The 71635-nt window shown below is 46.9% G+C and overlaps 1 protein-coding gene and 1 long non-coding RNA gene across 3 annotated transcripts; one reads left to right on the top strand and one right to left on the bottom strand.

The window, feature by feature from the left end:
• Positions 1–21103: 21103 nt before the first annotated feature.
• Positions 21104–49755, bottom strand: SLC2A1 (solute carrier family 2 member 1). Its single transcript, XM_037827504.1, has 10 exons — positions 49509–49755; positions 37648–37743; positions 26309–26469; positions 25900–26140; positions 25025–25187; positions 24745–24932; positions 24422–24526; positions 23926–24027; positions 22592–22795; positions 21104–22207 (listed from the first exon to the last, which is right to left on the bottom strand). The coding sequence occupies exons 1-10, from the start codon at positions 49524–49526 to the stop codon at positions 22007–22009; spliced, it is 1479 nt and encodes a 492-aa protein (XP_037683432.1). The 5' UTR covers positions 49527–49755; the 3' UTR covers positions 21104–22006.
• On the top strand, positions 49468–52063 carry LOC119527456. Of its 2 annotated transcripts, none has more exons than XR_005215407.1 (3): positions 49468–49785; positions 50809–50876; positions 51166–52063. It is a non-coding gene; the product is annotated as an uncharacterized LOC119527456 (long non-coding RNA). The 2 variants fall into 2 exon arrangements; XR_005215406.1 differs by lacking the exon at positions 49468–49785 and adding an exon at positions 49970–50155.
• Positions 52064–71635: the final 19572 nt, after the last annotated feature.

Genomic DNA, 71635 nt, shown 5'->3' with positions numbered 1-71635 from the left:
CTCTTCTGTCTGGAGAGATTAATCCTGTTTCACGGGATGAATCTACAACAGAATGTCCTGAGGTAAATAGCTTGAGGGGATATTTCTAATTCTTTTCATGGCCCACCACCACCACCAGTCTTTGCTTCAAGATCTACAACTGAAGTCCCAACAGGCCCCAAAGGGTGAGGTACAAAGTGTGATCCATGAGGAAGTACACTATACTCCAAAGAAACTACTTGAGTTTTCCAATTTATATAGACAGAAATCAGGGGGAATATGTGTGGGAATGGCTATTAAGGGTGTGGGGTAATGGTGGAAGGAATATAAAGATGGATCAGGCTGAATTTATTGATATGGGCCCATTAAGCAGAGATTCAGCATTCAATGTTGTAGCTTGAGGGGTTAGAAAGGGGGTTAACAGTTTGTTTGGGTGGTTGGCTGAAACATGGTTCAGAAGGTGGCCGGCATTACCTGAGGTCAAAATGCCAGAACTTCCCTGGTATAATGTAGATGGAGGGGATTCAAACACTTAGAGGGATTGGAATGTTAGGGTGGATTTATCATGGAAGACCTGCTCACACACCCCTGGCATATCCAGAGGACACACTTTACAACAACTGTGAGGAATAAATTTGTGAGACTAGTTCTGTCAGCCTTGAAGAGCTCTGTAGTTGTCCTTCTCTGTAGGTCAGATATTACTGTGGGAACTGCTGTCACTGAGCTGGAATCCTTAAACACAACGGGGATAATTGGGTCCCGAGTCAGCAGAAGCCACATGGCAGCAGTTAATTGCCAAAGACAAGGTGGGCATAGCTACCATAATGGAAAATAGGCTCAAAGCAGCAGTCAAAATAATCTGACTCATAGAGATGTATGGCATTGGGTAGTAGATCATAGAGTACCTAGAAGTAACATAGATGGGTAGTCTACTAAATTCTTGTTTGATCTGTATAAACAGAAGAATCCTAGGTCAAGTGAACAAAAGTCTAACTTGAATTACAAAGGGAGTCACAGCCCCTTAATCAATTCCCAGACTTGAGACACTTTACAGACCAGAGCCCATTGAATGAGGGGAAGGCCGGGTAAACTTGAGGAAGGACCCTGTTACACTGACAAAAATTTATACTGTTAATCTTCCCCCCAGCCTTCCCCAGAGGGACCTATCACTTTTACCATGGTAACTGTGCATTGGGGAAAAGGAAGTGATCTGATATTTGGGGGATTATTAGACACTGGCTCAGAAGTGACACTAATTCCAGGAGACCCAAAATGCCACTCTGGTCTACCAGAGTAGGGGCTTATGGAGGTCAGATGATTGATGGAGCTTTAGCTCAGGTCCTTCTCACAATGGGCCATTGGGTCCCTGGACCCATTCTGTGGTTATTTCCCCTGTTCCAGAATGCATAATTGGAATAGACATACTCAGCAACTGGCAGAATCCTCACATTAGTTCCCTGACTCATGGAGTGAAGGCTATTATGGTTGAAAAGGCCACATGGAAGCTGCTAGAACTTCCCCTGCCTACAAAATAGTAAACCAGAAGCAATACCAGATTCCTGGATTGATTGCAGAGATTAATGCCACTCTTAAGGACTTGAAAGATGCATTTATCATATGTTCCAACTCTCCTATTTGCCCTGTGTGGAAAACAGATGGGCCTTGAAGAATGACAGTAGATCATCATAAGCTTAATCAGGTGGTAACTGTAATTGCAGCTGCTGTTCCACATGTGGTATCATTGCTTGAGCAAATCAACACATCCCCTGGTACCTAGTGTGCAGCTATTGATCTGGCAAATGCTTTTTTCTCCATAGCTGTTAGTAAGGACCACCAGAAACAGTTTGCATTCAGCTGGCAAGGCCAGCAGTATATCTTCACTGTATTACCTCAGGGGTATATAAACTCTCCAGCCCTATGTCCACAGGGATCTTGATTGTTTCTCCCTTCCACAAGACATCACACTGGTTTTGATGATATGTTGATTGGACCTAGTGAGCAAGAAGTAGCAACTACTCTAGATTTGTTGGTAAGGCATTTATGTATCAGAGGATGGAAGATAAATCCAACAAAAATACAGGGGCCTTCTACTTCATTAAAATTTCTAATGCCCAGTGGTGTGGGGCATGTCAAATATCCCTTCTAAGGTGAAGGATAAACTTGCATCTGGCCCCTCCTACAACCAAAAAAGAGGCACGATGCTTAGTTGGCCTCTTTGGATTTTGGAGACAACATCATTTGGGTGTGCTACTCCAGCCCATTTACTGAGAGACCATAAAAGCTTCTAGTTTCGAGTGGGGACTGGAACAAGATGAGGCTCTGTGACAGGTCCAGGCTGCTGTGGAAGCTGCTCTGCCACTTGGACAATATGATCCCCCTGATCCAGTGGTGCTGGAAGTGTCAGTGCCAAATAGAGATGCATTTTGGGGCCTTTGGCAGGCTCCTAAAGGAGAATCACAATGCAGGTCCTTGGGATTTTTGAGTAAAGCCTTACCATCCTCTGCAGATAACTACTCTCCTTTTGAGAAACAGCTGTTGGCCTGCTATTGGGCCTTAGGAGAGACAAAACGCTTAAACATGGGCCACCAGTTACCATGAGAGCTGAGTTACCTACCATGAGCTGGGTGTTGTCCAAACCACCAAGCCATAAAGTTGGGCATGCACAGCAGCACTCCATCATAAAATGAAAATGGTATATACGAGATAGGGCTTGAGCAGGTCCTGTAGGCACAAGTAAGTTACATGAGGAAGTGGCCCAAATGCCCATGGCCCCCACTCCTTCCACCTTACCTTCTCTTTCCCAGCCCACAGCTATGGCCTCTTGGGAAGTTCCTTACAATCAGTTGGAAAAACTTGGGCTGGTTTACAGATGGTTCTGCATGACATGCAGGTACTACCTGAAAGTGGAGAGCTGCAGCACTGCAACCCCTTTCTGGAAATCCTCCCAGTGGGCAGAACTTTGAGCAGTGCACCTGGTTGCTCATTTTGCTTGGAAGGAGAACTAGCCAGAGGTGTGTTTGTATATGGATTCATGGGCTGTTGCTAATGGCTTGGCTGGATGATCAGGGTCTTGGAAGGAACAAGATTGAAAAACTGGTGACAAAGAAGTCTGGGGAAGAGGTATGTGGATAGACCTTTCTGAGTGTGCAAAAAACCTGAAGATATTTGTGTCCCATGTGAATGCTCACCAGAGGGTGACTTCAGCAGAGGAAGATTTTAATAATCAAGTGGATGAGATGACCCATTCTATGGATACCAGTCAGCCTCTTTCCCCAGCCACTCCTGTCATTGCCCAATGGGCTCATGACTCATGAACAAAGCGGTCCTGGTGGTAGGGATGGATGTTATGCATGGGCTCAGCAACATGACTTCCACTTACTAAGGCTGACCTGGCCACAGCCACTGCTGAGTGCCCAATCTGCCAGCAGCAGAGACCACACTCAGTCCCTGATATGGCATCATTCCCTGAGGTTATCAGTCTGCTACCTGGTGGCAGGTTAATTACACTGAACCACTTCTATCATGGAAGGGGCAGAAATTTGTTCTCACTGGAATAGACACATACCCTGGATATGGGTTTGCCGTCCTTGGCCACAATGCTTTTGCCAAAACACCATTCATGGACTTACAGAATGCATTATCCACCATCACGATTCCACACAGCATTGCTTCTGACCAAGGAACCCACTTCACAGCAAATGAAGTGAGGGAATGGGCATACGCTCATGGAATTCTCTGATCTTACCATGTTCCCCATCATCCAGGGGCAGCTGGATTGATAAAATGGTGGAATGGCCTGTTGAAGACTCAATTATGGTGCCAAATAGGTGGCAATACCTTGCAGGGCTGGGGCTGTGTATGCTCTGAATCAGTGTCCACTCTATGGGGTTGTTTCTCCCATAGCCTGGATTCACAGGTCCAGGAATCAAGGGGTAGAAACAGGAGTGGCACTGTTGGAAATAAAGCAGTACCTGTAAAGGAATAAATGCTCACTTGGTTCTGGAGGAGAAAAGAATTTATTTACGATCTTGCAAGAAAGGGCGCACAGCCAGAAACATGGTGGGCTGGTGTGTGGGATAAAGAATATGGTGATATTAATATCTTACTCCTAACACACAGGTCCCTCCCGTTTCCCCATTGGCTGGGTACTCCAGAGGTTACAGCCTATCTGAGAGAGCTAACTAGCCCATCTTTGAGATTTTGAATTGTACAGACTATCCGAGAGAGCTCATTCAGTTTAAATTTCCTGCTGGGAGTTCGCGCCTCTGATTATACCCCATATCCCTTTATATTCCAGTAACCTTGGTTATTTTTCCCATATAAGGAGCTGGCGCTGATTTTAGGCTTACATCATGGCTTTCTTTTTTTCCCTCTCTTTTACCATGGAGCCTGTTTAAGCCAGTTCTGCCACCATTTTCCCTATTCTATGTTGCCTTTATGTGAAAGCTAAACTTAACCCTTTCTTACAGCACGATTCACTATCACTCCTAGTGATCCACTAGGAAAATTTTTGCTTCCTGTCCCTGCAACCTTAAGCTTTGCTGATCTACAAGTCTTAGTTCCAAAAGGAGGAGTGCTTCCACCAGGAGACACAATAATAATTCCATTGTACTGGAAGTTAAGACTGGCACCTGGCCACTTGGGGCTTCTCCTGCCTCTGAATCAACAGGCAAGGAAGGGGATTACTATACTGGCTGGGGATACTCACCCTGCCTATCAAGGGGAAATAGCACTGCGACAACACAATGGAGGTAAAGAAGAGTTTTCCTGTAATACATGAGATCCCCTAGGGGTCTCTTAGTACTACTGTGCCCTGTGATTGAAGTCAATGGAAAACTGCAACAACCCAATCCAGGCAGGACTACCAGTGGCCAAGAAACTTCAGGAATGAAGGTTTGGGTCATCCCACCAGGCAAAGAACCACAGCCAGCTGAAGTGCTTGCTGAGGGTAAAGGGAACGTGGAATGGGTAGTGGAAGAAGGTAGTGATAAATATGAACTATGAACACGTGACCAGTTACAGAAATGAGGACTATGATGGCATGAATATTTCCTTCTTGTTTTGAGTATGTTTGTATTTGTCTGTAAAGCAAATATCTTTGTATTTGTCTATCTTTGTATTTGTCTGTATCTTTATATTTATCTGTAAGCGAATATCTTATCACCTTGTCATATGACATAAACTGTATTGTTCATTTCACAGTATTTAAGTTAAAGGAAATAAAGTTTAAGAGTCAGTGTTACCCAAGGACTTGCACCCTATTCTGGAGAGACATAGTGCGTTTCCGGTTGTACTTACGACAGCTGAGTATTGTTAGGCAAAATATACGTCTGTTATTGTGCTCTATTTAGAGATAAAGTATGGTTTAAGGTGATGTGTACAACTGCCAAGTAGAGAAGGGTGCACTGGGGTGGTTAGGTTCCTGTGTCAACTTGGCAAGTTGATGGTGTCCAGGTGTCTGGTCAAGCAAGCACTGGCCTGTTAGTTCAAGGACATTTGTGGCTGGTTAATAAACCAGAAGGCTGGTTTATTAAATCATCAGTAAATTGACTGCACCTGTGACTGATCACATCAGTGAAGGGTATGTCTTCTGCAATGAGAGAATTCAATCAGCTGGATTTAATTTAATCAGTTAAAGACTTTTAAGGGAGAAAGAGAGAGGACCTTCACTTCTTCAGCTAGCCAGCATCTCCTGAGGAGTTCACTGAACACCTTCATCAGAGATACCAGTTTGCTGTCTGCCCTATGGAATTTGGACTTGTGCATCCCTACAGCTGCATAAGACGCTTATAAAATCTTGTATTTACAGATATCTCCTGTTGGTTCTGTTCCCCTAGAGAACCCTAATACACATATGTTGCTGATACTAGTTTAAACTGGAAAAATCCCTTAGAAAAGTAGTGTATTACTTAAAAAGTTGATCATGCATGTACTCCAACATAGCAATTCTACCTCTACGTTTATAGCCTAGAGAAACTCTTGCCTATGTGCACCGAGAAATGTAGAATGTTTTTAGCATTATTGTCCATAATAGAAAACAAATAAAAATAACCACAATAACTGTAGATAGCTCAAGTGTCCAATATTATGGTTTTGAAATTTATCTATTTTGTTGCATGAACTGTATCCTAGATTTTTACTGTTCTGTAGTATTTTATTATATGAATACTATGGTATTCTTTTTAGGGGAATGACACAACTTATTTGTTTTTATTACTAAAGGCATTGTATTAGTCAGGGTTCTCCAGAGAAACAGAACTGCCAGGAGATTTATTATAGGAATTTGCTCACATGACTGTGGAGACTGGTGAGTCCAAATTCTGTAAGGCAGGCTACAAGTTGGGAACATCAATGAAAACTTTGATGGCAGAAGCTGGCTGGCTGAAGTAGAGATAGAAATTCTTCTTTCTGATTGCAGAAATCATCAGTTCTCCTTCTAAGGCCTTCAACTGATTGGTTGAAACTTCTCTCATTGCTGAAGTCAATCTCCTTTGTTGATTGTAGATGTAATCAGCCACAATGCAATCAACTGAGTAATGATTTAAATCCACAAAATACCCTCACAGTAACAATCAGGCCAAAGGTTGCTTGACCAAACAATTGGACACTGTAACCTAGCCAAGTTGATACATGAATTTAGCCATCACAGTCAACCCTTTGTCAACTTGGCACCCATTAGCTTCTCCTTAAATCATACTTAATCTCTAAACAAAAACAGTAACAGTCATATTTTTGCCTAACACAATTCAATGGTCCTGTGTACAACTGGATGCACGAACTGTTTCCCCAGAATACAATGGAAGTCTTTGGGTAATAGTCACTCTTAAACTTGATAACCTGTAACTTAAATACTATGACACAAAGTTAATACAACTTACGTTATATGATAAGGGGATAAGATAGGGAAGAAAACCCAGAAGTGGTATTGCTTTATGTATATATAAACATATTCATAATAAAACAAAGAAGAAATACTCAAGACCATTATAGTCCTTATTTCTGCAATTGGTAACATGGATGTAGCTTGTACCTATATCTGCCTTCTTTCACTACCCAATCCATTTTCCCATTCCACTCAGCAAGTACCTCAGCTGGTTTTGGTTCTTTGCCTGGTAGGGTGTCCCAAACCTTCATTCCTGAAAGTCCTGGGCCATTAGTAGTCCTGCCTGGATTGGGATGTTGCAATTTTCCATTGATTTTAATCACAGGGCATGGTAGTACATGACATTAGCATCTCCTAATGTAATGCAATGGGAAGTACACATCACCTATGTAGTATTTTTGCCAAAAATGATTAACTTAATCTAATTGTGGGAAAAAGTGAGACAAATCCAGATTGTGGGATATTCTACAAGACAACCTCTGTGGACTCTTAAAAAATATCAGTGTTATGAGACACTATATGTGTGTGTGCTTACATGCATATGAGTGTGTGTGTCTGTGAGTGTATTTACTATTTTGGTTAGATTGAATTATGTACCCCTTTAAAGATACCTGTGGGTGTGAACACATTCATAAATAGGATCTTTTGAAGATGTTATTTTTCATTAGGGTGTGACTAACTGAATCAGGGTGGACCTTAATCCATATTACTGGAGGCCTTAAAAACTGGAAACCAGAAGTCAGAGAGGCCACAGGAGAAGCCAGAAGTCAACAGAAACCAGGAGAGCACGCACAAGGAGAGTGAGACTGCCATGTGATGGAGAGATACAAGACAAAGAATCCCAGGACTGCAGCAAGTTAACACCAGAACACAACAGACTCAGGGGAGAAAAGATGATTTTCCTTAAGCTGTGATTTTGGATTTCTAGCATTCCAAACTGTGAGCCAATAAATTTCTGTTCTTAAGCCAAATCATTCTGTGATATTTGCCATAGCAGCCTGGCAAACTAAGACACTATTATAGATTATAGATTAAAGATTAAAGGATACTAAAGAGGTTTGACAACCAAATACAAATGTGGTATCCTTGACTTGATTCTCAATCAAATCAGCCATCAAGGAAACTCTGGGGACAAGTGATGAAATTTTAATATGTGTTTACATAAGATACCTTATATTAAGGTTAGACTCCTTTAATGTTATATTTGTATTGTGGATATGTAGGGAATGTTCTTGTCCTTGGAGATGCATGCTGAAGAATACAGGCATAAAATGTCATAATGTCTGTGACTTTCAAATGGTTCAGGAAGAAAACAGTATATTAGATAGATAATTAGAGATAAATAAAAATGTGGCAAAATGTCAACAATTGGTGACTCTAGCTGATTGACAAACTATTAATTCATTATATTATAATTTCATCTTTTTTGGAGATTTTTTTTCCAAAATAAAATTTGGAGATGGGGGAACAGAAAAAAAGCAAATATGTATTATTGCAATTGGGAAGAGCAAGGGTAAGGGGTAGACAATATGCAGTGTAGCCACTACTGGAACTTCAATCCTGCTTGGTTAATCTCTCACTGTGTTTTTCAAAATATGGAATCATTCCAGAATTTTTGCTTGTTTCTCTCCTTTTCCTTCTTAAGGTCTGGGTGATCTGTATATTTTCTCCTGAATTTTCTTACTCAACTAATTTTATTCCTTCTAATTAACCTTGACACCTTTCCCTCCTCCTATAAAATAAATTCCCTTTCTCAGTTTCCCCCCTTTGATCAATGCTGTCCTTTCAACAAATGAAATTCACATTAATAGATTAAAGGAGGAAAACCATATGATCATCTTCTTTGATGCAAGAAAAGCATGCAATAAAATTCAGTGCCTTTTAAAAAATAAGAGAACTTCTTTACTATGAAAAAGAGTATCTACAGCAAAGCCCTCATCAAACCCCATATTTTTATGTGTGAGGTCTGCTTCTAAAGCTTGAAGCTTTTCCTTTAACATTGGTAAGGAAGCAGGGCAGTAATATGGGGTACTTCTATTATCACTAATGCTCATCATGAAATTGCTCACCTGATCAATATAATAAGACCTGAAAAAGAAAGAGGAAGTATAAGGATTTGAAAAGGAAGATATTTATTCACATGTTATATGATCATTTATGTAGAAAATGATGATAAGAATAGGTAATACTTATTGAACAGTTAATATATGTAGGCTGTATTCAGTAAGCATTGCATCTATAATGCCATTTAATCCTAATTTTTTAAAAAAAGCAACTATGAGACAGGTACAATTATTATCCCCATTTTACAGATAGTAAGGCACAGAGAAGTTAAGAAATTCACCCAAGATCAAACCTAAGCAGTTTATTCTAGAGCCTACTGTTTTTAACCAATATTGTAACTTTACTATCACCAAAACAATTTAGAGGCAGACAAATAAAGATATGAGAGGTATTCAAGATCTGTTGAAATAAAATTAAGATGTCTTTAGAGCCAGAGGAGAAGGCCTAACAGTGGTTCTCAATCTTGGCTGCATATTAGAATCACTTGGGGTGCTTTGCAAAATCCTGATGACCAGTCCACACTCCAGACCAATTACATCTGAATCTTGGAAGATGGGTCACAAGGCCTCAGCAGGTTTTTAAAAACCATTGCATTAACATATTTTAAGCGTGCTCAAGAATCCACTCAAATTGTGATGAGAGTTACCTTTCTTGTAACTTGAGTGAAGTTGCAAACTTGGATCAGATGAACTGCAGAAGGGTGTAACTTGAACCCAGTAGAAGTCTTCTGTTGTCATGGTGACTATAAAAAGGGCTCACTGTGTCCACAGCTCAGGTAGAATCACCCTGGTGTCCTTTCAACAAATGAAAGTTTAGGTCCTGTTCCCCAGTGTCAAATCTCTGACCAATAGCGACCTTGTTGTATTAATGAATTGTCAGCTCAGTAGCCTCAACTTGCTTAAGATGGCAACTCCAGCCTTCTTGAGAAGGTAACTGTATCACAGCCAGGAACTGTTGACCCGGTCACCTCAACTCAGCCTCCCAAGATCATAACTCTATCATGGTTGTGAATTGTTGACACAGGAATCTGAACTCCCTGGAGATGCTAGAACTTCTTCCTCAATAAGGAAATGTCTTTTCAAACCTGAAAGGCTTAGAATTAAATGTACAGAAGATAAATAAAGCAAACCTATTGCATTAATTTTGCATTTGGAATAAGTTATTTAGTGTGTATGCATTTGACATTTAGAGTGTAATTTTAAGATAATATGGCAGGCATATTGAAGAATCTGATAGATTAGCCTAATTTGATAGATTAGACCTGTGAGGTATAAGAAAATTTGATTAAGTTCATAAACAGTATTGGAATATTTGAGAACTATATCTATTAAATTTATGTCAGTATATATACAACAAATTTTTGTTAAGTACTTGGAAAGGATTTGCTCATTAGGGATGGAAATTTGATTCCACATGAAGGGTGCAGAATGAAAAGAGAATATATGACATTTACAAATTCAGTTTAAAAATGCTTAACAGAATTACATTTTATAAGTTTATAAATGGGATTAATGGTTTAAAAGAATTTAGATGGTTCTACCTAAGTTAGTTGAACAATAATAAATGATTTACCCCCAAACCTAATTATTATTTTATATAAATATACTTGCTTTATAAATGAAATAGTAAATTTTATAAATTGAACTTTTAAAGCTTAAAGAAAACCAAGGTTTTGAATTTGTAGATTAATAAACTTAATATAATTTATAACCCAAGATGCTGCAAATAGTTTTTTGTTCTCACCAAATCTGTCCTCAGACATGAAAAAAAAATCACATTGACACTATATTTATCTGCATTTACCAGATAATGAAGTTCAGAAAGGTTAATAAACCAGGAACCAAATCCACGCATGTCTGGCTCCAAAGCCTGTGCTCTTAACCACTGTGCCTGTGGCGTCCACGGCTCACCGACCCCCTGAAAAGTCAGGTACTCTCAAGTGTTTCAAGACTGGGAACTAAAAAAGTTTTTTAAGTGATTCTATCTATGTGTGCTTACATGCATTAAAAGTTGATTTTATAACTAACCAGTCAATTTCATTAGGAAGGAAACTTTATTGGCTCATGTTACTGAAAAGTCTGGCTTCAGTCATGGTGTCTACAGACACACACCCTGTCCATTTCTCTGTGTTGACTCCCTTCAGGGACAGATTTTCAGATTTTCTTTCCCCCTGTGATACAGGATGGTTGCAGCTATCCCTCCAGGTTCAAGTTCTGCTTTAAAATGGGGCTGCCTCAAAAGATATGAAAAGACAGTTCTCTGAAGAGGAAATACAAATGGCCAAGAAACACATGACAAAATGTTCAGCTTCACTAGCTATTAGAGAGATGCAGATTAAGAACACAATGAGATACCATCTTACACCAATTAGAATGGCTGCCATTAAACAAACAGGAAACTACAAATGTTGGAGGGTATGTGGAGAAAATGGAACTCTTATTCATTGTTGGTGGGACTGTGTAATGGTTCAGCCACTCTGGAAGTCAGTCTGGCAGTTCCTTAGAAAACTAGATATAGAGTTACCCTTCGATCCAGCGATTGTACTTCTTGGTATATACCCAGAAGATCTGAAAGCAGTGACACGAAAGATATCTGCACGCCAATGTTCATAGCAGTGTTATTCACAATTGCCAAGAGATGGAAACAACCCAAATGTCCTTCAACAGATGAGTGGATAAATAAAATGTGGTATATACACACGATGGAATACTACGCGGCAGTAAGAAGGAACGATGTCGTGAAACATATGACAACATGGATGAACCTTGGAGACATAATGCTGAATGAAATAAGCCAGGCACAAAAAGAGAAATATTATATGCTACCACTAATGTGAACTTTGAAAAATGTAAAACAAATGGTTTATAATGTAGAATGTAGGGGAACTAGTGATAGAGAACAATTAAGGAAGGGGGAACAATAATCCAATAAGAACAGATAAGCTATCATGGGTAAATTTAACATTCTGGGAATGCCCAGGAATGACTATGGTCCGTTAATTTCTGATGGGTATAGCAGGAACATGTTGGAAGTAAAGTAGTTATCTTAGGTTAGTTGTCTTTTTCTTACTCCCTTGTTATGGTCTGTTTGAAATGTTCTTTTATTGCATTTTTTTTTTAATTTTTTAAATTTTTTTATTTTTTATGCAGTTGATTTAAAAAAAAGAGTTAAAAAAAAACAAGGAAAAAAATATGCAGAGCCCCCTTGAGGAGCTGGTGGAGAATGCAGGGGTATTGGCCTGCCCCACCTCGATGGTTGCTAATGTGCTCACAGACATAGGGGACTGGTGGTTTGATGGGCTGAGCCCTCTACCACAGGATTGCCCTTGGGAAGACTGTTACTGCAAAGGAGAGGCTAGGCCTCCCTATAATTGTGCCTAAGAATCTCCTCCCAAATGCCTCTTTGTTGCTCAGATGTGGTCCTCTCTGTAGCTAAGCCAACTTGAAAGCTGAAATCACTGTCCTCCCCTCTACGTGGGATCAGACACCCAGGGGGGTGAATCTCCCTGGCAACGTGGAATATGACTCCCGGGGAGGAATGCAGACCCGGCATCGTGGGATGGAGAACATCTTCTTGACCAAAAGGGGGAAGTGAAAGGAAATGAAATAAGCTTCAGTGGCAGAGAGATTCCAAAAGAAGCCGAGAGGTCACTCTGGTGGGCACTCTTATGCACAATATAGACAACCCTTTTTAGGTTCTAATGAATTGGGGTGGCTGGCGGTAGATACCTGAAACTATCAAACTCCAATCCAGAACCTATGAATCTTGAAGACGACTGTATAAAAATGTAGCTTATGAGGGGTGACAATGGGATTGGGAAAGCCATATGGACCACAGTCCCCTTTGTCTAGTTTATGGATGGATGAGTAGAAAAATGAGGGAAGGAAACAAACAAACAAAGGCACCCAGTGTTCTTTTTTACTTTAATTGCTCTTTTTCACTTTAATTATTATTCTTGTTATTTTTGTGTGTGTGGTAATGAAGGTGTCAGGGATTGATTTAGGTGATGAATGTACAAATATGTAATGGTACTGTGAACAATCGAATGTACGATTTGTTTTGTATGACTGCATGGTATGTGACTATATCTCAATAAATTGAATATTGAAAAAAAAAATGGGGCTGCTTCTTTCCCAGCTGTTCCTACAAAAGAATCACTGCACCTCATTGACTCTGAGTAGGTCATGGGTCCATTCTGAAACCAATCACTGTGGCAGGGGGAATGTGATGCTTTCATTGGCCATGTCTGGGACATATGTTGACCCTAGAAATTTGGGGTGGGGTCAGTTCCACCACAAAAAGATGGACTGAGAATAGGGAAGGAGTGGTCCTTGAAAAATGTGATTGGACGATGCAACAAAAACAGGTGTTGACTACAGTGGGCAAACTTACCTCTCTTTCAAGTTCTTGGGAGTACCTCACTATATCATTCACATTTACTGCTGACATATACTCTTCCTCTTGGCCAGTAATCACGATGCAACATTATAATTTAATTTTCCTCTCACAACCATTCTTTGAGAGTAGGGATATCTGTCTGACCTTTCTTCAGTGACCTGCAAGAGTTCTTCTACATAAAAGCTGTGCAGACACTTGTCTAAATCAATAAGACCTGGATTATAGGAGCCTGGATTTGTTACCTCAGAAGAAGTAACGGGAAATGAAGATGGAAAAATATTTTTAGGGTATTGTGAGTGGTAACTATGTAGTGTTTGGACGTAAAGGCAAACTCACCACTTCCTGATACGTTATTTGTGGGATGAGCCTGGTGGGGACTGTTCCAGTGGTCTTCAAGAAGCAACCAGTCCAGAGAAAGAGGCTGGATGGAACGTAATGGTTACTGTTTTGGCCTAGATTGAAGTTAAGATGGACCACCACAGACCCCGTGGATCACGTCCTGGAGAGGGATGGGTTGTCCTGTGTAATGTTGGTTGGGTTTATGATTTTTAGGTTTAATTTATTGATCACCCCTGTCACATTCCTGACAACCAAGGCCTGGGGCATGGGGACAAGCAGGTCTAAAAGCTCCCAGATGAGGCCTTTGTCCTGGCTAAGGTTAAACTCATTACTGTTAATAGCATGGGGAACCTATTCACAAATGACACCCCAGATAGCCACTAAACAACAGACATAGGGGGCAGACTGGAGACAAAGCAGAAACCCGTGCTGCCAGGCACTCAGTGACATGGAGCACTGTCCCAGAGATGGCAGTATGTGTCCCCAGACATGGTAGGGGTTCTGCTCAGTTCCAGAGGGACTGTGTGTGTGGTGACTGGTCTTAAGACTCTGTGAAGTAGAGTTACTCACATTTTTCACTTTGGCTGAGGAAGGAGATCTTTAACCAACTGCATTCATTCTGAGAACCCGACTGTGGTCATTTGGTCATACAGAAACCAAGACTTGCTTAGGAAGTATTGGGAAGCAGAAGCAGAGCTGGAGCAGTCATTCAGATGCTATAAGAAAACAGCTCATTCCCTTTCTCCTACCTCCCTGGACAGAGGGACTAGTGAGGAAAGATAGTCCATCATGACGCTCCTTGTCAGTGTGTGAGTCAGAGATAAATGTGGGGGGCTTCTTATGAGGGTGAGGAAGAAATAACCTACCCTCCTCACCAAACAGAAACCTTGATGCTGCCATATCTGCTATATGCTGCTATATCTTCGAAGGGCTGCCTGTGCCCAGTCATTCAAGGCCTGCTGGACACTTTTCTGACACAGGTACCCCAGACCAGTGGAAGAGACCCAGTATACAGACATGGCATCTTGAAAGCACATCCAACCAACTGAGCAGAGCTAGGAAACAAACCTAAGGGGAGCCAGAGGGACCCTCTGGGCCCTCCAGAAAAGTCTTCAAACTGGGTACCCATGCCCCCGTGGGTAACACAGAGACTTTCCATGGGGTATGTAAGCATTTTTAGCTTTAAGGGAATCATTTTCCAGATCCTTAGCTTCCACATATATTCTTTGCAAAAATTAATTTGCTTAAGAATGTTCCTATCCCATCTAGGTGTTACAACAGTTCTCCTTTTCCACCTCCCCTTTTACAACCACCCTTGCAGAAAAAAAAGGATGCCTTTTACCAATTTGGAATTTCGTTATGGCACGTTGTCCCCAAGTGTCAAAACCTCTGAGGTATCAAACAAAGGGATGAGAAGAAATACTGGTATCTATGAGACCTTCTTTAACCAAGTCATTATAAATCCACAGAAGGCTTCATGGCTCTCCCTTATTCATATTTCTGTTAAGGACAGAACATGGCATGGAGACAGAGTATTTAGATCTATGTTGGGATGTTCTAAATTCAGGTATATTTTAAAATGGGGTGGAGGGCTTTACTGGAGGGCCCAGAGGGTCCTTCTGGCTCCCCTTGGGGTTTTGTTTCCTAGCTCTGCCCTTTTGGCTGGATATGTTGTCAAGCTTTGTGCCTACCATCCACTAACTACTGTCAAAGAATGGACTGCTCCTGCGGGAAAACCCCCGAGAGTAAAGCAGAGTGAAATACCAAGGCAGCGTGGTGCTGTTGCATCTTGTATCCACCTATCTATCTTAGAAGTGGAATACTGTAGATTTGGAAAAGCTGCTACCAAGCATGCCCTCTGTACTTTCACCATTCTCAGTAATGAAATGGAGCTCAGTGATTAACTCTCATTCACTCTTGGCCTGCATCTAAGCTGCACATTTTACATGATTTCAAGGAGGAGGTGGTGAAAAGTTCCAAGTTTGCTTCCAACAGATCAACATGACATGTTAAAGTAAAAGTAACATATATCATAGGTAAATTTGTGTTTTATATTTTCTTGAACATTTATTCACACTTGTAAGAGAAATGTTATTAACTTTTGTCAAAAATATTTTGCAAACTGTAAATCAACTATTTTTTACATGGGGTGTGTCAGTTTGAATGTATTATGTCCCCCAAAATGCCATTATCTTTGATGCAATCTTGTGTGGGCAGACGTATTAGTGTTGATTAGATTGTAATTCTTTAAGTGTTTCCATGGAGATGCGACCCACCCAACTAAGGGCAATGACTCTGATTGGATAGTTTCCATGGAGGTGTGGCCCTGCCCATTCAACACAGGCCTTGATTAGTTTACTAGAGCACTATATAAGCTCAGACAGGAGCGAGCTTGCTACAGCCAAGAGGGATACTTTGAAGAATGCACGGGAGCTGAGAGGAGCTGCAGCTTACAGAGACATTTTGGAGACAGCCTTTGAAAGCAGTCTTTTGCTCCTGAGAAGCTGAGAGAGGAAAAACGCCCCAAGAGCAACTAAGAGTGACATTTTTGAGGAACTGTAGCCTAGAAAGGAATGTCCTGGGAGAAAGCCATTTTGAAACCAGAACTTTAGAGCAGATGACAGCCACGTGATTTCACAGCTAACAGAGGTTTTCCAGATACCGTTGGCCATCCTCCATTGAAGGTACCCAACTGTCGATGACTTACCTTGGACGCTTAATGGCCTTAAGACTAACTTTGTAACCATTTAACCCCCTTTACAAAAGCCAATCCATTTCTGGTGTTTTGAGAAAAGGCAGCATTAGCAAACCGGAACATGAGTCTCCTGCTTATCAATCACTTTTTTTGCTTATTTATTTCTTCCTACCATATTCTTCTTGTATTTATGATTAAGTTAATTATTTTATGCCTTCCACTGTAAATAATACAGTTAACACAATAATAATATCCTTTCATAAGCCTGCACTTATTCTAGTAATAGGAACCATTAATTCATGGATACAGTAATTATTTAAAAGATTTTAAAAACCCCACCTATTTAATTATGAATCAAATTTCTGATAAAATTTTACTTTTTATGTTTGATCATTATTTATTAAAACTTATATTTATGTTATTTCAATTATGTAGTAATAGTAATTAAAATAATATCACAATAAAAGATTTTAAAAGAATAATATCTCAATAAAAGAATTTTATATATACATTATATATTCAATGTATATACTTATATTTCGTGGCAGAAAAGTACAATAGAGTGTTCAATAAAAGATTTTCAAGCACAATAATACTGCATCAGAGAAGTACTATAATGTGTGATAAGTGGAATGGAAATATGAGTTCGAGGATAAAAAGGAAAAAAAGTGTAAAATTTCTGCTGTTAATGAGCTTGTCCAAGTGTGTTTTTAAATGGATAAATGGTGGGTAACATCACCGTGGTATATTATTGACTATATTTAGAATACTAATGTTTTATTTTAAATGACATTTACCACATTATCAGAAATATTTAATTTTAGGATGAAAAAATTTTGATATCAATATAAAACTTGCAAAGAGATATTTTTTCAAAACTTTTTTAGGGAGTATGTGAAAAAAGGTTTGGAGGATGACTATTTTAGAAAGAGAGATGAGGAATCTGTTCTGAGACAGTGGAGGAAGATGAACCAACTGATATCTTGGGGTTGGAGTCAACACCACTCTTCTCTTGAGCATTAATTCAAAATCAATCCCTTTGTTAGGCCTCCCAACCATGGAGGTCGAGACCACTCTTTCAGAAGAGGGTAACAGTAATAGTGGGACAGACATTCCCTCTTGAATGAGACATAAATAGTAAGTCCAAAAAGGAGAAAATAAGAAATCTCTCACCACTTAACACTTGTTAGGTCTCCTCACTTACTGCTTGATGCAAAAATGCATGGGATAACTTTTGCAAATGATTGCAAATATTTTATTAAGGGGAGAACTGTGACTCCTCCACTCCCTGATAAAAACTGGGTAACAGAACATCCCCAAGGGCTTAAGTGTACAGGTCCTTTCCAGCTATCCTGTCAAAGCATCAATCAAGCTCTTAGATAAGCAAGGGCGAAATGGTTGGAGTTCAAGCTACTAAGAATGGAAATGCTCTACCTAAGAAAGCAGGAGAAACTTTCTTGTTCCCCAAAGGAAGGATGCAGAGAAGAGAGGAGGAGAGGCAGAAACATGGCAAGAGCCTGGAGCCTGAGCTGGGGTGCCGGGGACAGGGTTACCAGATGAATTTGTTGCAATAGTTCCAGTGAAGGGTTCCCTCCAAAGCAATCTACTCTCTCTCAATCCCTGAGAGGTTGAGATTAAAATGTGACCTACCCTAAAAGTTCACACAATAGCCACCAGCTGGCAGTAGAGCCTCAAGGAAGGATGAGCTAGGTTCCCAATCTCCCCAGTCAATTCCTCGGGCTGTGATGGAGTATGATCACCTGGTGGAAAACAGGACTAGGTGAGAGGGCACACTGTGTGGAGGGAGCCCCGTATGCATAGTCTCAGAGAGGGGAAAGAGTATGTGGAGGTCAGAGGGCAGAGTGGATCAACAGCTGTAGGATATGGGTGGGGTGAGGTGAGAGATGGTGGTGAGAGATAAGCTACAGACTGAACATTAAAGGCCTTGAAAGCTGGACATTATCTTGAAGGAAATGGGGACCCTGGGAAAGTTTCTGAGTAGGAGAGAGACATGATCATATCTGCATTTTAGAAAAATCACCAAGTCTGCAGTGTGGAGAATGAGGGGAAAGACAGGAAGCAGAGAACAGTGAGGAGGCTGTTGCAGTGACCCTGGGAGAGATGGTGAGTGGCCTGTACTAGAGCCAGCAATTGCAGTGGACTTAAGGGGTCAGGTTTGTAGGAGATTTAAAAAATAAAAATCACTAGAACGAGAAAGAGGGCAATAAAAAAGTAGTTTCGACATAAGAGAATGGGGTTTTTTTTTCTTCCCTAATATTAAATATACATTATGAGATGCTGGATTTTCTGCCAAAAACCGCATTGGAAGAACTCAGATTGCAGAATTTCTTTGAAATTCTATTTCATTCAGTCAATAATCCTGTCCAGTCTAGGGACAAAGGAATGATGTAGCCCCTGCTCCTCTAGCAGTCGCTTCCCCAGTTCTGGTGGGAAGACAGCCAATTCTAGTACAGCGTGGAGAGGGCCATGATGGAGACAACACAGGGAGTGTGGTGTCGGGGGGAACCTGACCCAGAAGGCTTCTGGGGAGAGACTTTGAGCCTAGGGTTTCAGATCAAGGGTCTCACCAGTTTGCCAGTGAATTCTAACTTTTCTAACTGAGCATTTGTGGGAAGAGAACGGGGCCTAGGGAACAGCCACGTTACCTAGTATTCCGTGGACTAGGTTACCTGGCAACCGTGAACGTCACTTTCGCGCGATAAGTAGCCCAGGTGAGCGACATTGCCAGGATGTCCGGCGCTGTCCCTCCGCCCTCGAGAAAGAAGCACTTCCGGAACAGCCAACGTTCACCACCCGACCGGGAGCCAGCTCCCGGAACCTCCTGGTAGGCATCCAGCTGTGATTGGTGGAGGTTTGGGGCCCCGCCCCGCCCCTCACCGGGACTAACAATGCAGGTTCTCATTGGTGGAGATATCACATCTCTCTGTCTCTTCTATGGGTCCAATAGCGACTGAACTTGACCATGCGCCACGATCGTCCCGGCTGGGAGCATCACCGGTTATGGCTTGGGGAGGATGGACGTTCGCTCCCGACTATAGGCGACGGATTCTGGGTCCCAAATCTTCTACACCCGCGGCGAATCGAGGTCCTTAGAGAAACAGGTGTCAGGGACTGGAAGCTGTGTCTTCCCGTGCATTCTGGACCACAGTTGGGGGCGGGTCTAGGTTCCAAATGCCTGCGCGTCGTCGCGCAGGTTGGTCCTTGGCTCATGCTGCGGGACCTACGTGTGAGCCCAGTAACGGAAGGCGAACGGGGAGTAGCTTCTCGGGCCTTTTTAGGCCCAGGTCTGGTTTTTGGGGGCCGAGATGAAACGTGGACCAAGGGCGCTGGGGGTGAGGGGTGGGGTGGAAGTGGGGGAGCAGGGTTTTGGGGCCCTCTGGCTCGTTGGGAGCGGGGTGAGCTCTGCGCACCACCAGCTCCCGGCGGGAAAGAAGGCTGGGGCTCTGAGGTCTGACCGTTTGACTGGCGCGCTCCTTCTGCCCGCCTCCCACCCTCGCCACCGCTCGTTTCCTTTCTGATCCAGTGGTGACAGTCGCTAGAGCAGCGCCATGAGTTTAAGAGCTTCTGGCAGTCAGCGCCCTTGACCCCTTACTTTGCATTGTTCCTCTTGGTCCCCCTCGTGCTTTCAGCAGAACTTTTGCTCACCAAAGATCCACTTAGCTTCTCGCTTGGCCCCAGCCTTTCATGGGTTAGCCCCTAGGCTTAGGCAAAGTACATCCCTTTTCTGAACCTCAGTGGCCTCATTTGTGAAATGGGGATGGATAAAACGCTTCATATTTTTTTTTTTGTTTTTTTTTTTTTATAAATACCTGATGATAATACATGTAAGGAACATCCATTTACTAAGCACCCGTTCTTTCTTACCTCTTCCCTACAACTCTTCATGCCTAGATTTTATACCTCTGCCTGTTTGCAGTTAATGAAGGCCTCAAGACAGGCAAATTCCTTCTCGATTTTGCCAGCCAAGCCTCCAGGGGCAACTATCCCCGGTCCTTTATCAACTGTTTTCTGAGGGTCTGCTGTGTGCCAGGCAGTTACTGAAGAGTGCTAAGACCCACATAAACCGAATCAGCTTCTTTCAGACTAGTGGAAGAAATGATTATTTGCGAAAAGGGGTGGTATGGTGCCACAAGAAAGGAATTCGGAGGGAAATAGGAGGGAATCAGAAGTCCTGATGGAGGAGGCAGTAGCACATAAAATGGAACCAGAGGTGGATGACAAGAGAAGGCAGGTTGACAGCTCACTGGGCCCAAAGAATGAACATGGTTCATTTTGTTTTTGGTGGGGGGAGGGATGAGATGAGGTAGGAACTGGGTAGTATAACTGTTAAAAGCAGTTTTAGCTTATTTGCTCTGAGACTTGAGGCCCATAACCTCTCTGAGCCAGTCAAATGCGAATATAGTCTTTACTTTGTATGTGAGATAATACATATTAAGACATGAGCCACAAGCTTGGCACATGGCCATCATTTTTTGAATACCAGCCATCATATCATATGAATGAAATGGAAATGTCTTAAATGCCAAGATAAAGGGTTTACATTTTCTCTGGGTAAGTGACCATGCAGTTTTTTGAGCAATAGAGGGCACTGATTGATCAGGTCGTTGGAAGGTGGATCTGAATCAAAACGTCTGAAGCCACTGCAGTGGTTGCAACCCTGATTACCTCTCTCCCACTCCCATCCATATCCCCATACCCTCAACCCATAAGCATTTCAAAACAAGTTTCTAAAAACCAGCCATTTATATCTATTTAGGTAAGTTACAGAGGGAGTAAGGTGGTGTATTTACAAGTTGGTTTGTCTAGGTATACTATAACTTAGTGTCTGTATTTAATATTGACAACCAAAAAATATATATATAAATATCTTGTATCTATACACAGCAGGGCAGGAGTGTCCATGTATTCTGGAGCAGTGAGCCCTCAGCCTCCTCTCATGGTGATCGTCTGGCCCTCAGTGCAAAGGAGACTAGAACCCGGCAGCCCAGTCTGGCCCTTCCCCTCTCCTCCCTGCACTCCAGTGCTCCTGACTGGTCTCAGGCAAGGAAAGATTAATTTGAGTGGTTGAGTAGGAAGAGATGGGAATGGGCAAATCCTAACAGAGCCTGACCCCTGGGGTGGCGGAGATCCAGGCCAGCACAAGAGAGTGGCCGCAGCCATTTCCTGGGGTAGAAGCCTTGTAGTTTGTAGTTCTATTAGTGTGTCCTTGCTCACAGGTCTGGCCAGCCCTACTGATTAGCTTGGCAAAGAAGGCAAGTGTCTGGGAAGGGCCTGCTCTCCACCCTCAGGCACTGAGGCGATTCAGGGTGAAGTCTGGGTATATTCAGGGTGAAGTCTGGGTATAGGTAAAGGAGACTCTGGCTGATAAAAAAATAATAAAATCAGTAATTAAAAAAACCTATAAAACCTGTTGTCTGAATAGATGTGAGCAACAGTCTTGTTTTTGTTAAAATTCTGGAGCTGTTGAAGTCCTGAATATTTTTCTGGACATCATTGCTAGCTGAAGAAGAGAGCCCCAGGCCCAGCTTTGCTGACATCTGTCAGCTTGGAAGTCTTGTCCAGTTGTCTGTGCTCCTAGAGATCCTTGCTGCTGCTGGGAACATGCTGGGCTGGTGTTACGGGGCTCTTTACACTTGGGAATCAGCCCCCAGCGGGTGAAAGAGCTCCTCGGGTGTCTTGTCGCTTTGGCTGGCTCCCCCCTGCCGGAAGCCAGAAGCAATCTCATCGAAGGTCCGGCCTTTAGTCTCAGGAACTTTGAAGTATGTGAAGATGAAGAACAGAACCAGGAGTATGGTGAAGATGATGAAGACGTAGGGGCCACACAGTTGCTGGAAGACATACACACAGACTTTTAGTTGGCTCAGTCACTACCTCTGGGCCTCTGATCTGAAAAGGGGAACACCCACTTACAACTTAGGGATGCTATGACAATTAAATGATAAATGAGACTGTGCTTGCCCCTGGCACATACAGGTTCCAGGGACATTTTCACAACCTAGGAGCAGAGCACGCCACTCCAGAGCACAGTAGCAAACGATTCAAAGCTAATAAGGAAAGGACCCTGGAGTCAAAGTTTGGGCTCTTAGCTGGGTGACCTTGGGCTTTGAGTCTCAACTTCCTCCTCAGCATGATTCCTAATGAGAAGGGCTGGGTGAATGCTTTGCACAGCCCTATGGGGTCTTGGCAAGTGGGGAGACAACAGGGATTCTCACCTCCACATACTGGAAGCACATGCCCACAATGAAATTTGAGGCCCAGTTGGAGAAGCCAGCAACGGCAATGGCAGCTGGGCGAGGTCCCTGGCTGAAGAGCTCAGCCACAATGAACCATGGTATAGGGCCTGGCCCCACTTCAAAGAAGGCCACAAAGCCAAAGATGGCCACGATGCTCAGGTAGGACATCCAGGGTAGCTGCTCCTGTTGAGGATGAGGGGGAGAAAAGGGTATTAGCCTGGGTTCTAATGGATGGCAGAAGAAACAGAAGTTGCAGAGGCAGCCCAGGGCAGGGCTAAGAGCTCAGGGTGGGAAGTTTGCCATGTGACTTGGGAACCTAAGCTTCTTCATCTATACAGCAGAATGATTTATGTCCTCCAGGGTGCTTGTGAGCTCAAGAGTCCACCCTGATGGAATGGTAATGTGCCAAGTACGTGGGAGGAGCTGAGAAGAGGCCTTGGTGGTCCCAGGAGGGCTCTGGCAGTCAGTCAAAGCAGGAGAATGTGGAAGAACATTCCTAGGGTGGGGGCAAACCCAGGCTCGAAGGCTCCTGAGCCGCCTGGCTCAGGGCCTGCCTGGGGTAGGCATTAGGCACGTGGCTCTATTTATAATCACTCTCCTCAAAGAGGCCACAGACAGAAAAGTTAGGGGCTTTGGTTCACATCCCAGATCTGCCACTCACTTGCTGCATGCCAGACTTCTTGGTAATCCCTGGACTTTGTAAGCCTTGGTTCAGATAAAAATGAGCATAGGTGCTCTCCTTACCCAGAGGGTGGACAAATTAGTGTGAAGAGCCTGGCACAGGCATCACAGGGATTGGTCACAGGCTTAGGGTCAGCAGGTTTCAGGTTTGATTCCTAGCTTCATCCCTCATTTGCCATGTTACTAACCTCGCCTGTGAAATGGGAATAATAACTGAAGTACACCAACAATTTGTGAGAACTAAGAAAAGATATGTTTCTGCACCTCTATGGTGAGGATGGTAATACTTCCTAGGGTTGTTCTGAAGATTCATAATCGAGGCTACAGACAAAGGCTTTGAGAGTTTAGTATTAGATGAAGCAACTCCCTGGGGAGAGGTGGACTTGGGGTCTGGGGCCACGGTTGCTGTGGTGAAAAACCACAAAGCAGGGAGAAGCAAATTCCAGACAGGATGTGAGTGGGATGGAAGGAGACAACCTGAAGGGCCAAAACAACAGGCACATCCTTGGCAGGGGGGTTGGGGGGTGGGTAGGGCAGGGAGAGAACAGGTTCTCCCTGGCCTCTGGGTGCTGCTGGCCAGGCTGGGGCTGGGACCAGGACAGCACTTGGGTCCATGTGAGCGGGTGACTCACCAGCAGTGCCAGTGCGATGGTCATGAGAACGGCGCAGCCCGCCATGCCAGCCAGGCCTATGAGGTGCAGGGTCCGCCGGCCAGCTCGCTCCACCACAAACAGCTGTGGGCAGAGAGGGTGTCAGTGCCAGTCCCCTGTGTGGTGCCCCTCTGAACCTTCCCACTCTCCTGCAGGCTTGCTGCTACAGCTGGGAAAGCCACATGGCACTGCAGAGACCAGACAGGGAGAGAGGGGGAGAGAGCCAGCCCTAGACAGACAGCTGGGCATCCTGGCTGCGAGCTTGGGCAAGCCATTTCACATCTCTGAACATTGGGGTCTTTAGTTATGCGACACAAGTAACGGACTCCCCAAGTTGGTTGTTTTGAGGATGAAAGGAGATAGCGCTCACAGAGCACACAGCATGAAGCCTGGCTCATGGGAAAGTAAGCCTGACTGCTATGTGTCCCGAGGCCCTGAGCTGGGTCCTGGATGCTGACTGAGGAAAGCAGGAACTCACCGACACGACAGTGAAAGCTGTGTTGACAATACCGGAGCCGATGGTGGCATACACAGGCTGCTGCACCCCCGCCTTCTCAAAGATGCTCGTGGAGTAATAGAAGACCTACCGGACAGAGAAGCCATTGGGGCCATCCCCCTGCCTCTGCCCCAGTGAATAGGACATAGGGAGGGAGTGGAAGGATGAAGGGGTCAAATACATCTCAGGCAGGCAGCTGCTGTACCAGTGACCCCACTGCCTTAGGGGTTTCAGTTTTAAAGCACACACTTGACCAAAGGTTCTCGCTGGGCCCATGGGAAAGGGTGGGGGTGTGGGTCACTCACAGCGTTGATGCCCGACAGCTGCTGGGACAGCTGCAGCACCACAGCGATGAGGATGGGCTGACGGTAGGCGGGCGAGCGGAACAGCTCCAGAATGGTGACCTTCTTCTCCCGCATCATCTGCCTGCTCTCCTCCTTCATCTCCTGCAGGTCACGGGTCACATCTGCTGTGCCACGCAGCTTCTTCAGCACTGGGGGGACCGGAGGGAAGGTGGAGGTGGCTCAGAGTGCGGAGAGGGCTGGGGCTCAGGGGGTGGGGATGTGGCCAGGGTCCTGCCCGTACCACTCTTGGCCCGGTTCTCCTCGTTGCGGTTGATAAGCAGGAAACGGGGGCTCTCGGGGCACAAGGGCAGCAGGATGCACTGCAGCAGGGCTGGAAGGAAGATGATGCTCAACAGCAGGGGCCACAGATCCTGGTTGCCCATGATGGAGTCCAGGCCGAACACCTGGGGGAAGCAGGGATGGAGGAAGCAGCTGTGAGTGCCCAGCTGCCTTTGCCTGCTCTGTCAGGCCCTATGCCACGGCAGTGCAGCTGCTGCTTTAGGGAACAAGCTGCAGTTCTGCAGGCAGGTGGACCCAGGCTTGGGTCAACTCTGCCACCAACATGAGGCTTACCCTCCCTGACCCTCAGTTTCCTTATTTGTAAATGGTAAAGTAGGACAAGTGAGGAGATGGCTACAAATGTGTCCATAGCCATCTACGGACAGACTGCTGTGGCGGACTGCTCCTCTGCTACAGAAGGATTTGAGGGATGGGGAGAAGGAAAACCTTCTGGGAAGAGGGTACAGTGTGTCTAAAGGCAGGCCGGCCCAGAGACACGAAAGCCTGTCATGCTGTGGGAACAGAAGGGTTCAGTGGGTTGGATCCCAGGGTGAGAAGAGAGGACACAGGCAGAGTGAGCCGGGATGAGGAGGGTCAAAGAATCTGGACTTGCTCCTCCACCAGGAAGGTCCTCGGAAGATTTGTTGAGTTGGGGGGCATGCTCTCTGGGACTGTGCTTAGGATGTGCACCCTGAGGATGATTTTCTCCGCAGGGCTGCAGAAGGCAGGGCAGGACATCTCATCAGGAATTCTTTGCCACGTGGGAAGCAGACCTGAGAGCCACTGAGGCTGTGGGGAGGGGGCAGTGCTGGGCAAGCAGACCCGGCCCCAGCTCACCTGGGCGATGAGGATGCCGATGACAATGCCCAGCTGGTGCAGGGTGCCCAGGGCCCCGCGGAGGGCTGTGGGGGATACCTCCCCCACGTACATGGGCACAAAGCCCGTGGTCAGGCCACAGTACACGCCAATGATGAAACGGCCCAGGATCAGCATCTCAAAGGACTGGCCCAGCTTTGAGAAGCCCATGAGCACAGCAGACAGGAAGGCCAGCACATTTATCATCAGCATCGAATTCCGCCTGGGGGGTGGGGTCACAGGTCAGGCAGGTCCGTGGGGAAGGGCCTGGCTCCCTTCAGACATGGATAACACCCTGGAACGCCCTTGCCTCCCGCACCCCCACCCAGCTCCCAACTGGGGATCCCAGGGCAGGATCCCTGGGGTCCAGGCCAGGGCCCCTTCTGCTCACCGGCCAAAGCGGTTAACAAAGAGGCCCACAGAGAAGGAGCCAATCATGCCCCCGACGGAGAAGATGGCCACCGAGAGGGACCAGAGAGTGGTGAGTGTGTTGTGTGAGATGCTCTCCGCATAGCGCTGGATCCATGTCTGGTTGTAGAATTCCTCGATCACCTGCAGGGAGAGAAGCAGCCTTGTACCTTTTCTTTACAATGGACTGTTTTACCCTGGGATGCTGGAGAGGATCCCAGGCCTGATTCTGCCATTAAGTCATTGCATAGTCTTGAGCCAAGCCCCAGCCTGCCTTTTGTAGGCCTCAGTTTCCCCAGGAAAGAAGCAAGAGGTTGGGCTCCACCCTGGAGAGCCATGCCAGCTCTAGCACTTCCCTTCAGGTGTGGCTTCCAGGGCCCTGTGATTTCACATGTATAACATGACTTGCTGGGGATGATGGCAAATAACCAATGGTGAAAATTCAGGCACAAGAGCAGACAGAGGTACAGAGAGAAGTGGATTTTCCCCACTTGCCCTTTCCTCTTCTCCCTGTGGTGCCCCAGGCCCCAGCTCCTGCCACCTGGGCCCTCTCCCCACCCTCCTGCTCTGCTGGGGAGGAAATACAGCTGGACAAACGGGTTCTGCCATTCAGGAGGTCCTGGGAGGAGGGGAGGGGCAAACTCACTGACTTTACACTCAGGACCCTAGCTGAGTACAAAGGAACTTGCAAACATCATCCTCTAAACATGTATGCAAGACACTGTCACTTTCTGTCCACCTGGCTCAGCAACCTCATGGCTGGTCTGGAGTTTTACCTTGAAGCATCTATGGCCTCCTCCCCTTTCTCCAGGTGCTCAACTAGGGGGAGGGCTATGGACAAGGAAGCAGTTCCAGGAACTGGAGACATCGGCCCAGTACAGCCCTGCCCCCGCCCAAGGGAGAGGCTGGCCAGATCCCAGGTATGTGGCAGGTGGGCAGCACCGGTTTTGCTTGAGCTCACTTGTCATACTCTCAGCACTGCATACACACACCCAGTGCCAAGGGACTGGCCAGACCTACCCAGACACCCGTATAGCCAGGTGGAGGCTGTGTACACAGAAACACAGCTTCCCTGTGTACACATACTATCACATGCACACTTGTGCTCATACCATCTTAAATGTTCCTGGCTTTAGCCAGACACAAACCTGCATGCCCCACCTCCCCTCATCACTTACAGCTCAACTCAACTCAGCTCTACCAAAGCCGACCCATCCTGACATCTGCTCCCCGTATGCATGCTGCAGATCCATGCACACACAGCAGCAAGCAGCCTCTTCTACCTCCACTGCCCACTATTCTTAGCCCTCCCGACCTGTCCTGAGCCCTGGAGGGAAAGAGGCTATGGGTAGCCACATTTACCAAAGAAACTGAGGCCCACAGCCCCAGGAACGCCTGCGAGTATGCTGGGCCTAGCCCCACAGCGCTTTTCCACTGGCTGCAGTGGGCCCTTAGCCTCCTAACAATCCTTATCCCTGCCCTGCTGCCATGGTCTGTCCCAAGTCTGGAGACACCTGACAGATGCCTGGCTTCAGAGGGCTAAAACGGTTAACAAGGGGGAAGCAGTCCTAAGGATCCAGCAGTTTGTTCCCAGGGAAGCCACGTAGTGCAATGGTTAGGAACTTGGGCTCTGAACCTGGACGCAAGCAAATTCAGATCCCAGCTCTACCACTTATTTCCCGTGTGATCCTGTATAAGTTCTTTCATCTGAATTTCAGTTGTCTCATCTCTAACTCAGTGACATTAGCAACACCTACTTCACCATGTTGCATGGAATTAAAGAAACATTTAAAGTGCTCGTACAGCACCAGGCACATGGTCAGCACTCCATAAAGAAATGGAAACCAACACTGACCCAAGGGACCCCTGAAATCACCCCATGAGACACCAGCACAGACCCAAGGGCTGTGCAGACTACTGACAAAGTCTAGCCAAACCCCATCCTGTAATCAGAAGTCCAGGCTCCTGGGAGATTATCGTCCAGCCTCACCACCTACCACAGTCTTCTATCCTCACCATGAGTCACACCTTCTCTCTCCACACCACTTTCCACCCCTCCCTGCCTTTATAGATGCTGTTATCCCATCTGGAGGGCCCACCTTGCCTTACCAAACTGAAACCTTTTGAGATCCAGCTCAAAGGTCCCCTGCTCTCCTAGAAGCCCTAGCTTCTGCTGGGGGGCAGAGAAAAGGCAGACTTTAGCAAACAAAACACAAACTGCTTGTGTTCTTCAAGAGTCAACACAAAAGCCAGAGGAGGATTGGTTGGGAACAGTAATGCCCCATTTATCTGGCTGTGCAGAGAACAGGCTGTTCTGGGTAAGAAACTGTCTGAGGGCCCAAACTTTTCTGACCTGGGTGGAAATCTTTCACCCTCCTGTCATTCTTACTTTGCTGTCCCAAGCAACGAGACCGAAAAGCAGGGCTCCATGGCACCCAGGTCCTTGGGACTCACAAGGAGAGGTGTTTGTCCCTGGACTGACTGGCCCCAGGTGGCTTCCAATTGTGTAGTCTCAAATTTTGTAGTTCCCTCTTTGGTCCAGGTGCTTATCTCATACAGCTTTCCATACACCCTTTAAGAATTTGCCAAGAAATCAGCTAATGGGACCTGTTTGCATTGTGTCCAAAGAAGGAGTAAGTGCTAAGTAAGAGTGAGACCCTAAAGGGTATGACCCAAGGTTTTTGTTTTGGCAGCTCAGGTCTTTAGACCTCTCAGGACTTGGCTTGAAATGCTGAGGCAAAAGATAACTATTTGAGGACCATGTAGAAGTGAGGCATTACCACAGCCCCATGGCTTGTCCAAGGCTAGCTTCTCTCTGGCTCGCTAGCCTCTCTGCTACTCAGACCGTCTTATGAGGTTGAGGAAGGGTGAGCAGCCAGGCTCTTTCACTTTAACTTTGACCCCACACTCATCCTCTCTTTCCCCAGCAGCTCTGCCTGGTTAAGTTGAGACTGGGCAGCAGATTCCTGCTGCTTGATCTGGAGCTTGGGATTTCTGGGAAGAAGCCATGGCTGGTTTTCTATTCCTGCTTCTGATTTGGGAGCTCTGTGTCTTCTCCTCCCTGGGGGTCCATACTGACCCTTGGCCCAGGAAAGGAGGAGGTGGGGGGGACATCAGAAGAGTCCTCCAGGGGGACACGTTCTTGGGGTCACTTCTTTCACCCGGTCTCTGCCTTCAAGCATCAGTACTAGAAGGGGCTGCTGTATCCCTAAAGGTAGAGTCTGTTGCTCTACCAATAGGAGCCCACAGTCCCAGTCCCCACAAGGTTAACGGAGGCCACCTCAGCTTTGAACCCTTCCACTTCACATGTTCATCGCAAGCCTGGCAGTTACTCTCGATTCTGCCCTTGCCCCACGTCTGGTCAGTCCCCTAATTTGTCTTACCTTCACCTATGAAGCACCTGTTCTAGGTCTCACCTGGATTCTGCACCTGACTCCTCCCAACCACCAAAGTCAGACTGTGCTTCCCCAAGGTAATTACTCCTGTCTGTGGCAGAGCCCTGCACACAAAATGCACGAGGGTCTGGCTGGCTATTCATCTGCTTTTCTGTTTCCTTCCCAGCCCATTCACATCCTTTTATGCCCTGCTGAGTGGTCTGTGTGAGTGCACGCATGCTAGGGATAGAGGGAAGGATCCTGGTCGGTTTGAGGGGGGATTGTCATGGCATCAGCCTGTCTAGACTTAAGAGGCTATTAGAGATCTGTCAAATCCCCTCACTGAGCCTAGAGGGCAAAGAGGCCCAGAGGGGACGCTCGGCAACACTACGGGGCCAGCTCGGGGAGCTGAGAGTCCTTGGACTAGCTGGTTTCCAGTAAAAAGCTGTTTACAGCAGTTTTCAGACTGGTGGGGGTGGTGGAGGAGCTGAGGGGAAGGGGGAGGTTTGCTTCTGCCTAATGACTCCTCGGGTATCCCCTAGCCCCTGACCCCATTCTCTCTGGCATTCGGCGAGGCACTGTGGGTAAAGGACCACACGTCTGCCACGTCTGCCTTGTCTGCAGAGGAAGTTCTCACTTCCTCTCTGCATCCAGGCAGTGTCTGCGGCAAGGCCAGGGCGTGAGGTGGAGTATGCTGCTGGAACATGGCAAGAGGTGAAAAAACCGTTATTGACCCCATTTTCTCTCAAGAGAAAAGCTGCCGCCCTCAGAGGAGTATTAGGGACTTTTTCCATTTTAAAATCGCCAGAGGACACGGCATTACCGTAAGGAAGTACAAGGACCTGAAGGAATTAGGGGCCTCCCTCAAAGAGTGATGCTCTGTCTTGAGACCCCTGCCTGGCTGCCTCTGGTAGAGAGACCCAGTGGGTCTGCAGAGCCCCAGGGCACATGGTTCACCTCAGCAGAAAGGCCTTCTAGACGTCAGAACATGAGATTGCCCACCCTGGAGGTCGTCAGTTCCCTGTCAGTGGGGAGTGTGCAAGCCACGGTGATCTAGAATAGGGGTTGGCAAATGTCAAAAGAATGGAAAATATTTTAGGGTCTGTGGACTGCATATGGCTTCTGTTACATATTTTTCTTCTTTTAACAACCCTTTAAAAATGTAAAAAACATTCTTAGCTCATGAACCACACAAAAGTAGGCCACTAGCCAGATCTGGCCCTCCTCTGACCCTTGACCTAGAATCCTGGACTATTGCCAAGAGGCTTGTCTGGGAGCAGCATATATATTTTGGAACCTGTGGCTGGTCTCACTATCCTTCCCTATGGGATCTTATAAATTAGTCTACCCCAGGGATACCGGGTCTTCCAGATCATCCCTGGCAGGGGTCCCTTGGCCACCGGGTCAGGGAGCTAGAGTTCCCTCATGACCCTCCCTCCTCTTCCCTACAGGTTACTGTTGGGAGCAGGGTTAAACAGCCAGCCATGCTTTGAGGAAAGGGCTAGTTCAGTCCCCCAGCTTGTCCTTAAGCCGTGTATTTCCCCTCCCCCCAACTCACAGTCCAGCACTTATGTCTCCATGGCAACTGCCAGCCAGTTTGGAACCAGAGGCTCCAGGTGGGGCTGGACAGGTAGCCCTGCCTGTGGGTCCCCCTGGGCCTCGTTCTGGTGCCTTGGGGAGTCACCTAGGCAGCCAGATGAAGCCAGAAGTCGTTCCAAACCCACAACAGCAAAGGATCAGACCAAGCAGCCTGCTTCAATGGAAGAGACTTGATCATGGCTTCTCTCCAAACCACGTCCCTGCCTTCACTCAGGCTTCCTCACTGGTCCCCTGGCTTCCAGGGTCTTCCCTGCAGCGAGAGGGATCTTCATCTCACTGTGGCAGACCATGTTCAAAGCTGATCTTGGCTCCCCACTGCCAACACGAGAATGAAGTGTTTCCTCCCCACCCACACTATGACTCACACCCTTTCTCAGCCGGGCACAGGGACTCCTCCAGCCACCTGGCTATCCCCCACCTCTGAGCTCCAGTTGGGCTGCTGCTTTGCCTTCTCCCTTGTGAGCTGTTAATCACCTTCAAAGATGCACAAATAATCCTCTGGAAAGCCTGCCTAATAATCTCCCTACCTCCTCTATTGCAGTGGTTCTCAACTGAGGGCGATTTTGTACCCAGAGGACATCTGACAGTGTCTGGAGACATTTTTGATTTTACACTCAGTGCTACAGGTAGCTAGTGGGTAGAGGCCAGGGATGCTGCTTAACATCCTACAATGCAGAGAACAACCCCACAAGAATATCCAGCCCAGAATGACAGTAGTGCCAAGGTTGAGAAACACTTCTCTTCTCCCACAGTGGCAGCCCAGTTTCCATCACTGCCTTTGTATAGCTAACTAAGATGTACCATGCCATCTCTCACTAGACTAAACTTCAACATGGGGACTGTCTGATTCATCTTGTCCCTGGTGGCCAGTGCAGAGCTGAGGGTAGAGAGAGTTGTCACTAATTGATAAACAAGCCATGAATGTAACTGAGGAGGGCTTAAGAGATGATGAGGTTGTGACGGGTGTGATGGTATAAGAGATTGTGCAACTGTGTGTGGGAAACTATTGAGATGTCCATACATGATTGAGCTTGACTCAGCATGGAAGTTACTGCCTGAGGGCCCAGTTGTGTGGCAGTTGTAGGTGTAAAAAAGGCTGTGTAGGTGTCCATCTCTGACTGTGGTATAACTGCCATCCCTTCCACAGTGGGCAAGGGCACAGACCGGAGCCAGACCCCCTGGAGTTGAATCGCAGCTCTGCCATTTATTAGCTGTGTGTCCTTGGTTTAGTTGCTTAACATCTCTGTGCCCCAGGTTCTCATAAAATGGGGATAATAGTGCCTACCTAATGGGGTTATTACAAGGAGCAAATGAACTACAATTTCTAAAGTGCTTAGGAAAATGCCTCGCATTAGTGGCAAAAGGTGAAAGGGAGAGAGGGGAACCCAGAACTCTTTGGATCTAGGCATCGGAGAGGCTGTTTGGAGCCTGGAGCCCAGCTCAGGCCAAGGTGACAGAGGGCCTGGGATGGGAAGGCAGTTCTTGCCTGCAGCCCTGATTAAGTTCTTCCCTCACCAAGCTGGGTCACTTTGGGCAGACCTCATCTCTCCAGACCATGTTCCTCTTTTGTCAAACAAGGCAGGTTAGGCCAATGAGCCAACAAGCCCCTTGCAGCACAATCTGTCTGGGTTCTAGAGATGCCTCATTCTCACTCATGATACTGTCTTTTGGCTAGGAACTTGTGGTTTCTCCATGGCCTTGAGTCATCTCTCTTGGCAACTCAGCCGTTTAGGGAGTGGGGGTAGGGGAAGGTGAGTGATCACCCCAGGAGAGAGGTTGAAATGCCTTTGTTCATTTATTTGTCCCCTCTGTGCCTGCACTCACCTCCCCCCCACCTCCCCCAGGGAGAAAGGAGACCTGGCAGGAATGGCTTGCAGCTCACACACTGCAGGGTCGGAGAAAAGCATGAGGTTTGGAGTTAACTCTAGCTCAGCCTCTTACTCTCCAGAGTGCTCACCTGGCCTCAGTTTCCTCATCTATAAAAGCGGAGAGATGATCCTGACCCTGCCTGCCTTTTAGTGCAGCTGAGGAATAATTTATGGGGAGGTGCTTTGCAAACACTTAAATTAACATGATGAGTAATTAACCACTTCCAGGAGGAAGCCCTTTGGGGCCTCTTTTATTGAAGAGACCAAGCTTCTGGTAATTAACAGCATTATTTGCATTCTAACCATTAGTGAGGCAAACTCGAGAGTAGGCAAATCAAGGCCAACCCAATGGAGTTTCCTAAGAGAAGTTTTTCTAAACAGACAAGAGCGATCAGCATGTTCGGTGCAGGCAGTTAGCAACTCCACCTCAGTGGAACACTTCATGCCACCGCATCTTTGCACAAGCTGTTCTCATGGCCTGGGATACCTGCCCCTCCCTCCCCATGGGGCAGACTTGCCCTTCAACATCTAGCTCAGCTGCCAGCGCCTCCAGGAAGCCCTTCCTGTCTGGCCCCACCCCAGCAGAATTAGTTATTCCCTCCTCCTTGCTCCTATAGCACCTTGAAACCCTCCATTAATTATACAACGGCTTTTGTCAAGGTGTTTCCACAGACCCCTCTAGTTCATGAGCCCTTGAGGGCAGGGACAGGACCCCACTTGTCACTGCCTCCCGAGTCTGCAAAGGACCAGGCATGGGCCATGTATTATGCAAGCTCCATGAGGACCAGTATGTGCCTGTTTTGTTCAGAGCTGTGTCCCTTCCCACTGCCTAAAACAGCACCTGGCACAGAGTGGATGCTCAGAAAAGTCCCTGAATAACAATGCTGGCACATCGCTGTGCTGTGCCTTCCGTGTCTGCTTCTCCTCCAGAGGAATGTGTGCCAGTCAGCGCCGACATGTGCTGCTCTAGGCTGCACTTCCATTGCTTACCATTGTGTCCTCCTAGACCCTCTTCCCATTTTTCATGTATAAGTCCTAATCTACTTCTGGCTGGCAAGACTACAGCCAGGCTTGTAAGAAGTGTTTGGAAAGTGCAAAAGTAAACTGGTGGAGTGCCCAGGTGCTTGCCCCGGAAACGCCGCTCGATTCCACTGAGTGTGCTCGTGTGCCATCAGCTCTGGCCCTCAGAGGCAGGTTCCTGAGAAGTGACCTTTGGACAGGTGGCCACAAATGCTCCCATAATTGCAGTTTCCAGACTCAGCTGGGTCCTCTGAGCTGCTCACTAGTCCTCCTGTGAGACGGCAGTCAGCCACTCCGCCCACTTTCCAGAGCAGTTCTAACCTTTCACTTATTTCTGATAAGATGGGAGGCGGCTACAAGAATTGCAGAACTTCATTCTAGATCTGTCGACATCCTCCACCTCAGAAGCAGTATCTTTTGTGGCTCTCTTGGTCATGCCTCGAGGACCCCCTCCCAATTCCTTACCTTCATCCTCTCCACTCCCCCCATCCCTGCACCCCCAACCCGCTGCTAATTCCTAATGAGGCCTTTAAAAATGAAGTCTTCATGTCAATAAAAGACCCCGGACACACAACCCCTCCAGCCACCACCACCTCTTTCCTCCCTTCTCCACTAAGCCTTGGAAGGGCTGTCTCCACTCCCTCTCCACTCCCTTCTTCAACCCACTACAATTAGGTTCCACCAACACCACCCACCAGTCCTCTGTACTGTGGAGGTGGTTTGTCCAGGTTGGCCTCTGAGCACGTGACAGCATCCCTTCACTTTGTGCATCCACTCACCTTCACTGGTGCCTATTGCTATGGACAGGCACTGTTCTAGGCACTACGGATACAGCAGTGAACAAACCCAACATCCTTGCCTCATGGAGCTCACAGTCTCCTTTGTCTTGAAAGGCTCTTGTCTCCTGGCTTTAGAGATACCAGCTCTTCTCCTACTACCTACTGTCCCCTTCTTCTACCCAATGGGTATGTTCTCTGGGGGCTTGACACTGCCTTCTCCTTTTATGTCACCACTCTCCCTAGGAGGGGTTCACTCCTATTTGGATACCAGTGACCAATGCCCAAGCCTTTACTACAGCTTGCCTATTCTCCTAAGAAACGCACTGCCCATCCCACAGGTACCCATCAGCTGCTCCCACACCTGCTCCTCCTTCATACCCAGCAACATCCACATCAGAAACCTAGAAGCCATTTTTAAATCCTATGCATTGAATCAATTATCAAATCCTGTCCATTCTTTCTTATTTGTTTTTATACCCGTTGCAACAAGGGTGTTCTCACTAGTTTCCCTGTCTCTAGCCTCATATTCTCAGATCCATCCCACCACCCCAGATGCCTGCATCATTTTCCTAAAATGCCAACAGATTCTAACTGTCCCTTCAGTGGGACCTTATTATCCTCATTCTGAAGTTCATATTCCCTGGTCTGGCCTACATGCTGGTCCTGTAGCCCCATTCTGATGGTGTCTTACCATGTTGGTGGTGAGATACTTTGCAGATCAAGCCTACCCAAGCCTCTTTCTTCACGGTGGGACATTGGCTTGCCTTGTCGGCTGCCCCAACCTTCCCTTCTCCTGCCATTCACCCTAGTGACACTCCGAGCTATTCATGCTTTACTAAATGGCAGGCTTTCTTCACTCCTCTGGGCATTCTGTTCTGACCTTTGTGGCCCCCTGTCCTCCCCTACCCCACCCCACCCCCCACCCCCATTCATTCTGTCTCTGGAAAACACCTTCTCTATCCTGGCCTTAAAGCCTAGACCTGGCATTAACTCACAGTCAAGAAAGATATCACTTAATTCAGTAGTTCTTAACCTTGGCTGAACACTAGAGGCACTTGGCAAGCTTTAAAATTTTGATGCCCCCAACAGCATCCCAGACCAATTAAATCAATCTGGGGGCATCCCAGGATCCCAGTGTGCAATCCAGGTGGAGAATTCAAGCTCCCTCTCAGCCTGTTTTCTCCTCATTTGCTCTACAGACTTTCCATCTATATGAATTCCCACAAGGGAGCCGGCCCTGGGGCACACACCTTGGCAAGAGCTGTTCAGAGCACTTAGCAAAAGCAGGGCTTGGGGTTGCTCCAAGCAGGGGCCCACAGTCGCCATTTCAGGCAAGCCTGGAAAAGTCCTGTCACCTCCGCTGCAGCTGGGCATGACTCAGCAGGCCAGGCCTTCCTGGTGACGGCTCCCAGCATCGGGTGTGGTCCCCACAGCCGCCCGCCGCCTATCTGGAGAAGGCCCAGCTCTGACTCCTGACACAGTCCCCTGAACAGGCCCCTGATCCTCTAGAGCCAGCCACAGTCACTTTTTAGCCTCCACTGTCCGGAAAACATATGTAGTCTTGACACAGAGGACTGTTCACTCTCATTCCATCATTCCCACGAAGGTAGAGATTTTTAAACTGACAGGCTCAGAGAGGATGGCGAGGAACACACCAAGAGTTGGACCTGACTCCACCATTTTCCAGCTTGGGGACCTTGGGCCTGGTGGCCATTTCATCTGCCCGGCCACAGTTTCTGGGTCTATAAAATGGAAATCACCACCCAACCTCAAAAGCACATAACGTGCCTAAATGCCTGATTCAGAGGCAGGGCTCAGTAACAATTTCCTTTCCTATCTCCTCTCCCTTTTCCTCTTTTCTCCTCTGTAAAGCAAGCGGGCTGGGCTAGAGGTGATCACCGGGGTCCCTTCCAGTCCTGACATTCAAGTGAACAAGTGAGGACAAATCTGGGACGTGTTGTGGGGAGAAGGAAGTCAAGCACAGACCCCACCTGCCTCCGGTTCCCTAGGGTGAGAGGCCATTTCTGCTTTCACTGGCACAGGGCCTCCAGGCAGAGGATGCAGTTCCTACCTAGAACTGGATGGCTTACAAGGGAGTGTGCTCCCATCTGGATGGGCATGATCGCAGGCTTGAGGATCACCTGTTGGGATTGGGCTCTGCGGCAGACTGGTGCTGAATACAGATTGAGCCCTGACTAGCTGGGTGACTCTGGGCAAGTTTCTTCTCTCTGGCCACTTTCCCTACCTGAAGAATGGGAGTGGTGAGTGTTGCCTGCCTGCCAGCCTTGCAGGGCTGCAGTGAGCATCAAGGGAGATAAGCACTGTGAAAGGCCCTTTGTAAGCCCCAGAATGCCATATAAACACAACAGCATTAAACCAAGCAATGCTTTGATTATCAAATGCAATGTTGGTGTCGGGGTTGGTTGAGATGACGTATAAAAGCCTAATGATTCCGTGGGCCCTAAGATTCTAGAATTCTGCAGCCCCAAGATTCCAAGGTCAGAGCAAAGAGTCTCTGCCCAGATCAGAGCCAGAAAACTGGCTGGTGAGGCGGATGTTGATGTTGTCGATGTAAATGGCTGCAGCCACTGAGATGACAGCATGGGTGTGCAGGTGTGTGTGCATGTGTGTGCGCAGCAGAGTGAGCTTTTATCAATAAGCAAAGGATGGGCCACGACTCACCTTTTGTGGAGCATTGATGACTCCAGTGTTGTAGCCAAACTGTAGGGAGCCAAGTACTGCTCCTCCCACAGCTAGCAGGAGGCGACCCGTCAGCTTCTGCAGAGAAAAAACAGACAGTCACAGGCATGTCTGGGCCCAGGTTACCACAGGGCAGAGTCTGGGCTGGCAAGCTGCCATGTTCAGACATCTTGCCTGACTCCTGGCACCATGCCTGTCCTTCTCCCAGGAAACTTGGCCACTTCATGACCTCAGGTGCCCAAACCAGCCCTGCTGACTTCTAGGCACTGGGCTGGCCAGACTTCTTCCTGGGAAGGGAGGAAATTAGGGTCTTTCCTCTGCAGCCAGGTCTTGGCTAGGCGAGGCCTTGGCATTCTCTGGGGTCTGACTCCTCTCATGCAGCCATGCCTGGGGTTCAGGTAGCTCCAGACCTTCTGACTAGGAGGCCCAGGTACCAATGACCCTTCTTCCCCCCGCCCGCATAAGGAGTGCAGTCAGTCAAACGAGGAGCAACACAGATGCAGGGAAAGCACTCTGGACTTGAGCAGAGGGTGCTGGCTTCTACTTCTATCCCACTTCCTCTGTGAATTTCAGCAGGTTAAGTCATTGATCCAATACCCCCTAACTGGGCCCTCCATTTTCTATCTGCAAAATGGGAAGTCGTGCTGTCAGCATTGGAGAGGTGGTCCACCCCCTCCCCTTCACAGGCCAGGACTGGAACTCAAGGCTCCCAACTCCCCATCCAGGGCCACTCCCAGACACAATGCCCACACCATGAGCTTCCTGGGGTTATATGGACACAGGTGACATACCAGCCAGGAATGTGCTTTGGAAAAGTATATGACACAAGGCGAGTAAGGTGCTGGGAAAGGTGTTTCCTATGGGCACAGGGCTCAAGAGGAAAAGAACAGTGAGCTTCTGTTTCCTGGAAGCCAAGAACAAAAAGGCAGCAAGAAGGGAAGAGGCCAGCAGGCAGAGGGCCCTGTTTACACACAGGTGAGTGAAAGGTGAGCAAGATGTTCTGTTCTGCCTTGCTAGAAAAAGGGAGAGGAATCTTTTTCTGGTTTTTAAAATGAGAAAGCCAAGAAATGTGATATTAAGGCAGGCCCTTAACTGGCTATAGGAGAATGCAGCTGGGAGAGGCATGCAAAAGAAATAATTGGTATTTACCCTACGTGCACCACACCGAGATGGGTGCTGGAGGTGGGGGAAGGAAGCACAGAATCTTGAGCCACAACACATGGAGGTCCCAGCTCGGTCATAGCCTGCTGTGGGTCTCTGGGTCTCAGCTTCCTCACATAAACCACAAGTGGCTCAGACTTTAAGATCCTCATAGATAGCACTGGGCTTAGCTGTTAATCAGACATGTTCCTAGTATAGTCTTTTCATTCTCTGGAAGCTAACAGGGAGGCAATTGTGAAAGCCCAAGGTTCTCACACCAGAGGATGGGAAAGGGGAAGACGACCTCGGCTCGGCTGGACCACGAGCTCAGGTGAGCCCTGGGTCTCCTTCCCACTGGGCCACCTAACCCCTCCCTGGCTAAACTCTGGACATTCTTCCTGGATTCTGGGGCCTTCCTCCTGCGAGGCTACAATCTTTCCAAATCCCGTCCTTTACAGCCCAGCTCAGAAGACACGCCTACCCCAGCAAACCCCGGCCCCCAAGTCTCCCTTCTCTCAACTCCCTAGAGAGCGTCAACTCCTTCTCCGGTCTGAATGTGTGGTGAGCACCTGCTAAACGATCCCTCATAGGTGCCGGCCAAGCCAAACCTGTAAGGTGATCACTGAGATTAAATAAGAGGATGACGCGAGGCCAAAGCATGGGCAGGAAGAAGGCTCAACAAACAGTGGCTGTTCCACTTTCACCACATGACGAGAGCCCAGGGATGATATGTATTAACTCAGAGCTATCCATACCAATGGTAAGCAAGACATGTACTTTTCTAATACACACGCAAATAAATATGAAACTAGCAATGCAAACTTATGATTTAATTTAATGGAATACAGAAAAAAAAAAAAGAACAAATATATTAAGGACATTCCCTGAGTTACATTGTTAAGTAAAAAGCAAGCTTCAGAGTGGGGTATTGCATGCTACCTTTTGTGAAAAAAAAAAATTGGCTAGGATGGGAGAAAAATATATAATTCTACTTGTTTGTTTAAAAGAAGGTACAAGAAAGATAACATTGTGCCTTGGGACAGTGGTGTGAGACTTTTCATTCTGTACTCTTTTGAGTTTTGAACCATGTGAATGTATCACCAATTCAAAATAAATTTCTTATAAGTCGCTTGATTTCATATTGATTAGGATGAAGCAATTTAAATAAAAATATTAAGTGAAAAATAATACAGATGATAACATAGATCTGGCAAAAGTCCTGCTAGTGTAGTGCGTGAATGAATGACAGCTGCAGGGGGACTCTGGGAGAGTACTGTTATTATGGCCCTGTTTTAAGCCTGGCTCTGGGGTTCAAGGTGTCTCTGGGCCTCCAAAGTCGCCCTCGGAGACCTGCTCAGCTGGTGGACTGCAGCGTTTGGCAGTGGTGCTGCTGGTAGCCGAGGTCAGGCCCCTTGGCAGGACTTTGCCATTGGCAGGCCAAGGTCAAATTCTGCTTTAGAAAACCTGCCTACCCAAGCCCTGGGTTATATCCCCACCCACCCAGGCAGGCTGCTGCATTTTTACTCACTAAAATGCTCAGTGATCCGTGCTCCTGGCCCTGGGCTGTAGCTGGGGCCTGGTGAAATAGGACCCAGTCCTGACATCAAGGAAGAGGTGCAGTGGAGAGGCAGATGCAGGCAAAGAGAAGCTGGTGTGGTGTGCAGCACTGTGGGGGCCCTGGAGGGAGAAACTTCTAATTTCGCCTGGGGACAATAAAGATGGGTTCCCAGTAGGTGACACTGGACTTGAGCCATGAAAGACACACAGGGAGTATGCCAAGAGGGGAAGCAGTGGCAAGACCGCATTCCACATAGACAGAATGGTATGTGCACAGGGAAGGAAAGGAGACAGATAGGGTCAGATAAAGAAACAGGGGGTGCTCAGTGTGGTTGGATGCTAGATTCAGGGGGAGTGTGGCCCCTGCCCTTTGGAAGGTACACATCACCAAGACCACCCACATACCAGTGATCCCACCTCCTACTCCATTGCTGCTGCTACAACACCCAGCTTGATCACTGCTGGATCTGCAATCAGGAGACCCAGTTTTACATGCAGTGAGTTGGAGTTGGGATTATGTCACAGCCCTGTCTCTGGGCCCGTTTTCTCACATAGGAAATGGAGATAACATTTCCTTCCTCAAAAAGTTGCTGTCACTTTCTGTATCAAGTACCCATCATGGAGCTGGCAGAGTTCACTTGACAAATGTTTGTTGAATCTAAGGCCCCTACGCACCACCTGCCCTGTCTAGCCCAATGGCTGGAACTGAAACTTAGTGAAGTCCATTCATTCAATGTATATTTATTTAGGTTGCCAAGCTGATGGGATAGTTAGTGACGACAACTATTAGAGAAGTGGAAACTCCATTCCTTGTGGCTTTCTGGTGGGTGGAAGAGCAACGTAAGGCCCCAAATTTAGAACTCCCCAGTGGCCCTTCATCACCCAGTGAAGAAGCGGTTCCTATCTAGACCATCCCATGCTCTTCCAGACCTTTGCTCTTGCTGTGTGTCCTTTGCAATCTCCGCCAGAATTCTTAAGGGGAATTCCTTAAGGTGGGACCTGTGTCTTATTGTTCTTTGTAGCCACAGTGCCCGGCACAGGACAGTTGTAAAACAAATAAAACCACTGGTTCACAACTTAGCTTTGGGGCAAAAATGACTCTGTGTATATCCATTTGCCAGAATGATGTTCATCCTAATTGAGTTTAACTCAGCCATTTGTCAAATCCCTGATAAGTGCTGGAACATCAGCTCTGAGAGGCAGAAACAGGAAAACAGCACCCTCTAAATCTTCCACTGCATAGGGTTGTAAAGACTTCTGGAAACAGGCAGATCAGAGTTCAAATCCTGACCTCCCAGGGATTTCACAGGCAAATGTCTGGGACCAGGGTCTAGCGCAGAATGGATCACAGCTGCCACCCCTCACCTTCTCTGTTCCATTTCTGGGCTCCTGAGGACCACTGAGGGCTCTCCCTCTGCCAGGAAGCTCTCAATGAGGTGTCAGCTTTGGGGACCTCTGCTCACACACACTGGGATGCTGGAAGGCCCTGGCTACGTTGCTTGACCTGCTGAATGTTTCTGTTTCCTTGTTGCTAAAGCAAATCCCATGCAATGGATTAGTAAACAATGGGAATATACTGGCTCCTGGTTTTGAGGCTAAGAGAAATCCAAAATCAAGGTGCCTTCAAGACGATGCTACCTCCAAGAAGATTGTGGTGTTCTAAGCTTGGCTGCTGGTGATCCTTGGTCCCCGGCTCCTGTCGAATGGCAGTGCACATGGCAGCCTCTCCTGGTTTCCCTTCTAGGTTCCACTGAAGTTTAGCTTCTGGCGGTTCCCTCTAGCTTTCTCTCTGTGACCTTCCTTCCCTTTAAGGCCTTCAGTAAGAGGACTATGACCCATCCTGATTCAACTGGGCCACACCTTAACTAAAATAACCTCATCAAATGTCCTATTAACAGTGTTCACACCCACGGGAATGGATTAAGTTTAGGAGCATGTTTTTCTGAGGTACATGGCTTCACGCCACCACATCGGGTAACATGGCCTTCTGACCCACGCCTGTGTGCCCTTCCTTGGCATGGAACCCCAGCCTTGAGTTTGGCCCGCAGCAGGCCCTTGGCCAATACTGGCAGAGGGAGGGTATGTTGCTACCTTATACAGAAGTGGACCTGCATAATCTAGATGTCCCCCTACTTCTTCCTCCTCCCAAAGCTTCCCACCTGGTTTTTCACATTGCATCAGAGCATGGAACACAGGTCTTTATAATTGCTTGGTCCAAGTTCTAAGGAGGGCAAGGGTGGGGTTGGGTAGAACAGGGATTTACCTGAGCCAGGACAGCTCCCTTTTTATTTATTTTGTATAGGTTTCTCTTCTAAGATTTCATTTCAACAAAGTTCTGGGCATTACAATAGAAGAAAAGAAAAAGCTCAAAAAATTGCAAAACTGCTCTTAGGCTCTCATTTGACAGATAAGGGGACTCGGGTCAGAGAGCAGGAGCTTAGGATACCCAGCAAACCAAAGCCAGGGCTACAACTTGAGTTCTTTGTATTCCTAGCCTAGTGTTTTACCCTCTGACCCTCCCTTCCACCCTGCTAAGTCACCTCAGAAAGAACAGTGATGGGTTAACTCTCCAAAGCCTGACCTTTGGGTGACTGCAGGCTTTTGCTTCCCCTGAAGCCAAGTCCTTGAAGACTGGCAATGATGTCAGGACTCCTGCATGGCCAAGCAGCCCCTACACCCCACAGCGGCTCCAGAGGCAGAAGGTGCTTAGGAATCTTTTAAGCCAGAGATGAGCAGAGGGAGCTGCCCCATTTATCAGCACCAGCTAGGTGCTAGGCACCAGGCCAAGGGCTGCTCATACATCCTGATTTAACCACCAGAAATGCACTCTGGGGAGAGATTGCTCCCACTTTTCAGATGAGAAGTCTCAGAGGAGACAGCAGGTCACTGGAGACTTCTGTGAAGCTCAAGTCGGGGGCTGGCGGGTTGGTGGTCTCTGATGGTCAAACTCCATGACGTTCCTGCTCACACCCCTGCCCCCTGCTTCCGGGTACTGGTCCCCGAAGGAAACAAGGGTTCTACCTGGTGCTTTCTATATAGGTCAAACTCCATTCAGCAACTCCCTGAGCTTTGCCTACTCTGAGCCAACACGGCCCAGGCTCAGACTCAGCAACCCCTTGGCCCCTTGGGTGGATTTTACTCTAAGCCAGAGGTTGGCAGACTATGGCCAAATCTAGCCTGCCAGCTAAGAATAGGTTTTCATTTTTTTAAGTGGTTGAAAATAAAAAACAAAAAACAAAGACTAATATTTTATGATAAGTGAAAACTCTATTAAGTTCACATTTCAGTGACCATAAATAGTTTTTATTGAAAGATAGCCATGCTCATTTGTGCGTTTATTATTTATGGCTGCTTTTGTGCTACAGTGGAGGAGCAGAGTGGTTGTGACAGAGACTGTGTAGCCCACAAAGCTGATAATATTTACTATCTGGCCCTTCACAGAAAAAGTGTGCCGTCCCCTGAGCTGCTTTGTGCAAACCCAACACATTAACTGCACAGGATTTTCAAAGCCTTTCAAGGCAAAAACAAAACAAAACAAAACAAAATCCAAAAAGGTGTTTGTTCTATAATGAATGGGACGTTAAATGCAAAGAACCTGCTGCCCGTGCCAGCCCACGGACAGGATCCGGACATCTGGAGAGGAAACCAGGCTTGGCTGACACTCCTAAGAGGGACCCCTCGGTGGTCAACTCCACTGAATTGGCTGGAAGGCAAAAGTCATCTTATCAACTGTGATAAATTTAATTTGATAAGACTATGGTAACATTTTGAAGAGCTGGCTCCCTGACTTGTTGTGACCTTAAAAAAAATCCCCTTTCCCTAAGTTCTCAGTCTTCCATAAGACATGTTTTCTAATAATAAATTGTATTACCAAAGAAAGATAATGCCTGAGTGCATGTTCCAACATTCTTAAAGTCATTGGGGATTCAGCAATGAACTAAACCAAACCCTTGCCTTCATGAAACTTGATATTTTAGTTGGGGGGAAGGGGACAGAAAATAATTACATAAAATACATCAGGTGGCAAGTGGAATGAAGAAAGATGGTGATGGGGGTGCTGTTTCTTAACCATGGTAGGACATGCCTGTAATGAAATACAGTGCAGCTGCTGGAAAGAATGCAACACATCTGTATGGACTAGATATGGAAGGGGCCCCAGGATGATTAAGGGAAAATGAAAGGTACGAAACAATGTATAGGGTGTACGTTTTGTGTAAGAAAGCAGGGGGATAATGAGCTTATATAATGGCACTTAATTTGCAGAGAGAAACACTGGAAGTATTTACCTCTAAGAGGAGGGTAGTGGGACACAGAACTACGTAGAAAGTGTGATCCAATTACATACACTTTACGTTTATAGACACGAGGTCTATTGGGGGTAAACACCAAACTGTTACGACTGGGGGAGAGGACATTTATTCTTAGACTTTTTTATGCTTTGCTATGGCTGGCTCTATTATTTCTGTAATTAAAGAAACAGCCACAATATGACCCAGAGAGGTAGTATTATCTCCCTTACAGTTGGGGAAATGAACTCCATCAGGCGTCAGCAGGCAGTGGGGCTTGCCTGAAGTCAAATAGTTGAGCTGGTTTCTCCTGGAGCACTTTTCTCCCTGCACCCAATGGCAAGGCAGGGGTTGATGAGCTCTGGGCTAAGTGACCAGCAGACACCTCCATAGTCAAAGCTCTATCGGCTGAAGTTTAGGAAGAGCTCTTTTCCCTGGAAGGCAATAGCCAGCAAAGTGGCAATGCCAAAGTCTTGGAGAGGGTGAACACTTGCCTTCGTTCTGCCGGGGTTTGAGGCCTGGGAGCCCGGCTCAGTTACAGCAAAGCCCCAGTGTTTCTGCCTCAGCTCTGGCCTGCTTGGCCTGGTTGGATGGCAGGGCCTCTGGCTCTGTTCCACCCCCGCTCCACCCCTCCCATGGAGGAAGGTAACAATTGGAGGCTTGTTTTGATGACCAGCGCTGGGCCCGCGGGTCTGGACACAACCTCTCCAAGTTCATGAGTGCAGCCAGAAGCCTTCCCAGCCTCTGCCATCCCAGGGACACCGACGCCGGTTACCAGACTGAGTGGCTTTTGTCACCTCTATGCCTGGGAGTGAGGTGGGGGAAGGGGTGAGGCTGCAGGCCCCAGGCCAACACTGCACACTTCCCCCTTTGTTCCAGGCCTCCCCAGCTCTGCCAGACTGAGGGCAGGAGGGGGGAAGCTGGATGCCTGTACCCTTGGTGCCGGGGCAGAGCTCAGGGCCCCAATACCCCGTGACCAGGAGGCACTGGGTAAAGCTGAGCTCCCTGTTAGTCACAAGCTGATTATGGGGGATTTGGGGACTGACCCAGCTCTGGGACAAGTAGGGTCAGGTCCCTAGATGGCTTGGCATGGAAAAGTCATCTTGGGCTGTTTATATCACCTGTACATCCAAACTGGCCAGACAGAGGGTGTTCCCAGTCTCACTTATCACCGGGTAGTGAATCCTCCATTTCACAGGAAGGAAACTAGGCTCTAAGGGAAGCCACTTCCCTAAGATCATAGTTCTGTGGGAACATCTAATGTTTTATGTTTCCATTCACAGAAGGGTTTCAGTTGTTAAGTCATGTCTAATACAACTTTTAGGCTCCCATTGTACCCAGCAAGTGCTTGGAAAGTCCTGGAGGTGCTTCTGGCACAGAACAAGAGTGTAAAGGAAAAAAATCTTTTTTTACACTGCAGAACACTTCAAATCTTCTAACAGCCTTATCTTGGACAAGCCTCTTCCCACAGTTTCCTCATCTGTCAAATGGGCAGGAAAGTCCCTTCCTGCTGACTTTCTTTATCCTCTTATATCATCTAAGAAAGGGGTGGGAGGGGTAGGAGGTTCAGTGTGTGACCTTGGGAGAGTCATTTTTCATTGGACCATGATGGTCTCATCATGACTTGTGGCTCCCTTGCAGGGCAGTTGTGAGGATCCCAGAGATAATGGATAGGAAGGTCCTTTCAAACTACCAAAGGGCTGACCAGGCAAGTAGGAGGAAACAAAGCAGCCTAAGGCAGGGCAGGGCAACCAATTAGTTGACCCTCTCTGGGCCTGGCACTCACCTTCTGCTAGCTCCGTGAACCAGCTTCCTGCTATAAAAGAATTGGCCAACAGGGAACTTTATGTTTTACCAGATCAAGTGATGTTTGCAGTCCAGGTGCAGACATCCAGCCTCCTCAAAAGCTCCCACTGCCCAAATGCCAGACTACCAGGCTTCTGGATAGATGCTGCGGCACAGAGGGTACCGGTCACCTCAGGCCCAGGCCAGCACAATGCACCGTGGGAGTCCAAGGAGGAAAGGAACGTTAATGGGGAAGGCACCTACATTTTTTTTTCTTTTTTTTCTGAATCCTTATAGCTATTCTAACGATGAAAAACAGTCTCATTTTGCAAATGCAGCACAACTTAGCTGAGATTCAAAACCATTTCTGCAGGGCTTCCAAAGCTCATGCCCTTTGCTCTACTGAGGGGGCTGAGAAACCCTGCAGAGTCCTAGATTTCTCCCTTGTCAAAGGGCAGATATTGGTCAGTAAAGTGGATGGCAGAGGCATCATAGAGACCCCAGGGCAACACAACCACAAGTTCTTCACAAACAGTGAGACCTCCTGGGGCAGGGCTCACCCTTGCCTGCTGCCCAGGAAGGTGCAAGGGTGTGTGGGCAAAACCCTTGGTTTCATTCTGACTGTGCTGGGATGGGGGAAAGCAATTGGACCTGTCCCCTCCCTACTTCCTATTCAATTATGCACAGCAAAACATGGCTGAGTAAATTCCTAGTTCCTAGATCAAGAGGAACACAGCAAAAAGAACTAAGTAAAGCTTCAGAGACACACACCAGGTTTTAAGACTTAGGCAAGGCCCTCCAGGCCTCAGTTTAACACCCCTCCCCCCAAAATGGCTGTGCTTACTGATTAAATCATGAGGCTCTAAAGGGAGGAGCTTTACCCCAGAATGTAAATAAGATGATCCATAGATTTGACCAAAAGCATTACTATAACTGCTCTCTATATTTGCCTTCTCAAGTTCCTATTTTGGGTAGGGCTATAATCTATCAGTGTAACAGTACATCTGCATGAACTCACAAATACAGATCAACCACTGGGGGGAGAGGTACTTCAAAATCATTTACTGTTGGGGCGGACATTCTCAAGAGTGGAAAGCATTTTGTGGGAAGCACTCATTTGCAACAGCATCTAGAACCAGCTGGCTCTCTCCCTCAGCCCAAAGTCAAGAAAGGCAGTGATGAAACTGGACAATGGAGACAGAAATGAAAGACCTTTCTGATGAACCCGGCCTTCCAGAAGCCTGGGTTAAAATTCAGCTCAGCTAGTTTGTGACTTCAAGAGAAATACTTCCCTTCTCAGGCTCCTGACTTGTCAAGGGAGGAAGCAGCAAGGCTAATATGAGTGCCGGTGACATTGAAAAGCATTTTAGCAAAGCCCAATAAACTCTTTAAGTGGCCGTTGATTTTCTCCTCGGCTCAGAATAGTCACTTATCCATTCACAAATGAACACCCAGATCCCACAACACCTGCTGAATAAACGGTCCTTACCCTTGAGGAACTTAGTTTTAAAGGAAAAAAGTTATCCCCATCTTACCCAGAGCCCTGACATAACACAGCAAGAACTGGACTTGAGAGTCTCAAGGTCTTGCCACTAGCTAAAATCTCTCCTCCTTCTATTTTTATTTTGTTTGATCCCAGAGTAATGGATCACCTAAGACTGTGGGAAGTGTATTCCCAACTCCAGGAACTTCCTCAGAGTCTCGCTTCAAGTTCAAGGGCTGGGGCTTGGTGAAGCAAGTAGTCTGGATTCAGCAGGTAGGAAGCCTTTTCTCGCTGCGGTGCAGCCTGGCGTCACTGCCCCCCACGCCTTGCCCAGCCAGCCCCGAAGGACACCTCCCCAGCCCACAAGATGGACAGTGCAGAGTCCCATGTAAAGAACGAGCATCCTGTGTCTTCTCTGACCAGGAGATGGGAAAAGCCTAGTAGATATGGGAGAGTGTTTCAAATGAACAAAGGGACTTGAAAATACTCTTTATGAAGGAGAAAGAAGGGAGGGAGGAAAAGAAATAATGCGTTGCGCACAGGAGGGACTACATAAATACTTGTTGAAAAGGAACCTCCCCGGGAAAAAGGAACAAAGATTCTCCGCAGGGAGATTGCAACCCCGTTTTACAGACGATGGAAGAGAGCCTATCAAGGCAGTTGTATGCCCCAAAGAAAGAGTCCAATTCAGAGTTCCCGGTTCCCCGGCCCCTGGGATTGGGCTCCTCTCACAAATCTCCAGCCTGGGATCCCTTCCCAGCCCCTGGCTCCCCACCCCCGGTCCCACCGCCTGGTCCTCAGCAGAAGCCCCGCACGAGCAGAGAAACGTGCCATTCGGAGCACATCTTCCCGGGACTGGGCAAAATATTTAAGGCCTGAATTACTCGGAAAGAAGGGCCTCAGAGACCGTCTCAACTTAACGTCTCAACTCTGGAGCCAGACACCCCTGAGTTCAAGCCCCGGCCTTAAAAAAGTGCCCTCTCTCCTCCGAACCTCGGAAGGCGGCGCGAGGACTGTAAGAGGCCGCGTAAAACGCCTAACTGGCACAAGGCCGCTGACATAATGTGGCGCTCGGGAACCGGGAGCAGCGGTTCCAAACCCGCAAGAAGTGGGGCGGGTCCCGCCTCCTCATCGCTTGCGGGCCGAGGAAGGGCCAGGGGCTCGGCGCGCTCGGCCAATGGGTGCCGCGCTCGGCCCCCTCCCCCGCACCGGGAGGAGCCCGCGTCTCACAGCCGCCAGGGAAGTCGTGCGCGACGTGCAGCGCCACGGCGCTGGGTCCTCGGCCCCCATCGGGGCCGCGTGGACGGCTCGGCGCCTCCGGAAGGAAGTCGGGTACCGCATAAGGAAGCCAACAACGCACGCGGCGTCCCCCGATCCACCGGATCCCGAGGCTAGCCCACCTCCGCCCCCCCCCACCCCGCCCTGGCTGAGCGAGGCGCTCAGAACCCACGCGGAGCTAAGCTCGGAGAGGCGCGCCAGCTGTCCCGTGCGCAGAGCGCAGCCAGCCCCCGGCCGGCGGATGGGTCAGCAGGGGTTCGCGCCTTTGTTCTAGGCTGGGAGGACCCGCGGGCGCGCGGGGCCGCGAGACTCACCTTGCTGCTGGGATCCATGGCGCGCTGCGTTGGTGACTCTGGCAACGCCGGGTGCGCGGGCGGCGCTCTTGGGATCAGGCTCTTGTTCCGGCTCCGGCTTCTGTTCCGGCCCCGAGACTCAGATTCAGACTCGGGCTCCGACTCCGGTCGTTGTCTTCCCGCTCCCTGGCGCTCTCACTCGGGGAACACGCGACCCACGTTCCACCCGCTCGACTGTGCCGCTTCTTGCCGGCGAGCGCGCGGACGGTGGCGTTTATAGGACCCCGCGGGCCCTCAGGTCGCTATTGGCTGGCGCAGCAGGGGGGTGTGTCGGGGGTGTGTGGGCAGAGCCTGGGAGGCAGGGCCTGGGGCCGGGCACGTCCGGGGCGGGGCTCGACGGGGAGGGGGCGAGGGGCGAGGGGCGGAGGAGGGGGCGGGAGGACTCCTGGCTGCGTCCTCGCTCCTTCTTCCTAAGCGCAGGATTGTGAGAGGGCGCGCGCTGTGTGTCCCTGGGCAAGTGAGCGCACCTCTCTGAGTCTCAGCGGTCTCCTCTAGCAAAATGGTGGTGCTGGTACCCGGCTGTAAGGCTAGCTGAGAGAGACAGACGAAGTGTAACGCTTAAGGGCGAGGAAGATTCTGGAGCCTGACTACGCCACCGCATAATTTCGGTAAACTAGGAGTAATAATAGAACCACCTCATAGGTTTGTTTTGAGGATTGAGTTAATATTTGTGAAGTTTTTAAAACCGTGTCTGTTACGTGGTTAGTGGTATTTAAGTGTTTGTTAGAGAAACTGCCGAAAGTCCTGCTTAGTGATTGAGTTCTCCCTCCGCTCCCCCATTTTCCACCTCGCCTCGCTCTTTGGCTCCCCTACTCCCTCAGCCCCCACTTCCTCCCACTACTTTCCTGTTTGCAAGCCAAGCCTTGCTTTATGCACGAACTGGTCCCTCTGCCTGGAAATCCATATCCCACCTCTTCTCTGGGTTTTAATGCCACCTCCTCTGTGAAGCCTTCCTGTACTTCTGACAGCACATGGGAGTTTAACGTGACAGACGAGTGGGAAAAATATGAGAGGCAGGTTAACCAAATGGTTAGGAATACAGGTGCACCCTGGGTTTGATCCAGCTCCACTAGCCCTAGTGTAGTTCTGCGCAAGTTCCTTTACCTCTGAGCCTGTTTTCTTTTGGGTAAAACGGAGTTATTGTGCTATTGTGAGAGTTACAGTTTGAAGGTAAGGGCATGAAGTACTTGGGGGCTGGGCACACAGGAATTCTTCATTAAATGGTAATTATCATCTGATTTCACCTTGTTTCCTCTTCTAGATGACTACCTTACTTGAGACACAGTGAAGGGGAGGAACCCAATCCAAAGTCCTGGCCAAAGCCCTGAGGTTAGGATGAGGGTCCCTCTCCTGGTGGAGGGGACTGGATAGATACTTTCTGGAGGATACAGGGAGGCTGGGTTGACTGGGTGATCCCTGGAGTTTTCTGTCTTGGTCGTGTGGGCAGTGCTGGCCAAGAGGGTGCCTAGCTGGACAAGGAGTCCTAGAAGGGAAGGCAGTCCCCTTCTGGACATGCCCCTTGCCTTCCGCTGCCCATGGCTCCTATTTCTGTGGCCTCCCAGCTGCTCAGCCTGGAAAGTTTGGGACCACCTGCAGCTTTGCCCTCTCTCCTCACCAGGTACCAGGGGCCGTCAAGTCCTGCTGATTCCACCTTTTACACTGTCTCAGCCTTCTTCCTCCCCTGCTCCTGTGGTCTCACCTCCAGTCGTGGACCCTGTCACTCTCCTGCTCAGACCTCTGACATTGTCATGCAGGGAACAAGGCTTAAGCCTGGCCATTGAGATTCTTCTTCAGGACACCACTTCATACACTCATCCTCACCTTGCACCTCTCACGCCAGTCATTTACGACATCTATAACCCTGCTCAGGTTGTTTGCTCTACTTTCACCTTGACATGCCCAAATGCTTCTGTCTGGGCAAGGACCCCTGGAATGGCTCCTCCTCTGGGAAGTGTCCTTGATTTCCCCAAGTGGGAACCTTTCTGTACTTTATCCTTTAGTGTTTCTTAGTATGCTGCTTGACCTTGGTTTGTCTGTCTTCCCCTAGACTGTGAGCTCCATGAGGACATCTGTTGCTGAGGCCCATGGATGCACGAGTGCAGGAATGAACGAATGAGCAGCTAGTCTGCCTGTTTCTAGTTTGCTTTCCCCTCCAGTCCTTCAAGCCATATGCTTCCAGTTCTTCCCTTAGTACCTTTTGGGCTTTGGCACTTCCCTGCTCAAAGTTTCTCAATAGCTTCCTATTTCCTAGCACATCCAGTCTACTGTGGACTCGCCTTTAGCTGTGGGGCCCCACCCAGCCATGGTCACAGGCACTACACAGGTGCCTTTTCCTTCTCCAGGCTGGCCCTGTGCTGGCCACTTCCCCAGGGACAGAGGAATGCAAGCCTATTGCTAGCCTCATGGAGACCCCAGACTGGAGGGAAAGCAAGGGGGTAGACATCAACAACAATGCCAAGTCGAATGTGCAGGGATAATACTGTGAGAGAGAGCACTTTGGGGCAGGGGTGGGGGGTGGGGATGTCATGCCCAGTAGGGTTGGAAGGCTGTATAGGTGGATCAGAGGCAAGGACATTCCTGGCCAGGGGAAGAACATGCACAAAGGCAGCAAAGAACGATTGCTGGAGGGAGGAAGGAATCTCGGAATCTCTGTACCACAGAGACTGATGTGTAGTGGAGCTCCTCAGTCCCAGCTTTGCTATTTTCTTGCCAAACATTCTTAAGCAAATCCCTTCTCCTCTCTGAGCCTCAAGACCCACATCCAAAAAATGGGCATAACAATCCCCTCCTGGGTTGGCCTGAGATATAATGGATGTCTATAAAGTTTATCCAAATATTGCATAAAAGAATGTTCTTATTCATGGGAATGGTACATGTGAATTATAGTGTTTGTTCAAGGATGGGTGCAGCTAGCTCTCATACGTTCAGAAGACAGAGCAATAGATGATGGATGATAGGGAGGGAGGGAGGGAGGGAGGGAAAGAAATACTGGTGTGACAGCATGTTAAAGTTGGTGGATTGGGGTATCAGGGGAGGGGGGTCAGGGTATGCTGGAGTTCTGTGTATGGGGTTTGTATTGTTTTTGCAACTGTTCCTATAACTTTGAATTTATTTCAAAATAAAATAAAATTTTAAAAAAAGTTTATCCAGATAAAAAAAGAAGAGAATATTAATGTTTATCAATAGATAATGATTTGTCCTTGAAAATGAACTGTAATTTCTTTCATCTTTTCTTTTCTGCACATACTCCCTGGACTCTTTCTTTTTCTTTCCTTCCTTCCTTCCTTCCTTCTTTCTTTCTTTCTTTCTTTCTCTCTCTCTCTCTCTCTCTCTCTCTCTCTCTCTCTCTCTCTCTCTCTCTCTCTCTCTCTCTCTCTCTCTCTCCTTCCTTCCTTCCTTCCTTCCTTCCTTCTTTTTTTAGTATTAACTTACATGTAACAGTGTGTGTGTGTGTGTGTGTGTCTGTGTCTGTGTTTTCTTTTGATCTTTATACATCCTTGCTGAGCCTGGCATAATGAGGATATTCAATTTCATTAGAATATTTTACCCAAACTCTTGACATCTCAAAGAATCACAGTAAACCTATCAAGCACAAGCTAGTCGACACTGAATCCACAAATATAAGATAACAACAAGGAAGGTAACTCATTTAAGAGTGACCATATACTCACCCATTCCACAAATATATATTGAGAAAGCACTATACCCCAAGCACTGTGCTAGGTCAGAGAAAAGTCACTGTCCTCTCTGAACATATTTTCCAGATAGGGACAGACCATGGGCAAGTAAACAAACAAACAAATATAATTTCAGAGAGTGCTACAAAGTGTACAAAGCAAGATAGTGACTGATTCCAGGTACCTACTCAGACATTATCATGTCTAAATTTCAAAACACCCTGAGGGCCATTGTTTTTATGCTCATTTTATAGTAAGTGCTGTATGAGGCGCAGAGCCTGAATGACTTGCCTGAAAGCAAGAGGTGACTAAGTGGTAGAATGAAGTTGTGTGTTTTCATCTTTCTATTTGAAAGTGCCTGCTGTTGTTACCTCTTTTGTCCTTGAGGGAAATGTTACATATTCAGGAATACAAATATCAAGATTTGAAAGCAATAAAAGGTTTCACCATTACTTTGGCAGTGTCCTCTTTTCAATAACTGATGTTAACAGTGATCATTTTTTGCTACTCCAAAACTTACATGCATTTTCACAGACAAGAAAAATTTAAATCCCCTTATAAATTTTTAACTGCTATTTTATAATTAAGCATCACTTTATTTAAGTGGTTCTTTATTTTTTGAAATTTTTGAGAAATGAGTGGGAAGACGATATATTTTTCTATGTTTACAAATTACTTTAGTTGGCTGTGAATGCAGAATGTTTCAAGTAGAGATTTCATGGCTGTTTGACTCATCTAACTTGTTCAATTTAACTCATCTAATATTATGTCTGCTATCTTGCTTCAGCATGGCATAGAAGTGAAAAGAGCAAGTTCTGAAGCCAAAGTGCCTAGGTTTCAACTGCTGTTACTAGTTGTGAGTATTGGATGTTTATTTTATGTGCTGCAGTTTTTTTAATTCCTAACATAGCAAATCTGTAATATAATAGTCACATGCATTAATTTATTTAGTCCTAATATGGTTGTTGTAAAGGTTAAATTTGTTGACCCATGTAAAGCACCTATTACAGTGTTTGGCATAGTAAGCATTCAGTAAATGCTGACAATTAAAAAAAAATTATCCAAATAAACTGTATGAATTCTTGATGTCAAAAAATTAATCAAGTTCCCATCCCATGGTCAGGGTGATGCTTGAGGACAAAGCAGAGTGGCCAGAAAAAGAGCTTTCCTTTCACGGCTCCCCCCCCCACCCATTCCTACTGGAACACAGACCCCCATTAGCAGATTGAAATTCCACTTCTAAATGTTCCACCTTTTCTGTAAATGTTTTATGACCCCCAAAGGCTGCTATTCATCAGAACCTATAGACACTGGATTAGAGAATAGATTCTCAGGTTGGCTGGTTTATGATTTGGGTTGTTGAATCCTGGAAAACAGAAGGTAACTCACATCAGAGAAGACCCGAGAAAGTGGTATCTGAATGGGAAGGTTTGGATGCCGGGGAGAGAGAGCAGATCCATGGAGGTGAGGCAAGAATGTGCTGCTAAGCCCAACAGCCCAGAGGCTTGAGGGTTAAGAGAGGGAGAAGGTGAAAATTGGGAATTTGAGAGAAGAGGCTGAAGAAGTGAGATCACATAAGCTCCCAAATGCCAGATATAAGAGTTGGGATTTTTTTCAGTGGGGAGCCCTGGAAGGTTTTTGAGCAAGAGATCTCTGCCTCCCCACAAGCCTACTTTAGATCTGAAGATCTAAAGAGGGTTTGAGGAGGCTTTGGAGCCCCACGTTCAGCTTGGAGAGGCCAGATGCTCCCCCCATCCCGCCCCCACCCCAGGCTGTGCTCACACTGCAGCTTTGTTCCCTGGAGTCTGCATTTAACCCTCGGAGGGAACTTGGGCTTTAGTGGGTTTGACTCAAAGCAGCTCCAGCCCTCGTTGGTCTGCAGGAAAAAAGAAACGCTCTGGCGCTGGTTGGGCGGTGCCAAGTAGACACGCGGATGCTGGCGCCCGCTGCGTGCCTGAGAGCACGCACATGGGCCCCAGGGGTGATGGTGACTGTTGGGCGGGCCCCAGCAGCTCTGGAGTCAAGAGTGAATAAGGCGGGCCCAGGAAGAGGCTCTTTGCCTTTAAAGGCAAACGTTGCTGGTGGCCAGAAGAAAAGGCTTTGCTGAGTCAGCAGCGGCTGATGCGAGGGGAGCAGTCAGGGGCTGGGATGAGAGAGCCCCTAACCCGCAGGATGTTTTGCAACTCAAATCCTCCCCGGGCGGCAGGTAAACATGGTGTTGGACTCCAGGAAGACTTGATGGACCAGCTTTGTGTGTTTAATATTTCCATTCTGATTTGCACACCTGCCTCAACCACCTCCTCCCAGAGAGCTTTACGGTTCCCTCCTTTATCCATTCATGTGCCCCTCCCCGGCCCCATACAAGCGCATCTTTTCTTATCTGCGCTACCACCTGCTTGCTGATGCTGGGGCATATTGAAGGAACATATCTCTGCTCCATTATCTCCTGTGTACCAGGCTTGTCTGCCCAGCTGCCATCAGGACAACCATCTGGATGTCCCACAGGTACACAACTTACCATATTTAAAACTAAAATCATCTTCCCTGGGTCCCCACCCAAGAGATGGCTCCTCCATCTCCTCAGTTGCCCAAGCCAGAGATCTGGCATCTTCCTTGACTCCTCTGTCTCCTTCATTCTCAATATCCAATCAATCCTTCATTCTCTGCTGTCCAAAATATTGTTGGACTTCATACCTTCCTGTCTGTCCCTGCCTCCCATGCTCTGGCACAGACTAGAGCCACTGCTCATTCATCCTCCCTCCTGCCACCACTCTGTCTCTAGAATGCACAGCTGACCACATCACTCCGTTGTTCAAACATTTTTCTGTAGCATACAACATGGCTGAATCTCACAGACATAATAATGTTGAGCAAAATAAGGTGTAAGCAAAAGAGCGTGATACAATGGATATAAAGTTCAAAAGCAGGCAAAACCTATCTTCAGGGTAACAAGTCTGGATGCTGGTTACACTGGCAGGGAGAGCAGTGTCTATGGGAGGAGGGTGGCAGTGAGGGTCAGGGCTAGGGTGAGTCAAGTGAGGCAGGATCAACATTAGTGACTTTCCCTTTTGTCCTGAGCTTTAATATGGCTGAACACGGCACTGTTACTGATCCTATCTTTATTTACGTTTTTGATATTTTGTCAACATGCATTTTTGTATTAAATTTAAAAAAAATATATTTCATGAAAGTATTATTTAACTTGAATAGTGAGATTTTTGGTGCCCCTTTGTATTTCACTTAGAAGGAGTGTCTCACTTGCCACACTCTAGTCCTTTCCCTCCTGGTAATGTTCAGTTTCTTAATCAGGCTGCTGGTTACACTAAAAAAAAATCTTTCCCTGGTTGCGAGGGAGAATGTCTCCTGACTGCTTCCTCCAGAGTCCCAGCTAGAAGAGTACCTGGCACACATTGGGACTCAGTACATATTTGTTGAATGAATGAAGACAATATTTCAACTAATTCAATTCCCACAGAAGTGCTATGAGATGAGTATTTTCTCACCCTTTCCTAGAGGAGAAAAGTGAGGCTTAGGAAAGTGAAGTAATTTGCCCAAGGTCACACAGCTAGTAAGTGTGAATTTTAGCTCCTGGATAAAAAAATAAACAAAAACCTGCCCTGCTCTTATCACTTAGTTTATAATTGTTTGAGCCTTATCTCATTCACTAGATAATGAAGGCAAGGGCAGGGCATTTCTGTCTTCCCTCGGTCCAGTGACTTACTCAGCACAGGAAAGAAGCTATAAATATTTAATAAATAAATGAACCAAAGAATGAGTGAATGAATAATGAATGGAGAGGTGAGCACAGGTTTTGGAGTCAGACCTTTCTAAACCTCAATTTCCCCAACTGTAAAATGGGAATAACATCAGTACTCACTTCAAAGATTTATTGTAACTATTAAGTGAGAAAATATCTGTCAGGTGGCTGGTGTACAGTAAACACTTGAACCTATTATTATGAAGTCTAGTGTTTTACAGTCTCAAAGCCTGATTTACATCAGGGTTCCAGGGATGTGCTATCCTCAACTTCAAATATATGGATTTTGGAGAGTCTCGGGTTGGAAGGAGGGGACCTGATCAGCTCCAGGTACTTTTCTTCCTCAAGCTCCCAGAAAAGGCAGAGTGCTGGAATGGTTGAGAAGCCTGGCTTTTAGGTCCCAGCTCCATCTTCACTAGCAGTGCCATCTTTGGTACCAGAGTTGCTTCCTCCCTGTGAGCCTCAGTTTTCTGTCTGTAAAATGGGGGCTCAGAATGATCATGACCTTTTAGGGGGGATTTGGTGCTTGGTCCTGAACCTATCACATAGTTAGGCCTTCCATAAAGTTTGGATCTGAGGAATTATTAACCCGGAACCCTCAGAATTGGGGGAAAGCCAAGAAGACTAGGGTTGCTGAAACTTAGAGATTCCCAGGTGCTGATGAGAAAAACAAAATAACCTGGCTTGGCCGTGTTTTATTCTTAGAACCATATTTCTCTCCTGAGACGTGAAATAACAATGCCCTTCAAGTCTATGCAAAATTTTAACTGTGTAAAACACCTTCCCACATGTCATTTCTTGAGTCCTACCCACACCTTCTGCTGAAGGCAAGACCAGAATTATTCACATATCTACTGGGTAGTTGAGAAAGTGGAGGCACAGAGAGGTTAAGCCACTTGCTTGAGGCCATGCTGAAGGAGAAATTTGATAGTAAATTGAAAGTACGAAATCTGGGCTTCTTGACTTCTAGGAACCACCGTGCAGCAACTTGGATCCAAAAGAAAGCACATAGCTCACCCCTAACTGAGCACATGACCCACCGGTGTCTGATTGTGTCTGCTTCCCCCTCCCAGCCCCCACCTGGAGGCCACCTGGCTGTCACATGTGCATTCGTCACGGAGGAGCTGGCTGACTCATCCCATTATACCGGAGCTGACTCATGCTTAGAAGAGGGAGAGTACAAACCTGTTGAGAGTCCAGAGAGCCCTCCATTCCTCACTGAGGTTTGAAATTAATGCCCCAAGTCCGTGGCAGCTTAGCTCTTAAGAAAGGGAAAGTATTGTGGGCTGGCTGGAGTCAAGGCTTGCTCACAGATGAGAGGTTTTGTTAAATGCTGGGCTCTGTCACAGGTTTGCTGGGTGACTTCAGGTAAGCACTGTTCCTCTCTGGATGTCAGTGTCGTCAGCTTTGTTATGAAGGAGTTGCAGCAGGTGAGCTTCAAGACTCTTCTAGCAACTCAGCCTTCCAGCACTGGCTCAAGAAGCCTTGTTATAGTAATAACTCGTGCCAGGTACTGGGCTAAGCGATTAGTATGGAATTATCTCATTTAATTCTCATAACAAATCCTAGACATACTATTATTATCCCCATTTCATAAAGGAGGAAACTGAGGCACAGTTTCAGAGTAATTTGCCCATGGTCAAGAAAGTAAGCAAGTGGCAGAACTGAGGACTGAACCCAGTCTTTCTGTCCTCAGACGTCACAGAAATTCTAGTCTATACTGCCTCCCTTTAATCTGCTAGCCTCAGTTTCCTCATCTTTAAAACTAAGATAACAAAGGTCAAAGCTTACTTAATCCTTCTTCCCATACAGCAGCTGGCTCAAACTTGCATTTTAGTTCCAGTTCTTCCATTCACCAGCTGGGTACTCTCAGATAGGTTGCTTAACTGCCCTGGCATTCCTATTACCATATCTCTAAATTGGAATAATGGGCCCTGCCTTGGGGAGCTGTTGAGAGGATCACAGAAGACAATGTTTGGAAAGTCTGATGCCACTTCAGGACTGACTTACCATCTTCCTAGAGGACTGAGACCCTGGCTTAGATTTCTAGGGTGTAAGAGCCAGAAAGGTGTTAGAACTATACATTTCAACCCCTTTACAGATGAGGAGACTGAGGCCTGGAGAGGTGGAAATGACTTGCTCAAATTTACATGGTGAACTTTATACATCTTTGCTCATCTGTGCTCTGGCCCAATGACCTGTATGGGGCAGGTGCTCAACAGATGTTTGCAGCTGAGCCTGGAAGTTTGAGGCCTGTCATGGAGAGAGAGCCTTGACTGCTTGGCTATGGAGCCTTGCTCTTAAAGAGCTTACATTCCAGCCTGTATACAGAGTATCGTAAAATGGCTGGCACAGCTGCTGCTTATAGAAGGTGCTCTGACAATATTCTTCTATCCTGGGTTGTCTGCTTTTTTCTGGTTCCCAGAGGCTTGGTCTTGTGGCTGAGAGTCTCGCCTTCCCTATTTCCTTAGAATAACAATGGTTAGGATTTGTGGGTTGCAAGTATAAGAAACAAAGCTGACTCGAGACCAAAATGGAGAATTTATTAAATGATACAGAGGTGTTTCACAAACCAGGGCCAGGGATGAAGTCAGGTGTTGAGAGAGATCTGGATTCAGAAGGTAGACTGCCACCAGATGCGCTCCATCCCTCATCTCTGCTTTCTTCCTCCCTCTCTGTCCCCACAGACATGCCCATTCTGCTCTGCCTGGCAGGGTATGATGACCCCAGGGTGCTAGAATTTACATGGGACCATTTCAGCAACCCTCAGAGCTGACTCCATGCTCTCCCAGTCCCAATTCTAAGTTTCTAGATGCAAGAAGCTGATAGGTCCAGTTTGGGTGAGATGTTTGTCCAGGGTCCAATTGGCTAAGGTCAGGACATGGGCTCATAGAATACAAACGAGGCTGATAGGCCTCCTGTCTGTGTGGGGATGGGGCAGAAGAAGGTGTGTGACTCCTGATGTAGCCACGTGGTCAATGTGGTGCATCCATTCCAAATGTTTTTGGATGGATATGTGCATTCATTGACATGGAAAGAAAATTGAGATTTTTTGAATGGAAAATAAAACATCATTAATGCAAAACAGCATATTTGTCACATTTTTGAAATTTAAGTATTCATATGTAATATGTTTGGATTTCTACACATATATGCTGAATGTTAACTGAAATTATCTATGGATAGTGGAATTGGGGGTGATTTATTTTCCTGTTTTGTAATATCTGCATTTTTCTGATTTTTCTGTACTGAATGGATATCAGTTGAGTAATTAACCCTTGTTAATAGATAACTTAATAATAACTCTTGCCTGACAGGGCTGCAGTATGTGTTAACTAAGACATTTATTCACTTATTCAATTAATATTTATTAAGCCCCTCATCCGTGATGGTATTTCTGAAAGCTGCACAATGACAGGTCACCCAAGGCTCTGTCCACAGTGAGTCTGGATGCTCATGCACAGGCTTCTGCTCTAATGGTTTATGTGCACTCTGAAGAGCCAGGAAATGAAAACAGGGGGTTTCAGCTATCTACTGCTGTAGAGTAAACCACCGCCAAACTTGGTCTTTATAAACAGCAACAATTTGTTGTTTCTCATGGTTTTGTGGATTGACTGGACAATTCTGGTCCACGTGGGGACAGGTGGGGTTGCTTATGCAGCTACATTCATCTAGAAGCTTGGGTGGGACCATTCTCTCCCTATGGTGTCACATCCTCCAGGGGACCCTCCACGTGGCCCCTGCCTCTGCGGAGAGCCCGGACTTCCCTACAGCATGGCAGCTGAGTTCCACGAGGGAGCATTCCAAGAGGACAAATCCCAAAGGGCAAAAGCTTATCAAGTCTGCTTGTACTGATGCAAATCATTCCAGATACAATCTGCTCTATCTCTTAATCTATAATGGACATTTTCTCTATGAGTAAATATTCTTCTTCACATGATTTAAATTTTTTATTGTGATAATATATACATAGCACAAAGTATTCCATTTTAACCACTGTCATGTGTACAGTTCAGTGACATTACATTCATAATATTGTGCTCCCATCACCACCATCCATTGCTAAACCTTTTTTATCACCCCAAACAGGTACCCAGTAAGCAATTCAACACGATTTTTTTAATTAGAGAAGTTGTAAGTTAATAGGAAAATCATGAATAAAAGACAGAGTTCTCATTTCCCACGTTTTTATTAACACCTTCCATTAGTGTGGTACATTTGTTACAATTCATGAAAGAACACTTTTATAATTGTACTATCACCATGATTTTTAATGGCTGACTGGTTGCCTGTCATTTATTTAACTAATCCCCTATTGATGAAAATTTAGGTAGTTTTCAATTTCAGGTGGTTATGAACAGCTCTGTGGAGGACAGCTTTGTACCAACAGCTCAATGCCCTTGTAGGAGAGGAGTTACGAGGCCAAAGGACAGGTGTGTTTTTAAGGCTTTAACTAATTGCCTTTCAAAAAATTTCATATAGTTTGCACTTCTGCCTGCACTAAAAGACCTGCCCCTTTTCACACCCCTCTGGATATGGTTTGTCTCTTTCATCTTTGTAGTCTGAAAGGTGAAAACTGATATCTCATCATTCCCTTCAAAAGAGGGAGGATTAAAAGTAAGTTGCCCAGAGCCAGATGCTCAAGAAGAGTTCTCGTCTTTTATGGGGGATGTGGCCCTAATAAATCTCAGGGTGTGGCAGTGCCACGAGCAGTGTCTCTGCCTGCCTGAGTCAGGATGTAAAATCAGAGCTGGGCCACTGCCAGCTGTGCTCCTGGCTATGGGATGAGATCACTGTCTCTTCGCTGTACATTGGTCAGGACAAGCCCACTGCTTCCTGTCCTGAGTCTGCAGGCCTTCCAGTGGGCATAGGGCACCCAACGTCACCTGCCACACTTTCCACGCTCACCTCCACTTGGGCCCTGTCCCCTCTGACCTACTCTGAGGCCTGGCCAGGCATGACTAATGTGAGGAGAATCTCATAAGGTCCTTGGCTTCCAGCAGCCAGAGCTATTCCTCACGACCTCAAGAACTTACGAATTCAGGGGCAACTTCCAGTGTAGAAGCCAGAGTCCTGGACTCAGAGCCGGCCTCTTTCTTACTAGCTGTGGACCTGGAGCAAGTGATGAAGCTTTTCTGAGCCTCAGTTTCCTCATGTGGAAAATGGGGAAAATAGAACTTTAAGGATTATTGGATAGTCCCTCTATGCCTGATGGTTGTAATCCTCACCACTATCCTCAGAGGTTGGGAGTATTCTGCCCACTGTATGGATGAGGAAAAATGAGCCCAGAGAAGGGATAGAACTTGCCCAAGATCACACAGCGAGTAAGTACCAGAGCTGGAAATGAGATCAGTCTGCCTAGGTCCAAAGCCCATGCAAATTCCTCTGTAGACTTTGTAAAGGATTGGATGAGAAAAGTAGATGTTAACAAACTCTTCAACTTCTGTGAACTAAAGAAAACCTGCGATTGCAAGGCAATTTTGAAAACCTTCTGTCACCTGCTGGACCATTAGAGTCATTCTCGTGGGTGGAGTGGTTAGGCTGGGAACTCATCTTGGAGATCCAGGTTTCCCACTGGAGTCCTCTAAAAGGGTGCCCGATTTCACAGCCATGATCCCACTTTTAGCCTGCTCTCTCCACAAAGGTGGGCAAGGCCATCATTAACCACTATTTTATGGAGATATTGCTCTATGCTAGGCATCCTTTCTATGAGTCTAGTTCCTAATTGCAGTTAATTCTCACAGCGGTTCTGTGCAGAAGGTACTATGACTATTTTGATTCCTGTTGTTTAGATGAGGTCACCAGGGTGCAGAGAGGTTAGGTAACTTGCCAGGGTGGCAGAACTGAGTTCCTGGAGTGAGGTGCTTAAGGCCTGACCAGTTGCATTTACAAAGCCTTTTGCCCCTTATCTAACAGAGCCTCGTCACAACCCTGGAAGGCAGCCAGGGCAGAGCAATATCCATTTATAGATGGAGAAAGGAGTTCCAGGGAAGGGAGGAAGGTTGCCTAAGGCCACACAGTGAATCAGTGCCCCTTCCACTGCCTTTGCCTGCTCAATGCAGAATGCTGGATGGGGCAGTAGCTGGGAAAAGCTTGCAAGTGGTGCTGGACGCCTGCCTACCAGGCAGAGCTGTGGCTTCAGCAAGGGTCAGGCATTCCTTCCAGGGAACTCAGGGTGGAGCAGGACAGGCAGGGAGTGAGATCAGAGGGGAGGCCAGGCCTGGAAGAGGAGGAGGTGGGTCTCTGGGGGGTTGTAGGGAAAGAGGATGGGAGCCTAGAACTGGCCAGGAATGAGGTCTTGGCCCTGGGATTCCTTAACAGGAGATTTCTACAGGGACCAACTGAGAGTGTGAAACTCTGGAATCAGAGGCTCCTGGGTTCTAATAATGACTGTTTTATATGAGAATGGTGATTGTTCTCTCTGAGCCTCGGTTTCTCATCTGTGAAAGGGCTGAAGCACAGTGGGTAAGAGTGTGGTATCTGGAGAACTGCCTGGGACTGAATCCTGACTCTTACACTTACCAGGGTCACCCAGAGCAAGTGAAGTCACCTCTCTGTGCCTCGGTTTCCTCACCTGTAGGACAGACCCAATCATAATAGTATCTGCCTCACAGAATTGTTGAGAGGCTCAAAGGGTCCAGCCTATGTAAAAGGTTTAGAAAAGGCTTTTCACCTAATAAGTCTTTACTATTATCATCATCCTCATCATCATCATCGTCACCTACCTCAGACAAAGAATACTTGGGAGGCTTAGACAAGACAGCCTCTGCAAACTGTCTGGCAAAGGCATTCTTAAATAATTAGCAGGCAGTGTGATAGGTGCCATGGTAAATGGTGGTGTGAAGTGCAATGAGACTCACAAGAAAGAGAAAAGAGCTGCCTGGCTGCATTGAAGAAGGGTGTGGAAAACTTCCAGGGGGACATGTGGTTTTAGCTGAGCTTTCAAGGACACATAGACATTCCTAGGGCAGAGGAGGGGGAAGGTAGAGAGATCAGCTTGTGTGAATTCTTGGTGGTGTGGAAGCCTGGACATGTCTACAGGGCATGGAATTATTTCATGAGGCTGGATGTTTGGAAGTAAGAGGCAAGGCATGAGGCTGCACAGGGGTGTTGGGTCTAAATGGCAATGGGCTTGGAGTATCTTACCTCGGAGTTTAAACTTGCTCCAGTAGGTGGGAAGTTCCCATAGCTGTCTATATGGAGAACCACCTGAGGCACTTTTTTTTTATTGTGGAATATAACATATTTACATAGAAGAGATAACTTTCCAAGTGCAATTTAATAAGTAGAGAGCAAATTTCAAAGAATGTTATGGGTTACAGTTCCACAGTTTCAGTTATTTCTTTATTGTGAAATATATATGCAAAAAGGTGACAACTTTCACCAAAGTATGATTTAACAAGTAGTTATATTCATGGTCCCACCCAGTAATATTTTGAGCCAGTAGGTCTGAGGTGGGGCCTAGGAATCTATATTGTCTAAAGCTCCTGGATATGATGATGCCCACCCAGGTTAGGGAACCGTGGTAGTGGGGTATCTCTAAGAGATACTAACCCTGGGCCTCTAAGATTTGAGCAGAGAAATTGAGAAAGTGAAGCTTCAGGTGGGGCAGGTAGTAAGGGCCCCCTGATCTGACCCCCAGCCTCCCATCCACTCTCCAGGAGGTTTTCACATTGCAAATGCCCCATTTACCACCAGGGTGGGTTCCTGGAAATGCTACTGACCTGTAGCCCTCTGACTCGAGCAGTCCGCATTCTAACCATCCATCCACCCATCTATCCCTCCACCCAGCCAAGATTTTTTAAACCCGCCACTATGTGCCAGGCATGGTGTTCAGTCCTGGAGATACCATGGCGAACAAAGGAGAGACATGTTTTCACCTCATGAAGTTTTTGGTCAACCCTGGCTTCCTCAGCTCAACTGAGCAGAAGCACTGTGTCATCAGGAATGTGGCTAAATACAAGCAAGCTGGGACAGGAAATCCACCCCGAGGTCTCAAGCAGCAGCAGAAGGGCCGGGTAGTACAGCCTCTAGTCCCGTGGTTTCCTGGTTCCACCTCTCCCTCAGGCCCAGTCTCCTCTCCAGCCTAGCTCTGGTCTTGCCTGCCCAACTCCCAGGCCCTCCCTGGGGTGCCCCCTGCCAGGAGGGTCCTGGTGCCCAGAGTGGGGATGGGCTACGCAGCCCACCCTCCCCAGTCCCCTGCACACGGAGAAGCCAACAGCCTTGGGTAAGGCCTGCGCCACTCTTCCCAAGGGCAGGGTCAAGGATCATTTCCTCACAGGGGTAGCAGAAATAACAAACATGAGGAAATGACAGAGATTCCAGGGATTTCAGAGCATAGCTCAGGTACAGGATGGACTCCTGCAGGGAGACGGGGTTAGAATGCTCTTGTAGCACCCCCCTCATCGCCCCTTCGAGCATCTCCTTGTGTTTGCATGCCTCTGTTCTGTTGATTTTCTTTCATCGGGATCTGGTGACCACTCCAACACTACCCACACCATCATCACTGTGGGTGCTGCTTCTGTCTTGTTCTTCACTGTCTCTTATTCACTCATTGCCATTCATTCATTTCTTCCTTCTTTTATTCAATACATCAGTACTATGTGCTAGACACTGAGGATAAAGCTATAGGCAAAATATGGTCTTACATAGAGTTCCCAGTAGGGAAACACACATAATTAGACAACTCTAATACAGTGCGATTATTGCTGTCACAAAGTTGTGCAAAGGGTACTGCAAAATCAGGGAGTAACCAAGGGAGGGCTGATTCTTGAAGAATGGGTAGGAATTTAAGGAGAGCATGCACAGCAATGAGAACAGCAAATGTAAAGGCATGGAGGTGTGAAACACGGTTTGCAGTGGCCAGGGCACAGGTAAGGTACAATGGGGCAGAGAGAGGGAAGGCTGGAGAAGTCAGCAGGAGCACTTCATGATGAGCCTTGAATGCTGGGGTAAGGAACTAGAACTTTCTGCTCTAGACAGTGGGGAACCAGTGGAGGATTTTAACTGGGGAAGGGACATGGTCATATTTGCATTTTAGAACTCTTGTATGGAGGCTGGTTTGAGGAAATGGGCTGGAGAAGAGAGGCCAGACAGAATGGTCAGTGAAGAGGCTGGGGCATAGTCCAGAAGGAGAAGTCATGGTCTAAACTAGGGCAGGGATGGTAGCTCAGCAGGTGTGAGCACCTCTCATTCTAAGAGCTGAGACAGGAGCGGGGAAGACTGGCTGCAGAGCTGGCCCAGCTGGGGGCAGCTGGGCATCTTCAGGACTTGGGACCAAAGGCAGGTTGAAAGAGGTAGGAACTTCTGGGCTTTTGGTTTGAGGGGGCTCAAGGTCAGCAAACCCTTCCTGGGATTTGGAAGGTTCACAGGAGGACTCCAGCCTACTCCTGGGAAGCAGGGCAAGGTCTGACACCGATGAGCCAGGCAGGGTGTCAGATGGGGGCCTGGTCCTGAAGGGACAGAGAACCGAAGACCCTTTGCTCCTGACCACTTCCTTTCAATGGCTACCTGTGAAGATGTACAACTGACTCCTGGGAACACCTGCAGCTGTTTTCTTGCCCATACCTGGCTCCCCTTCTGTTGAGGCTCTCCTTGGGCTTTTCATTTTGACTCCAGTTAAGATCTATTCCCGACCTCCAGATCCAGAGTCTGCTTCGTTTGTTCTGCTCCTCGCTCCAAGCTCCTCATGAAGATGAACTCTGACTTGGTTCCAACAGCTCAGGTGCCTTGGGAGTGTGCCCACCTCACCAGCCCCCGTCAGGATGTAATTTCAAGATGATGATCTATGAGTACATGGACACCAGAGCTCATTCCCTGGAGCCCCATTTGGCCAATCAGTCACTCATACAATAAACATTCATAGAAGTACCCACAGAATACCAGTATTTCGATTGTGCACTGGATTTGCAAGGTTGAACCAGATTCAGTCCTTGTCCTAGAAGAGTTGACAGTATCATGGAGAGAGAAAAACACTTTCAACACAACACAACCTATTACAACACTACCCAATTCAGCATAACACAACTCAACATAACACCACCACACAGCTCAACAGAAGGTACGAGATCTCAGGTGTTTTTCAACCCTCTGGGGCTTGTGCTGGAAAAAGGGCAGATCACAGGCAAAGTGGTAGTGAGGTTTTATGCAGTAGGGAGCAAAGATGACTGTAAGTCTTCAGTAGAGGGTATAGGGAAAGAGGCTCCCCAGTCAGATTACCTGGCTTCAGTCCTGCTATGACTAGAATACTAGACTGACAACTTAACTCTCTGTGCCTTCGTTTCCGCATCTGCAAAACTGAGAGAATAACTGTGCATATTTCTTAGGGTACAAGAAACTTCTGAGATAATACATATGAAGTACCTGGCATATAAGCACAATAGCATATGGTGTATTTGTTATTGTTGCCTTAGAATTATAAAACTTTCTTTTCTTAGATTCTTTTTTTTCAATAAGAAATTTTATTTTGAGATAAATTCAAACTTACAGGAATAGTTGCAAAAACAGTACAAACCCCATACACAGAACTCCAGCATACCCCAACCCCCTCCCCCATACCCCGATCCACCACCTTTAACATCCTGTCACACCACCATTTCTTTCTTTCTTTCCCTCCCTCCCTCTCTCCCTCCCTATCATCCATCGTCTATTGGCTCTGTCTTCTGAACATATGAGAGCAAGCTGCACACATCCTTGAAAAAACAATATAATTCACATATACATTTCCCATGAACAAGAATATTCTTTTATGCAATCCCATTAAACTCAGCTAAGAAGTTCATGTTCTTAGACTCTTTTAGTCAGAAAATTGTAGAACTATAGAACCCTTGGATCTTAGAACCTGAAACATAGAACATAAATAAAATGTAGACCCTGAATAGAGTTGGGGAGGGGGATGGGTGGTCTTCTTATCTCTTCAGATGGAAGTGAAATCTCCTCTACACCTCAGATCCAGGGCTGTTGCATTCAGTTGCTCAGGTTGTGCACTATATGCCTCTAGGGAAGACCATTCACATAGACTTTGAGTGAATATCTTCCCCTGGATGTCCTATCACAGAGAAATCCACTTTCTCCCAGAGAAGCATGCTAAATCCCAGGGGCCCCACCCCCAACCCCACTATCATCTCTGACTCCTGGGCCATGGCTCCCCAGCATGCTGACTTTGTCCTGAACAATGCTGACTGCAATGTGATAAAACTCACTCCTACTTGGATGATTTCATCTTAAAAAGGAAATCACTTCCCCCAAGCATTCCTGAGAGTAGTAGCCTGTACAGATGGTTTCAGAATATTCCAGAGAAGGGTCACATCTTGTGGAGCACAGCCTACTGCCATCTGATGGTTCATGTGCTCCCCCCCTACATCTTTCCCCTCTTTCCTCACTTCTTTCTCCCTCCATCCCAGTTTTCTCCCTCTGTTACACAGAGTAGTTCTTTGCTGTCCTCAGGAACCAAGGCTTTAGCTATTCCAGGCTCTTGGTGGTGTCTCTACTCATAGCCCTTCTCAAAGCAGTTCCCCAACAAAGATCACTCTTTTTCTTCCTAAGAGGAATTCTGGACCATACATTTAGGTAATAATTTTTGTATGCTTCATCACATTTAGTACCACTTATAAAACCTGAGACTCACAGAACCTCAAAATCAAATTATCTTAGAAGTAAGAATATTGGAATAAGGATCACAAGTTCTAAGAATCATGGAGAATTTTAGAATCCCCACATCCCAACACTTCAAGTTGGAAGGGGTGATAAGGGATCATTGAGTCCACACCTTATTCAATGCAGACATCTCCTCTGCAACATCACTGGTAATTTGTTATATGGTCTCTACTTAAATCCCTGTAAGGACAGGGACCTCTATCACCAGTCAATTTTTTCCCTTGTGGGACTACTGCATCAGCTGTCTGCAGAGATGCTTGAGATAAGGACATCTTTAACCTACTTTCTTCTGTACCTGTGATAACTCAGGTAGACTCCATCCAAAGATTTTAGAGCGATGACAGTTAGAAAGACCAAAATGCAGTAAACTGGATAGACCTGGGAGCTGGGAGACTAGGGTGGTCCAATGCATGGTAGTCACGGTGAGCTCAGCCATGACTGGAGAAAGGCTGGGTTCTGAGAGTGTGGCACAATAATAATGCTGATAACGGCAGCAGCCACCTTTTATTAAACACCATGTGGAAGTAAACTTAGATATTAGCTCATTTAATCCTCACCTCAACCCAATGAAGTAATACCATTAGCCCATTGTACCAGTTTGAAGCTGTTATGGACCCCTTCTGGGGTCATGATATTTTAATCCAATCTTTTGGGTAAGACCTTTTGATTAAATTATTTCCATGGAGGTATGAACCTGCCCATTCAGGGTGGGTCTTAATTAGATCACTGGAGTCCTTTGAGAGAGCTCATGGAGAGAAGGAGCTCACAGAAGCTGAGAGAGACATTTTGGAGAAAAGCTGAGATATGTAATCCAGAGTTTGTCCCTGGGAGAAGCTAAGCACCAACAAAGACCCTGATGATTGGAGATGCTTGGAGATGTAGACAGAAAAATGTTTGGAGATGTTAAGCTAAGAGATAAAGCCCAGTGTTAGCCCTGGAGAAGCTAAGAGAGGATCCCCAGATGCTTAGAGAGAAACACTCCAGGAAAACAAGCAAGGATGCGCAGAGGCTGAGAGAGAGAAGCTAAGAGAGACAGAAGCCCAAAGACATTTTGGAAAAAGCCATTTTGAAACCAGAACCCAGGAGCAAAGGACCACAGATGCCAGACATGTGCCTTCCCAGCTGAAAGAGGTGTTCTGGATGCCATTGGCCTTTCTTCAGTGAAGTTATCCTCTTGTTTATGCCTTAGTTTGGATACTTTTATGGCCTCAGAACTGTAAATTTGTAACTTAATAAAACCCCTTTATAAAAGCCAATCCATTTCTAGCATTTTTCATAACAGCAGCTTTAGTAAACTGGAACACCCATTTTATAGAAGTAAATCTTGTGGCTCAGCAAGAATAAATGACTCCTTCAAGGTCACACATTTAGAAAGTAGCTGAGCCAGGGTTTGAACTTGGGTCTGTTTGATTACAAAGCATATCTCTATGCCACCCACCATGCCATCTCCCAGCTCTGAGCAGATTCAGGATAGAGCTTCAGGCCCAGAGGCAGACCTGAGCCAGAAATGGAGACAGGAGGCCAGGCCAAGGTGAAGGATGGGGCCCAGAGGCTGAGAATGTTCCCAGGACTCATTCCTGGCAAGTCAGACACCAGGTATCTGGCAGTAAGTGCATAATTCTGATTCTGCCCCTTTCCAGTAGTGTGACCTTGGCGGAGTCACTTTATCTCTCCCAGCCTCAGATTCTTGATAGGTAGTACAGGGACCTTGCAAATGGTAACTACTTGAAAAATGTAAGTTTTTATTGCTTTTATGCTAGGTAGTGATTGATGTTGCCGGCTGGGAGGCTATAGGTGCTAATCCCCTTCCAGCCCTGGCCAGGTGAGGTCAGTAACTGGATAGAGGTCAGAGCTGTCAGAGGAAGGCAGCCTGACCCCACTGGGACAGCTAGGGGAGATGGAGGCAATAAGGAATGATCCTATTGACAAAGTTATAGTGAAATACCCCAGCTCTAGCTTCCCATGGACACACTGTTTACCTCCTCTTCCTGATTACTGCCCAGGTTGGCACCCAGTACCTGGGAACTCGAGAGCATAGAGGATCAGTCTTGCTCTGGGGTCAGGTGTGCCATCTGGTGTGAGAGTGGAAAAACCTCCCAGATCCAGCTCAGAAGCCAATCCTGACCCTTCTTGGCCAACTCCTATACCAACTCTGATGTCAGGAACTTCTGCTTCTGGCCAAGATGGAGTGACAGACACTATATTTACTCTCCCATCTGAAACAAGTGGAAAAAAAAAAAAAGGGACTTTAAGAGTGGCACTCAAGACATTGCACATCAGGCAGTGAAGAACAGGGATCACTGAGAGAAGGGAAAGGAACAAGATGAACCCTACAGTTGACCCATCTTCCTGCCAGGAGAAAGTTTCTAGGCTGTAGCACATAGGTAGGGGAATCCAGAGCCTGGCCGTCTCCCTGAGTTAAGAAGACATACCTAGGACTCTGTGGGAGGCCAAAGAGGCTGGAGTTTGCAGGGCAGAGTACTGGAGAGAAGAGAGCTACAGGGAAAGAGAACTCCAGAGATCTGTAGAGAATCCTCTTTGACTATCTGGTTGAGTATTAATCAACTGGAAATTACCTGAGACTGGGGAAAGAACCACCCCAAAGGACAAGAGAGAATCTTGCTCAGAGATCACACCAGGCATACAAATAGTGCCTGTTCCCAAAGCCAAAGTGGAAAACCTCATAATTCAAGGGGTATCACTTAGAGTGCTAAGAAGGGTCTTGCCTGAGTAGTAGGAGAAAAATAACCCTACACTAAACTCAGCTCTGATCCCACCTAACAAAATGTAAAAGTAAAACCCGAAAGAATCAAACTGTTTCCAAGAAAACTAATTGCCTCCCAGAAAAAAAACTAAGATTATTTATAGAAATAAAAAAATATGCAGAACCCAAAAAGGTAAACTTCACAATGTCTGGCATCCAATTAATAATTACCAGGTATGCAAAGAAGCAGGAAAACATCATCTATAAAGAGGTGATAATCAATTAATAGAAACTG

Source organism: Choloepus didactylus, chromosome 2 (assembly GCF_015220235.1).
Source record: "Choloepus didactylus isolate mChoDid1 chromosome 2, mChoDid1.pri, whole genome shotgun sequence".
Classification (NCBI taxonomy): Eukaryota; Metazoa; Chordata; class Mammalia; order Pilosa; family Megalonychidae; genus Choloepus; species Choloepus didactylus.
The sequence above is the reverse complement of the archived record's forward strand: the minus strand, read 5'-3'. Positions and strand labels throughout refer to the sequence as shown.

Excerpts from the sequence above, each read along its gene's own strand:
- SLC2A1 (XM_037827504.1), bottom strand. Across the intron at positions 24,933-25,024 it reads GGAGAACCGGGCCAAGAGTG|TGCTGAAGAAGCTGCGTGGC; the intron begins GTACGGGCAGGA and ends CGGTCCCCCCAG. Across the intron at positions 24,028-24,421 it reads CAGCTTTCACTGTCGTGTCG|CTGTTTGTGGTGGAGCGAGC; the intron begins GTGAGTTCCTGC and ends CTCTGCCCACAG.